The sequence below is a fragment of the Gossypium raimondii genome, chromosome 8 (genome assembly GCF_025698545.1).
Source record: "Gossypium raimondii isolate GPD5lz chromosome 8, ASM2569854v1, whole genome shotgun sequence".
Taxonomy (NCBI): Eukaryota; Viridiplantae; Streptophyta; class Magnoliopsida; order Malvales; family Malvaceae; genus Gossypium; species Gossypium raimondii.
This window is the reverse complement of record NC_068572.1, coordinates 52,052,573-52,124,661: the sequence shown is the minus strand read 5'-3', so window position 1 is coordinate 52,124,661 and position 72,089 is coordinate 52,052,573. Positions and strand designations below refer to the sequence as shown.

The 72,089-nt window shown below is 33.1% G+C and overlaps 6 protein-coding genes across 6 annotated transcripts; 2 read left to right on the top strand and 4 right to left on the bottom strand.

Moving 5' to 3' along the window:
- The first annotated feature begins 15,129 nt into the window (after positions 1-15,129).
- Positions 15,130-17,334, top strand: LOC105792055 (VAN3-binding protein). The gene is made up of 5 exons (XM_012620426.2): positions 15,130-15,691; positions 15,777-16,164; positions 16,268-16,494; positions 16,594-16,651; positions 16,946-17,334. The coding sequence occupies exons 1-5, from the start codon at positions 15,428-15,430 to the stop codon at positions 17,182-17,184; spliced, it is 1,176 nt and encodes a 391-aa protein (XP_012475880.1). The 5' UTR covers positions 15,130-15,427; the 3' UTR covers positions 17,185-17,334.
- Positions 17,335-17,556: 222 nt separating this feature from the next.
- On the bottom strand, positions 17,557-21,965 carry LOC105792057 (formyltetrahydrofolate deformylase 2, mitochondrial). Its single transcript, XM_012620427.2, has 8 exons — positions 21,724-21,965; positions 21,440-21,552; positions 20,792-20,942; positions 20,648-20,721; positions 20,363-20,522; positions 18,899-18,997; positions 18,714-18,800; positions 17,557-18,167 (listed from the first exon to the last, which is right to left on the bottom strand). Exons 1-8 carry the CDS (start codon positions 21,862-21,864, stop codon positions 18,021-18,023), a joined length of 972 nt encoding a protein of 323 aa, XP_012475881.1. The 5' UTR covers positions 21,865-21,965; the 3' UTR covers positions 17,557-18,020.
- Positions 21,966-36,786: 14,821 nt separating this feature from the next.
- Positions 36,787-43,849, bottom strand: LOC105792054 (E3 ubiquitin ligase PQT3-like). Its single transcript, XM_012620425.2, has 15 exons — positions 42,935-43,849; positions 42,348-42,444; positions 42,066-42,147; positions 41,748-41,914; positions 41,575-41,651; positions 41,025-41,081; positions 40,795-40,951; positions 40,567-40,715; positions 40,299-40,463; positions 39,895-40,191; positions 39,443-39,484; positions 39,087-39,336; positions 38,775-38,894; positions 38,513-38,588; positions 36,787-37,546 (listed from the first exon to the last, which is right to left on the bottom strand). The coding sequence occupies exons 1-15, from the start codon at positions 43,098-43,100 to the stop codon at positions 36,935-36,937; spliced, it is 2,514 nt and encodes an 837-aa protein (XP_012475879.1). The 5' UTR covers positions 43,101-43,849; the 3' UTR covers positions 36,787-36,934.
- A 4,437-nt stretch (positions 43,850-48,286) lies between these two features.
- LOC105792051 (probable glycosyltransferase At5g03795) lies at positions 48,287-50,584 on the top strand. The gene is made up of 5 exons (XM_012620423.2): positions 48,287-48,451; positions 48,537-48,967; positions 49,054-49,193; positions 49,275-49,623; positions 49,850-50,584. The coding sequence occupies exons 1-5, from the start codon at positions 48,385-48,387 to the stop codon at positions 50,534-50,536; spliced, it is 1,674 nt and encodes a 557-aa protein (XP_012475877.1). The 5' UTR covers positions 48,287-48,384; the 3' UTR covers positions 50,537-50,584.
- Positions 50,585-51,177: 593 nt separating this feature from the next.
- LOC105792052 (transcription factor WER-like) lies at positions 51,178-51,851 on the bottom strand. The gene is given in 2 exon segments (NM_001309349.1): positions 51,178-51,638; positions 51,716-51,851. Coding segments are annotated over 2 exon segments (597 nt in total).
- A 9,449-nt stretch (positions 51,852-61,300) lies between these two features.
- LOC105792050 (ethylene-responsive transcription factor ERF038) lies at positions 61,301-62,542 on the bottom strand. The gene has a single exon (XM_012620422.2). It carries the CDS (start codon positions 62,305-62,307, stop codon positions 61,669-61,671), a length of 639 nt encoding a protein of 212 aa, XP_012475876.1. The 5' UTR covers positions 62,308-62,542; the 3' UTR covers positions 61,301-61,668.
- Positions 62,543-72,089: the final 9,547 nt, after the last annotated feature.

Below are 72,089 nucleotides of genomic sequence, written 5' to 3'. Positions count from 1 at the left end.
AAGAAGCATATTATATTGGAATCTGATTGTACTAATTTGGTTAATAAAATTAATAATAGGAAGGATGATGTCACCATTATGGGCAGCCACATTAAAGCACTATGTATACAATTTGATAAGTATGAGTCGGTCAAAGTCAATTGGACTTATAGGAGTTGTAACTTAGTGGCTGATTTTATTTGTCACTTTGTTTTTCAAAATGATTGTAATTGGTGTTTTGACATGAATTATCTGACGGATATTCATGGAGTTATTATGGTGGATGCAATAAATTGAGTTGGATCATTTGTGATCCTCTTAAAAAAAAAAGTTTGCTAGAGCTCAAGCTCTTATGGCTAGGGTTTCCATGTCTTTAATTTGGGAAAGATGATAGAAAATGATGATATTTTCTTATTTAATTAATTATTCATCTTTTATTTTTTTTCCAATTTAATCATTTTCTTTATTGAATTTTCCAAGGATGACTAAGCATACTTATCTACTAACTCCTCTAAATGGTCTATTTGCCATATAAAGACCTCCAATTTTGAATTCCATAGCTATTTGATACATATAGCTACTAGAATTCAACTTTTGCATTTTATGCAATTTGGTCATTTCCATCTAATTAGACATGTAACTGATAAAATTTCTTTACGAAATTTTCATACGATATTTTAATCATAATGCAGACTATGAAATATTGTTAAAATAATTTTCTCTCCGGACTCGAATTTGTGGTCCTGAAACTACTATTCTGATTTTACTGAATACGGCTGTTACAAGATTTATCTTTGATCCATTGTGATTAAGATCAAATTGATGTGCCTAGTTGAGAGAAGGTTTGACAATTTCATAAGCTGCCCAAGTAACATTTTGAAAGATAAATAAATTCTTATTCTTTTAGATTCCTCAATCTTGCAACTTCATATGAAAACAAAGGTTAGAATAAAACCAAATCAGAAAAGAACCAGAAAAGAACCTATGTTATTGTTCAATTGGAACCACATGCAGCCACACTTCCTTTGCTGTCAGGCAATCTTGAAGCACATGGAGAGTATCATCTGTTTCATGACCACATATATTATAAGAACTAATATGACCAAGACCTCTTCGAGTGCGTTCCAAATTTCTTAGGAGTCTCTAGTTAAAAACTAGCCAAAGGAAAAAATGAACACTTTGGGGTCTTTGATATTTCCAAATGATCTTTCAACAGACTTCTTTGGGATTCCAAAAATCATTTTTTAAAGTCCAGAATGCACTACGAATAGAAAAAGACCCTAAAATCAAGTAAGCTCAAATCACTCTATTCGGCCTCGAGGCAAGATGTGGAGGGGGAATACTTATTATTGGTTTAATCACCTCTTCGGGCAGCCAAATACAGAATAGATCCATATTTCAAGTTCCATTAGGCATAACCAAATCTCTTAGAATGCAATCCAAGTTTAACCTTGTATGAGTAGGAACATGCGATACGACTCTTAGGATCTAGGAATCCTTCCAACAACAAATTCTTGTGCCATTACCAATTGACCAAGCTAATTTTTCATAGAAAAGAGACCATACCTTAAAGAAGGAACACTGACGCTATAAATGTGAACACTGACTCTGACTCGTACCCATAAAGCATCCTTCTTGGTGACTAAATTAAACTCAATTTTCATAAAAATGAATTATTTTGGTCATGTAGATGCCGAAATCTAAGACTGTCACATGATCTTGGTTGACAGATGGAATCCCACCCAACTAAAGTAAGTTTTGGATGGCCACCAGAACCATCCCAAATAAACTGTCTTACAAAATGCTCGATCTCAGCGCATACACCTTTTTGGATCAGCATGGATTGCATAAAGTAGTTTGGAATAGCTAAGAGAACCGATTGGACCAATGTGACCCTTCTAGTAATGGATATAGCTTCCTAGCTTCCCAACTTTGCAATTTATGCCTCACCTTTTCCATAATAAAATTCAGAGTACTTTTAGCAACTCGATCATAAAGAAGAGTAACACCTAAGTAAATACTAAGATTATGAACCTCTTGAAACCCAAAAAATTGACTAATCCGAGAATATAAATCAGCTTAAACTCCTTTGGAAAAATACATATTACTTTTCTGTGCGTTGATCTTGTTCTCAGAAAATTCACAAAAATGCTTTAAGAAGTCCATTAATAATTCAGCTTGTTTTAACTCCGCTTTGCAAAAAATGACCAGATGATCCACAAAAGAAAAAGTAAGATAAGGCCGACCCTGTTCTTGATCGACGAATTGGACACCACTTTTCAACATCAATTTTTGCACGAATAATATAACCTAACCATTTCATGCAAAAGACAAAGAGATAATGCGATAGTAGACAACCCTGTCTGATCCCTCTAACTGGCTTAAACTTACGAGTAGGGACTCTATTCCAGAAGATCTACATAGAAGAAAAATATATGGTTGCCATGATCATAGATCTGAGAAAATCAAGAACCCCAACAGCCTACAACGAAGCACCAATGAAATCCTAACTCACTCTATCATAGGCCTTTTTCAGGTCCAACTTGATCGCCATCTAGTTTTTTCCATTTCGTTTACTTCGCATGGAATGAATGACTTTCTACATTATAAAAACATTATCTGAGATATTGCGACCAACAATAAACTCAGCTTATTCCTGCAAGATGAAGTTAGGAAAACTAATTTAAATCTATTTACAATCACTTTCATCACCAATTTGTACAAAACCAAGTAGAGACTGATGGGACAAAATTGACTAAAATTCTATGGACTATCTTTCTTAGGAATAAGCACGATCAAAGTATTATTAAGATTCAGATCAATATTGTAACACCCTTAACCCTTATTCATTACCGAAACAGGGTTATAAAACATTATCAGAGTTTACAGATCAAATAAACAGACATTTCATATAATATAACATTCATGTCAGAAACCAATCGAAATCAAACATATTGTCCCTTATATGAGCCCTTGGGCCCTAAAATACGCTTTAGAAACAAGTCGGGACTAAATCGGATACTCAAAGAATTTTTCACAAAATATTAAAATTTTTCAAAGTTGCAGAGGTCACACGCCCGTGTCTCAGGCCATGTGGTCATTTGAAATAGGGACACACGATTGTGTCTAGCCTGTGTCTGTAGCCGCGTAACTCTTTGACTTAGGTCACACGGCCAAGTCACACGCCCGTGTGCTAGGCCCTTGTGAGCATACTGACTTGCATTCTTAAGAAGATATAGGGGACACATGACCATGTCACTTGGCCGTGTGTTACACATGACTGAGACACACGCCCATATCTCTTCCCGTGTGGACAAAAATAGGCCATTTTCTAAGCCACATTTCTCACCCAAATTGATACCAACCTAGCCTCAACAGTTTACACATCAAGCAGCCATAACAAGGCATTCAACACAAGCTAAAATCAAGTCTTAAACATGTATTATCACCATATACAACCAATATGCCCTTAGATACCTCAAATGACAACTTAAAAATATGTCCACCAAATATCCAAACTTACCTAATTAATTTACCTAACCAAGTTACCAAAGTTTACTATAATTCAAATACATACATACATATATCACTTATACTAACATCACAATAATACTTTAATCTCTTACCAGTATGTAGGTTGATTATATAAACAAAATATTTATAATGACCCAAAATTCACGGGCATCGGAAAAGTATAATATTGGGCCTCCATCTTAGTAAATTGAGTTCGAAAATAATTATTAGAAATATTTACTAGACTAGTTGTGTGTTTAATTAGGTTTTAGATAGGTGAATTTAGCCTAATTAAGAGTAATTAGCAAAAATATTAAATTGAATAAAGGGTAAAAGTTTAATTATAAATTAAAGGAAAATAATAGGGACCAAATGGGCAATTAAGCCACATTTGGAGGTTGAGGCGACATAAGATTGTAAAAATCTTAGATTTTTATATTATTTATTTATATAAATATATAAATTAATTATTAATTATATTATAAATATTATATTAAAAATAAATTAAATAAAAACAAATGTATGGTGATAATTTAATACAATTGTATTAATAAAATGCATACATTTCTAATACTTATGTTTAATTACTAAATAGATATTTGTTTTAATTATTATATTAAAGTAATTAAATTAGTGAACAAAAGAAAGAAAACAAAAGAAAGAAACAAAAGAAAGAAAGGAAAAGAAAGAAAGAAAAGAAAAGGAAAAACTAAAGGTTTAAGGTTTAAAGCTTTGATTGGTAAGTCAATTAAGCCCTTTTATTTAGTTTTGATGATTAAGAAGCTTTAAAACAAAGTTTTGATGGAATTAAGTTGATATTTTGTAAGCTCATAGGTTTTAAGCATGGTGCATGTTGAATAAATTGTTGAATTAGGGATTTAATTGAATGAATTTTAAGTTAGAATTGATAAAGGGATTAAATTGTAGAAGAAATTATAAGTTTTATGTTTTAGGGACTAAATTGAGGGAAATTTGAAATTAGGAAAAATATGCTGAAAGTTTAATAGTTTACATTTGAGTTTGGATGAAATTTGAATAGAAATAGAGTGTGAATTGAATTAGGAAAGTAAATGAACCTAGTTAGGATTAAATTGAGAATAAGGAAGAAATTGAATAGAAATTCAATTATTTATCATAATTAGTGCTGAAATTAATAGTGTAAATTATTATTATTTTCGTAGTTAGCAAAGAACCAGAAGCATTGGCACGGAAAGGAAAAGAGAAGATTATCGAGGAGTAAACTCGAGAAAATCACAGTTTGTATTACAATAATTCAAATTATTTATTATTTTAATGTTAAATTTAAATTATGTGTATGGTAAGCAAATAATAAGGTAAGTGAAGTATAAGGTAAGTATTATTATTAAGTTGAAATAAATTCAATTGAATAATGGATATATGTGTGGAATTGAAATAAATTTGGCTTGAAAATGGAAAAGTAAAATTTAATTGAAATTTGAATTTGAAAAGTATGTGCTGGTATTGAATTGTGTTTTGATTAGTGACTGGAAAAGTATAGTTGATATTGAAAATGAATTCTTGAAATAAAGGTGAAAATTGGATTGTGAAATTGAAATACCCTATTAACTAATCAGACTGAGTCGGGTATAATTGGCATGCCATAGGATTTGGAAGAGTACGGGATTTATCGGCTTTGCCGATCAGACACTTTATGTGTCGTACATCAGGCACTTTATGTGTCGTATCTCAGGTACTTTATGTGTCGTATCAGGCACTTATGTGTCGTATACTAATCAGGTACTATGTACCGTTTTAGGCACAATGTGCCGTACTTGTGTGTTTGGGTTGGAATCCTTGTATCCGTCAAAGTCCAGATTGTTAATAGGCTGAATAATTGAAATGAGAAAATCAAATGAATTTGATCGATTGTGGTATTGAATATGAGAAAATTTAAAATTATGGATTGAAATTGAGATTGAAAATGAAAGGCATGAATTTAATGTTTATGTAGTGATTGAAATTGCTACATGTGATATGTGATTGAGATTGAAGAATAGCTAAAAATTGTATTGTTATTGTTAAATAATGAAAGTTTATGAATTAATTGATATTTAAGAAATCGAATAGTTACATGTTTGGTAATTATAATTATTTATTGCTATTATAATTTGAATTATGGTAATACCACTAAGTATAAAATACTCAGCGTAGGTTGTTTTCGTGCGCAGGTTGAAATGGGTCAGAGTCTCGGTTCAGCATCCAGGATAATCCCGACTCCTGCATAGAGATTTCGGTGATGTTTTCTTCCTTAAATGAAAGTGGCATGTACATAAGAATTATAATGGTTATTTTGGTATGTTATATAATTTTGTTGTAAAGAAAGGTATTTGATGTTTTGATGATTATATTAGTGAAATGGTAGAAGTTATTTATAGTATTGGTATCGAATTGAAATGGCTTGATTAGTTTTATGAATTAATTAGAAATGATAATAGGATTTGCATTAATTAAGTTGTTATGTCAATATGTCAAGTATAATTTAAGTATATAAATGTATTGGTTGAATTACTGGGATTGGTTTGGTTGCGATTTGAAATTTGCAGGGGGTTTTATGTAAAAATAAGTAGAAATGCTGCCGAAATTTATAAAAAAAATGAATGAAGTCAATTAGTAAAATTTATATGAATTTATGATTTATTTTAATATGTTGGTTATTTATTTAAAAATTATTTGTAAATTGTTTGATATGTCCGATAATGCCTCGTAACCCTGTTCCGGCGGCGGTTTGGGGTTAGGGGGTGTTACAATATTATTCATAATATTTACATAAGTTAAACTTTGACCAAGACCATACAAAAGCCTATACATACCATATAAACCATATTTAACGTTTCAAAAACTACCGAAATAAGCTGAATAGTGTGTCTTGAGTGCTGATCCAATCGTTCAACCTTCCGAAAATCTACAATGACATTAAAAAAATACAAATAAGCTTAATAAAGCTTAGTAAGTTCGACGAGTTAAACAAAAATCTTACCGAACTAACTATAATAATTCAAATAAAAAAAAATTATCTATGACTATTCCCTGTCATTCACAATTTTAATTGATAAGTACATCCGTATTTAAAATTAGTATAAAAATAAATAACATGTCTTTCAAATTCATCAAATAAGTCATTGTACCGAGATTTTTCCATTCGAAGAATGACTTACGGTTATGAGTACATCATCAACAGAAGCTCATAAGAGCTGGTCCTTCCAAATACACCAACAAAAGCTCGAAAGCTGAACAGAAGCTCGTAAGAGCTAATACACCAAATTACGCCAAACATAAAGTAAAACACGGGAGTTCGCAACGAATGCTAAATCCCAGTTTACTTGAGAATGTCGATATCTCCCTCCAATGCCATCATACACCAAATCACGAATGTACTCAAATCTCGTGTTCAATTCAGACCAAATATCCAACTCAATATTATAATTCAAACAATAAATTATTTCCAACAATAGAATACATAATACCAATCATCAATTTATACAAAATTTAAAATTTTAACCGTACGAACTTACCTAAATTGAATTGTAGTAATTGTAGAAGTTCAAGGACTATTCCGCTATTTTTCCTTTTTCACAGTATCTCTGAGGATCTTGATCTAGAATATAAAATTACTAATTTATTAGCATATATTTCATTTCCAATTCATTTTACAATTAATACCGTTTTATTTTTAAAATTTACTGATTACCCAAACTTTTACAATTTTGCAATTTAATCTCTTAATTAGTTAATCTATCAAATTAACTAATTTTCTCAATCAATAATCTATCCAAATATTCTAGGCCTTCATACAATCCCTAATAAACCCAAAATTCTCTATCAAACCCTAATATTTTAACATTTTCAAATTTAATCCTAAAATCAATATTTAACAAAACCACTTTATAAAATCATCATACAACACAATCAAAGCTCTAAATTCATGTTATTCATTAAAACATCTAATATTTATCAATGGAAACTTTCAAAATTTTTAATAAAATAAAAACGAAGGTACGATTTAATTGAACCTAATTGCAACAATCTCAAAAACTTAAAAATTACAAGAAACGGGTAAGAATTGAACTCACATGAAGTAGAAATATGAAAAACTAGCTTAAAGCAACCTCCCTATGTCAGTTTAGGGCGAAAATTGAAGAAGAAATGTCTAGAAAACTTTCCAATTCCAATTTGTCTTATTTTAATTTCAAGTAAATTGCAATTTTGCCATTCTATCACTTTAGTTTATTATTTTATCTTCATATGCCGCCTCACCTCATTAGTTTAGGTATATTTATTACTTAAGTCCTTCCTTATTTATTAATTAAGCCATTTAATCACTTATTTATTATAATTAGCAAGTTTTGCACCTTTTTCAATTTAGTCATTTTAATTAATTAGCTAACTAAACGTTAAAATTTTTCAATGAAAGTTTAATACCACCTTAATGGCACACACAAATATTTATAAAACATTTACATTTCGGTTTATAGAAATAAGGTCTCGATACATTACTTTTTAAAACCACTTGACTTAGGGTCTTACCACACGAACCTAATAAATCATTATAAAATATAAAATATCAATTCAAAAACCTTTTAAAACCATATTTGACTGATAAATATTAAATAATAATATTTACTTAACTTACTTGTCATATTTAGTGGCCTTGAAACTACTATTTCCGACACCACTAAAAAATCAAAGTCATTTCAAATATTGTTACTAGCAAAATTTCTTGAACCCATTCACAAATAGCATTACTAACTATATCCCATCGACTCTGGAAAAGTGTGCATGAAAACCATCACTACTTGGAGCCTTCAATGGAGCCATGTCGAATAAGGCCTTCTTAATCTCTTCATTCAAATCGGTTTCTCCGAAAAAGCAATGTCCTCGGAACTTGATTCAGTAGAAAGATATTGGAAAGGAGACCTCTCATTGGATCCAAAAGTTCACCATAAAGTCTTTCAAAAAAACCCCACTACCTCATCTTTAAGGATATTCTGATCTGAACACTATTCTCCATTAACAATACGTAAAGCTATGATACATTTGAATTTCCTTATTTGAATCGTACGGTTATGAAAAAAATTAGTGTTACAATCCTTAAGCTACAGCTAATCACATCTAGCCTTTTACCTCTAAAGTAGCTCCTCATGACTAAACAGATTTTCCAATTCATCACGAACATCCATTTCCAGTTTAACTAACCGATTAGAGGTCAAATGATCCAACGCCTTTTGAATACTCGAAAGTGATTTCATAATATGTCTTTTGCAAGTACCTATAAATCCATAAACTAACATGTTCCATTCTTTAACATACTGAAGTAAATGGAGTAAGAGAGTCAACCATATTACCTAAATAGTTCCACTTATCTTTGACCAGAGTGGGAAATTTAGCATGATTTGTCCACCCTGCAAGAAATCGAAAGGGTCTCCCTTTAGGCAAGCTAATTTCTGAATTAGTCTTCAAGGGATGGGCTTGTGAGAGTTAAACAAAAATCTTACCGAACTAACTATAATAATTCAAATAAAAAAATTATCTATGACTATTCCTGTCATTCACAATTTTAATTGATAAGTACATCCGTATTTAAAATTAGTATAAAATAAATAACATGTCTTTCAAATTCATCAAATAAGTCATTGTACCGAGATTTTTCCATTCGAAGAATGACTTACGGTTATGAGTACATCATCAACAGAAGCTCATAAGAGCTGGTCCTTCCAAATACACCAACAAAAGCTCGAAAGCTGAACAGAAGCTCGTAAGAGCTAATACACCAAATTACGCCAAACATAAAGTAAAACACGGGAGTTCGCAACGAATGCTAAATCCCAGTTTACTTGAGAATGTCGATATCTCCCTCCAATGCCATCATACACCAAATCACGAATGTACTCAAATCTCGTGTTCAATTCAGACCAAATATCCAACTCAATATTATAATTCAAACAATAAATTATTTCCAACAATAGAATACATAATACCAATCATCAATTTATACAAAATTTAAAATTTTAACTGCATGCGAACTTACCTAAATTGAATTGTAGTAATTGTAGAAGTTCAAGGACTATTCCGCTATTTTTCCTTTTTCACAGTATCTCAGGATCTTGATCTAGAATATAAAATTACTAATTTATTAGCATATATTTCATTTCCAATTCATTTTACAATTAATACCGTTTTATTTTTAAAATTTACGATTACCCAAACTTTTACAATTTTTGCAATTTAATCTCTTAATTAGTTAATCTATCAAATTAACTAATTTTCTCAATCAATAATCTATCCAAATATTCTAGGCCTTCATACAATCCCTAATAAACCCAAAATTCTCTATCAAACCCTAATATTTTAACATTTTCAAATTTAATCCTAAAATCAATATTTAACAAAACCACTTTATAAAATCATCATACAACACAATCAAAGCTCTAAATTCATGTTATTCATTAAAAACATCTAATATTTATCAATGGAAACTTTCAAAATTTTTAATAAAATAAAAAACGAAGGTACGATTTAATTGAACCTAATTGCAACAATCTCAAAAACATAAAAATTACAAGAAAGGGTAAAAATTGAACTCGCATGAAGCAAAAATATGAAAAACCAGCTTAAAGCTCCCTACCTATGTCGGTTTAGGCCAAAAATTGAAGAAGAAATGCCTAGAAAACTTTCCAATTCCAATTTGTTTTATTTTAATTTCAAGTTAATTACAATTTTGTCATTCTATCACTTTATTTTATTATTTTATCTTCATATGCCGCCCCACTATCTTAGTTTAGTTATATTTATTACTTAAGTCCTCCCTCATTTATTAATCAAGCCATTTAATCACTTAAATATTATAATTAGCAAGTTTTGCACCTTTTTCAATTTAGTCATTTTTAATTAATTAGCTAACGAAACGTTAAAATTTTTCAATGAAAGTTTAATACCACCTTAATGGCACACACAAATATTTATAAAAACATTTACAGCTCAGTTTATAGAAATAAGGTCTCGATACATTACTTTTTAAAACCACTTGACTTAGGGTCTTACCACACGAACCTAATAAATCATTATAAAATATAAAATATCAATTCAAAAACCTTTTTAAAACCATATTTGACTGATAAATATTAAATAATAATATTTACGAACTTACTTGTCATATTTAGTGGCCTTGAAACTACTATTTCCGACACCACTAAAAAATCAGGCTGTTTCAAATATTGTTACTAGCAAAAATTTCTTGAACCCATTCACAAATAGCATTACTAACTATATCCCACTGACTCTGGAAAAAGTGTGCATGAAAACCATCACTACTTGGAGCCTTCAATGGAGCCATGTCGAATAAGGCCTTCTTAATCTCTTCATTCGAAATCAGTTTCTCCGAAAAAGCAATGTCCTGGAACTTGATTCGTAGAAAGATATTGGAAAGGAGACCTCTCATTGGATCCAAAAGTTCACCATAAAGTCTTTCAAAAAAAAAAACCCAGCTACCTCATCTTTAAGGATATTCTGATCTGAACACTATTCTCCATTAACAATACGTAAAGCTATGATACATTTGAATTTCCTTATTTGAATCGTACGGTTATGAAAAAAATTAGTGTTACAATCCTTAAGCTACAGCTAATCACATCTAGCCTTTTACCTCTAAAGTAGCTCCTCATGACTAAACAGATTTTCCAATTCATCACGAACATCCATTTCCAGTTTAACTAACCGATTAGAGGTCAAATGATCCAACGCCTTTTGAATACTCGAAAGTGATTTCATAATATGTCTTTTGCAAGTACCTATAAATCCATAAACTAACATGTTCCATTCTTTAACATACGAAGTAAATGGAGTAAGAGAGTCAACCATATTACCTAAATAGTTCCACTTATCTTTGACCAGAGTGGGAAATTTAGCATGATTTGTCCACCCTGCAAGAAATCGAAAGGGTCTCCCTTTAGGCAAGCTAATTTCTGAATTAGTCTTCAAGGGGATGGGCTTGTGATCAGATTTAATATGTGGGAAATGAAAAACACAACATTACAGGAAATATGAAGCCTGTGTTCCATTAGCTAGATCCCTGTCAAGCCTCACGAATATACCACCTCTCTGCCATGTAAAAGATGGCCTAGTGAACCCCAAAACTTGTAAATTACAAGAATCAACAAAATTTCCAAAAAGATTGCATCTCGTCACAATGGCACAATTGTTTTTTTTATCATTAGGTGAGCGAATGACATTAAAATTGCCAATTATCCAACACATAGAAATTTACTGCTAGCACAGCCTTGACAATTCTACAAAAAATATTCAAATTTGAATACATAAAAAATAAAAATGAAAAATCAAAGCCTTACTGCACTGGAAAACCACTTCAGGCCTGATGTCCTTCAATTTTATCTAGGCCACCTGAGCCGCTCTTCTCTATATACTGTGTCGAAATAGCCTCAACCAAGTGGGCCATGGAGTCGCACAATAGAATTTTTGAACTGTTATTAGTCTTAAATCGGCTTTTCCTACCTTGGATAGTTTTATTAAGTTTATTTGAAATTCGAGCTCTCCCTACTCTCTCCCTTAAATTTCCCCCTACTGTCTTTGATTTACCCCTCCTAGAAATCGGAGTGGTGCCCCCTCCATCGAAATGCCTGAGCTAGGGTCTTTAAACTCTTTAAAGTTGATCATTGTATGCTTACAAGGATCAAGATAGTTGTTCATCTCGGCTTCTGTAACATCTACAACTCCTTCAGACGTTACCTTCGAACGAGAGCAAGATTTAAAAAATTCGTTGTTGCCATCGTTAGAGAAAGTTGAACCTGATTCTAAAGAAACACCATCATCATCCCGAATGTTATTTTCATTTCCAATGACCGTAGGAAATCAAAATTTTCAAGATTCCTCCAAAACCAGATTCTCATCTCTATCACTAGTTTTAATTCCAACAATATTTTCCATTTCTGTAAGAGCCTTAAATCGAGACCCCTTATTTTTCTTCATCTTGATTTTAGTGTCTATCTATGATGGATTTCTCGATTTCCTCCGTGATTTCTTCTCAACAAGCACCCATGGCCCGTATGTTTTGCTATTCTCACCCGTTCCATCACCAGTCATATTTCCACCTTCTAACAACAATTCAAACGATGTTAGATTCTTTTTAGAGCAGGGTACAAAGAGCCTGAAGGGGCCAACATCCTTCATGTGGCCATATCTTCCACAGTGGAAACAAATAGTCGGTAAAAATTCATACTCAATTATCTATATTTTACCATTGATTAAAATTTGAGACATTAAAGACCTGTCCAGATTAACATATACAACCATACGTGCAAATCTACCTTTTGCAATGTTATCTATATTCATATCCAATTTGACAATCTTGCTCACCATACCCCCCATTTCCACCAATATTTTACGCTTATAAATGTAGCCTGGTAAACCCAGGAATCTAATCCACGACATCACCACGCTTGGAAAAGTTTGTGCTGGGTCAAAGGATACCGACCATGGTTGTATTGTTAGATATTGACCAAAAATAATCCATGGACCTACCGACTTAAATTTGGCCAAAAAATACCCATGTTCGATATCCATCAGGAAAAATGACGATGAGGGCTTCCATAAGTTGTAAATTTTATTTTGCAAAATTGAGTAGCCAATGCTGCGTCCTAGGAGCTTCAAGATCATGTTATTATCCAGATCCCGAATAAGAATTTGTTGAATACTATCTGAAAAATGAATTGAGGGAATACCATTAATAATGGACTTTTGAATGTCTCCTTCCAACACATCAAAATCCTCCTTCGTATCTAGATCTTTCCCAATAGTGTTGGATGGAAGGCCAACTAATTTGTCTTTCCAACAATACATACATATAAGTAAACCTAACTTTGATAAATATAATTTTTAAAAATTTAAAGGTAGGGAAGGATTGTCAAGTTTAAGGATTAACTTGGACAAAAAAAAAAGTTTATGTCCCAATGTGGGAACGATTGTTAAATTCAGAGGCTAATTTAGAATAAAAAAGGTTCAAGCTCCAATATGAGAATAATTACAAGTTCAGGCCCCAAATAGTCCATTAATCCTTTAATTTTTAAATCAAAACTTTAGATATTTGTTGATGCCTAGTATCAAGAAGGGAGGAAATAAAAAGAAAATATAGTGGTGCAAAGGAGACTAATTCACCTAGATGGACAAAGAGTTAGAAAAGAAGAGAAGTAAGGGACGAGTAAGGAAGAGTTGAGTTTTGAGTAGGAGTTTAGGGTTGTTGAGAAGGCCAAAAGGATCATTTCTTAATCATCATGGAGGGTATTTATAGGAGAGAGGCCCATGCTTGGCGGTGCCACGTCACTGACAGTATGAGTGGTGCCCTGTTCATGTGGTCGACCAAGTGGCAGGCTGGTTGTCCTCATGTTTAGTATTGTCCTAACATTCTCTTGGAGGTTAGTGTGTTCTCGCTAAAAGCGGGTGACTTGGAAGATGAGACGTAACAACTCGTATCACCTCAATAAGGAGAATGTCAAGACAGTACTACACATGAGGATAACTGACCTACCACTTGACCAATCACACAAGCAAGCCACCACTTGTATTGTCGGTGATGTGGCATTATCGAGCATGGAGAGCCTCCCTCCCATAAATATCCTCCAAATGATGAATAAAGGATCCTTTTGGCCTTCTCAGCAACCCTAAGCTCGTACTCAGCAGTCAGTTTCCCTTGCTTGCTTACTCCTCTCTTCTCTCTTTTTTCGACTCTCCACTTTTTTAGATGAACCAATCTCCTTTGCACCACTACATTCTCCTTTTATTTCCTCCCTTACTGATATCTAGTATCAATAATATTAAAATGTTATATATTTAAATTTAATGAAAATTCATTAATAGCGATATAAAAGGGACCATAATTTTCAAATCAAACAAGAAAAAGACCTAAAATTTAGAAGTCTGAAAATTGCAGTGGCCCAAAGCATATTTAACCCAAAATAAAATCTTTATATCTGGTTATTAAACATAGAAAATTGCAACTGTTGTTAACCCATCCAAATAAAGAAGAGAGAAAAAAAAATGGGGCAGATATCCATGGAAGCATCAAACACTAAACGAAACCGACCGACCAGTCCAAAGCTTCATGCAAGACCATTGGCTACTAATGTTTTGTTCAATTACTTTGAAAAATCTTTCCAACAACCGAAAGTGATATATGATTGAATATATTATTTCATTTTCATTCTATTCGATTATTTTTACAAATATGAAATTTAGCAGTTGGAATATGAGATCGGACAATGATATTAAACCCATAAAAGAAGATTATTCTTTTCTTATGGCTGAAAATATGAAAGATACTCTTTAACGACAACTTTTGATCATGGTCACATGCGCTTAATTGCACCTGTCTTAAGAAACCGTCCCCCTTTATCCAGGAAAAATGCTGTTCTTTATGCTCCTTAATCTATACTACTTTGATTATGTTATTATATATGAATTCATGGGTTTTCTAACTTCTGTTTTGACTACTAATCCCAGTCTCCTTTAGTAAACAAAAGTTGAATGAATTCATGGGGCGGGGGGGGGGGGTTCAAAACACTAGATTTTGATATCTGCTCCTGTTTAATTATTCTGTCACTCACTGTTTCAATGGAGGGACCCTTTTAACATTGTCCACTCCATATAATTATAATAACTGTACTCAGACAAGACCCTGAGTTTTGTTCTTAATCCACCACCTTTCTGGTTTCAAAAGGCAATCATTTTCCTTCTTTCTTTTTCTTCTTCTCAATCTTGTACTTCCTCTTTAAGACTTGTTTTCTTTCATTTAATCAAAGCCCAAAGATACCAAAAACTGCAGGAGATTACAGTATAGCTTTTGAAATTCGAACACAAAAGCCTTAAAAGTGTTTCCTTGTCATCAGCTGAAAAGAATCCCAAGATAGATATGGAAACTGGGTTTTATTCAGATTGGAAGACTGGTTGTTTGCTCGGGTTAGAGAATGTAGAAGAGTATGGAGTGCTTAAAGCAGCATCGTCTTTACCAGCTATCCCTCAGCCACAAACACCAAAGGAGCCTATGGAGTTTTTGTCTAGATCATGGTCCTTATCTGCATCTGAACTTTCCAAAGCCCTTTCTCAGAAACAGAAACAGTTCGAGTTCGATCATAATCCAAGTTCATTTCCAGACACTATTGTTGCACCTCAAATTGTGAGTAACGATCTTATACCCTTTTTTTATTTTTGATCCTTTCTTCGTTTCTGATGTTCTAGTTTTCTCTATTCTGTTTACTTAGGCTGGGAAAGTCTTGAATTCGATTCATGCTCGAAAAAGTGGATCGATTGGGAAATGGTTTCAACACCACAAGGAGTTAGGCACCAACACAGTGAAGAAGAAAGATAAGATACGTGCGGAAAATGCTCGGGTGCACTCTGCTGTTTCGGTTGCAGGACTAGCTGCAGGTTTGGCAGCTTTAGCCGCAGCCGGAAAGCCCAATGGGACAACCACAGGCTCAAAGATGAGCACGGCATTGGCATCTGCAACTCAACTTTTGGCATCACATTGCATTGAATTAGCTGAACTAGCCGGGGCTGATAATGATCGTGTTGGTTCTGTTGTTAAATCAGCCGTTGATATTCAAACTGCTGGTGATCTGATGACTCTCACAGCAGCAGCTGCAACAGGTATTTGAGGACACTCAAAACCATTACCATTTTTATTCATCTCAAATTGTTGTCACTCCAATGCCAATTTTTATGAATCTGAATCATTTATCTCCAAAACCAGCTTTGAGAGGAGAAGCAGCTGTGAGAGCCAGATTGCCAAAAGAAGCAAAGAAAAACGCAGCCATAAGTCCTTACGAGAGGACCATGACAGAAGCTTATTGGTCTCCTGATTTTCTTACTCAAATGAAGGAGCCAAATCCTCCTTGTGAGGGTGAACTATTGCAGCACACACGAAAAGGTGTACTGAGATGGAAACGGGTCAACGTCTACATCAACAAGAAATCTCAGGTAACAAACAAGCAAACAAACATGATGGTAAAAATGCGAGAAAACATATTCAATTGTAAGTTTTCAATTTACAAGCTCTTACAGACGCTCTGTTGTCAGGTCATGATTAAGCTAAAAAGCAAACACGTTGGAGGGGCATTTTCTAAGAATAATAAATGTAAGTATTATTGCATTACTCTACCCTCTAATTTCGCATTAACCTAATGACTTCTCATCTAATTAATCCCTTTGCACTTCCTTTTTCATTTTCTTTCTTTTACTTTGACTGCTAGAGCTTTAGCAAAAAGCAACTTTTTGACACAAAAACACTACCGCCACCCACGTTACCTGTAACTTTAAAATAAATAAAACATATTCATATCAGACACGTAGCTATATGCAACACTCGATTACTACTACTTACTATCTTTTCATTTTCTCTGTATAATTAAATCTCCTATCATTATACCAGGCATTGTTTATGGAGTTTGTGATGAGACCTCTGCATGGCCATATAGAAAAGAGAGGGAAACCTGTGAGGAACTCTATTTCGGTCTCAAGACAGGACAAGGTCTTATAGAATTCAAGTGTAAAAGCAAGATTCATAAGCAGAAATGGGTCGATGGGATTCAAAATCTTCTCCGGCAAGTCAGCTATGCCAAAGCAGCTGAGCTTTCTCTCGAACCTTTGAGTATCGACAATACCATATAGGAAATGGTATAGTTTGTGCAGCATATATACAGAATATGGTTTTTGTGACATTAAGAATTTCATACAGAGTCTATATTTCCATGTATAAGCTATGCAACAAGTTCTTCCATTGTATCTGAAGGGAGATTTTTACACAGTTTTTTTGAGATACTTCCACCATGTTCATGCTTGCAAACATGTAAAACTAATAGCAACGATCACAATTATTCACACACAAAGAAAAAAAATTCATAATCTTAAACGGAAGAGAAAAAAAGGAAGATTCCAGTTTTTCCTGGTTGTCGGATAAGGGGATAGACTAGGGAAAAGAAACGACAAGATTGAAATTGTGCAAGTGGAAGACAGGTTGTGCAAGGAAAACAAACAAAAATATGGCATAACACTCCCATACTATCACAATCATTGCACCCTAACTTACATCAATCATTCACATTGTTAGTTTTCATTTATTCATCAAAAGAAACTCACCAATCACTATGAAAAATCTGCAATTACAGTAATGTGGTCCCCACTCAGAGCTTGCTCAACCACTTGGTTAGCTTGATATTTGATATGGCACACAAACCAGGCAAAGCTCTCTAAGCAAATAATCCTCTATCAGGAAGTTAACTGCACCAAATTTTCCTCCTCTTCTTTAGATAAAGGCAAAGGAAGATGAACAAGATTCCCCAGATTGACAAAAACCAGCTATTTTGGAGGACTTTTAAGAGCTGGCATATGCACCTAGAGATGTATGGAGTGAAATTACTTTTGCTAGACAATCTAAATGACTCACTAAAGGTGCATAACACCCTAACCTCCTCCTTTCACACTGCTTTATCTTCTGATTTTCGCTCTTAAAATACAACAGTCCTGTTTTCCTCGTATGGCAACACTCGCAGTTCACAGTATGATCTCATAGCTTTTGCAAGGCATTGCCTCTCGAGGTTCTCTGATTTTTGCACAAAACTCTCCAAATTGTCTCTGTGAGAAACTCTTTCAACCTGGCAAAGGATAGATCGAGGGCAGAACATTAAGGGCAGCCATAAAACAAGAAAGTATAAATATAGAATTTATTTATTGGTTATGCAGCATCAAATACAAATGCAACAAACATCATTGGACAACAGTTAAACAAATGTGAAAAAAAAAGAAGATAATAAGCACCCAAATTTAGTCAAACTTGAAAGAAGTTGTCGCTTAAAGATTACTACTTTATAAACTCTGTTTCAACACATTCTCCGATTAAGGAAGTTTCACAGATCAAATTAACTTGCCCCGGTTTCCTGAGAAATTTGATCATAACACTGAATCAACCATCAAACTAGCTGCCTGGCAACAAGAAAGTTTAAAGAATGACAATATGCATGGTCCAACAGCAAAAACTGAATCCTCAGCTATTACTTAAAGTTCAAGAAACTGAGCTAAAGGTAGTTCAAGCTGATTACTTCTTTGAATGGAAAATAATAGAATAGTCACCATCATGTAATCATTGCAAGGAGGATAGTAGTAACACTGTTTAGAGCAGCATTAAACAAATAAAATAATACCATTTGTTCAATAATAGGCCCCGAATCAAGTTCTTCAGTCACAAAGTGACTTGTCGCACCAATTAATTTCACACCCGCATCAAAAGCCTGCCAACATAATCTAGAAAATTTAACATGCATCTAGAGTTAGGAAGGAAGCATGAAGTGTTCATTTCAATTACTAATAGATAAGAAAGACTATTCACCTGTTTGGATGGATTTCCACCCTTAAATGATGGCAAAAGGCCATGGTGAATGTTAATTACATCCTTCCCGTATGTCCTCAAAAAATTACCAGATAAAATCTGCAAAAGTAAATAGTTATTTTCCAGCACTGAAACATGGTACTAGTTAATTCAACCGATTCCCATACACCTGATCTCCTTATAAGATATACAATTGTTTGGCTAAACAAAATGACAATACCAACAAGAACAGACATTAAATGGTTTTGCTAAATGTTCAATATAGATAAACACTATCTAGAGTCATTTGAGAAAGAAAAAAGTTATGTCTATTCTTCCAGCTAAATATTGTGGAATCCCATATTAAAATGTTTTCCATTAAAAGAAATTGCTTTGCACTTAAACAAAATTGTGGTTATCTACAGGGATTTAAATAGCGGACCGATATCGGAATAGCGGCCGTTATATAGCGGTAGCGGCGCCGTCCGAAACCGCTATTGCTGAAAATAGCGGTATGAAGCGGAGTCACACCGATAGCGGTGGATCGCGGCCGCAATTTAACGGGTAACGGCCAATTGCGGGAATAACGGGCCGCTATTCCCGTTATTTTCCGTTACAGTGGTTAAAGCAGCATCAGATTGAAGGATGAGATGAAGGTTGGGGATTCCGTTCAGGTACAATAGAGAAAAGAATTAGCTCAGGTTCACAGCCCACCCCTTCTTTTGAGCAAGAGTGAGTAGTAGCTAAGATCTTGAGGTTTTCAGCGTGCTTGCTGTCCATGGTTGGGTCGGTTCTGCGGGGGCCAGTGGAATTGTACAACCGGCGCGAAACAGCCGGGCAATGGGATATGCCGATTGTATGACCACCTGAAAAACAAATGAGAGACTTTGAACATCCGAGAAGCCTGAGAACATTTCCCCAAAGGAAAAGTGAAGCAAGGATGAAGATGATGAGCCATGAAGCGACAGTGATGAAGTTAACTGATATACTTGTAGGCTGAAGCAATATCCATGTTGCTGTTGAAACCAGAACAACTGTTGCACACTTGCACTCACTTTCTTTCTCCTGAAATATTTTTGAAAGAAAGTAGTTTGGGGGTGTATTTCCTCTGTGTTTTCAAGTAATGAAACGTTGAATTTGTTGATAAAAAAATTTAAGTGAAGAACAAAGAGGAGTTTGTTTGATTTACACGTGCACAAGTGTAAAGAACAACGTGGAAGCCATGCAATAGTCGGTAAAATTGGAGAACTAAGTGGTCAAGTTAAGCCCTTGGTTACTGAAGAGAGTAAGGAGAGTAGTGAAGTTGTGGAAAGGGCTTGGAATGTTTTACAATAAATTGTGCGAATTTTAAAAAAATTCACGACCGCGACACCCGCGATGATTGCAATAGCATCCGTTATGTCCGCAACCGCGATAAACGTAACGCGACCGAAAACGCGACCGCGACCGTTATTTAAATCCCTGGTTATCTATAATCAGATTTACCTGCATATACCTGGCAAGTACCAGAAAATCAGTATCTAGAACTAACTCTAACATCTCCCCTTCTCTTTTGTTCTCTTTTGTGGTGTTCAAATAATGATATGGAATATTATTCCTTTCAAGAAAGCGTATCACATGAGTGTTTGGGCCTCTTTCATGATTACTGCCATACAATGTAAAAAACCAAAATCAGAATTTTGAAACAAAATGCAAACTGGACTACAAGAGTTTCGAAGAAAAAAGGACAACGGCAAAAATCATCAAAAGGGATGAAAGTTTAAACATCACCTTATCACACAAGTAATTTCAACTGGAAGTCTTCCCTCCTGCCATCGGTGTAGCAAATCTACCAGGCAATGGTCCTGGAGCAAGATAAACAGTTCAATCGTGCAGAAGATAAATCAACATTAAGAGAAGAAGAATAAGTTATACCTGTTTTGAAGCAAGGATACCAATTTTAAACTTGGGATCAAGATCAGGGACCCTGACAACGGATCTCGTAGCGCTGAACAGTTTTGAAAGATTTAGGAAGTCTTCATCCATTTGCTCCCGAGGCCATTTGACAGGGTCAAAAAGAAACTCACTGCAATTTTGCACACAACAACATCCAGGTCTAGTTATGGTTCACTCAATCACCTTGCAGCAACAAAAGACAGTCACCATTGGACATATAACTGTTTGTCCAGACCGAACATCATTCTACGACATTGAGAAACACAGAAAACAGACCAAAACCAAACCTGCTTCTAATCGATGCTGATACAGATTAACAAAAAAGCAACTTAGAAAAAAGTTAAGATAATACTACTCTTCTTGATTCCAGTAATTCTCTTTCATAATGAAACCAATGTACTGAGCTGAGTTTTGTAGCTCGAACTTGAGCCGAAAAAACAAACATCCAATAGCAACAACACAATTGTACAATAATTCTTTATTGCAACACTCACTTGCTTCATTGATTCTTGAGGATCATGTTCCATTAGGGCTACCCAATGAAACTCAAGTTTATCTCTTGCATTAATCAATCAAAGACAATTAGCATTGAATTGTAAAATTTTAGACCATTAAAAGTAACCTTACTTTCTGGAATAAAAGACGTTCTTTTTTTCAGGGACAAAAATATCGGCCCCAAGTATGTTTCCTCCTCTTGAAGCTATGCGTTCTGATAGCTTTGCAACTATCCCAACTTGGTCCTACCAAAAAAAAAAAAAAAACAAGAGCACCATATTCAATTAAAAAAACTTAACAAAATCATCAATTTTAATGGATTTTTTTTTTTGCCAAGAATAAAAACTTAAGTGGCAAATCCAATTCAACGATGGGAATCTGGAAATGGGTAAAGAAGAAAGAGATAGGGGACATACGGGGCAGTGGAAGACGTGGATGCCATGGGTTAGAGAGGAAGAAGAAGAGGGACCTCCGGGTAATTTGTAAGATTTGAAAGACCTCTCTGCAAATCCAAAATAATGGGGAATGCTTGATGAGATTCGTCTTGTGAGTGCCATTTCTTCACCTCTGCTTACCCACCAAAACTTGGCATTTGTGTTAGCGGCCTTCTCCCTTCGGCTGTTGAAGCCCGCAAATAGAAGATGATACGACAGCGTTGGATAAAGGATTCATACTCTCAACCAATCAAATATAGCAATTATACGATTTAAGTGTAAAATTGTTGAAGGTAAATAAGTCAAAATTTACATTTTCATCCCTTAACTTCAAAATAGTATAAAATGATTAATGAGGCTAATGCATGAATGGCAGCATATGTTTTTATGCTGCCTGATTTTAACTGGGTTGGGTTAGTTGTTGCTTGATTAAATGCTAAAATTACATGTTTTATGTAATTAAATTGGTTAATTTATGAGAATACACCACTGATTTTTCCATGTTTATATTGAAATTTGTGCAGTGGTACAATTTGGGGCCAAATAGAAGAAAAAAGGAAACAATTGGGCTAGATTGAAGAAAGAAGTAAAGAAGGAGGACCAAAGAAGAATTTTTCCAAGATGTAATTAGCTGAAATTTTTGTTGACTTAGTGAGAGATTATGTCGAGATTTTTATATCATGGAATATTTTATTTCTTTGATTTTCTATGGTTAGTGGCTCTTAATTTAGCAAAGCCACTAGTATAAATAGGGGGCTGCATTGTTCATTTATTCATCAAGTCATAAATTAAGTTTTCCATCAAGTTTTTAATCATAGAGTTTTTCAATTAAGCTTTTATCTCTTGCAATGCAATCTTTTATTTCCTTTTTGCAAATTTAGTTGTTGACATTAATTCCTTGTATTTTTCCATCTATTAGTTTCCAACATTGCGTCACCCTCACCCACTTACTTTCATTTTTCTTTTTATTTATTCAACCTTCTCCAATTATGCCAAATACCAACATGTCCCAAACCTTAGTCAACTAAATCCATTTTCAGCTTTAGGTCGAAGTTAGCCTCGTCAAGACCCGTGAGTTACGAACCCGAGCAATTTAACTCCTAAAATCCAGTACTTATTATTTCTCCGGATTAAGAGTATGATTTCGTCAACTCACAATGTCAAATCAACACTAAGTCAAAAAAGACGTCATTTAAGTTAGTGTGGTTAGACGTACAGTTGGAATTCCGAAATGATCAATTGTCTAATCGGTTTTCTGTGAACACATTGGACTGCCAAGTGGAGATTGTTGTTTGGTTCCGTCAAGGGAAGTAGTAATCGGATTTAAATGTCCCAAGTGGTTGAGGGCATTGGTTCGAGCTAGGCTCTTCTAGAACGCAAAGCTGCCCAAGTTCTAAATCACGAACGTTTCGTTGATTGTTCGATCGGTAAGGGTTAGTTATTGGACGTTCCATAACTAATTTACACAAGGAAGAGTTAGCGTCCAAGGCGTCCTTGGTAGCTATAACTAGCTTTTTGGAAAAGAGGAGTTCATCTAATTTCGAAGATTGATTCAAAGACGAGGAAAAACCCATGCCTGAAACTAGGTTAAGTTTAATTAATTTTCCCTTCAGAATTATTTAACTGTTTTATTATTTTATTTTCAGCTTTTACTTTTCACGCATTTTTTCCCTGTTTATTTCAAGTTCCAAGTTTTTAATTTTATCCTCCCCCAAATTTCTTGGGCACGACAACTGCCTAGACAAAAATCTGGTTGAGAAAGAGAAACAATTTTCAGTAAACCCAGTCTCTGAAGGATCAACCCTACTCCCTATACTGCTTATATTGCAAATTAGGCATAGGTTTATATTGGTGGAATCGGCGGCCATCAGTTTTGGCGCCGTTGTCGGCGACTGGCAACACTTACAATTGTTTAAATCGTCTTCATGATCAGATCTCCATCCGGAGATCTCGAATACGACTTAGAGATCGAGAAATCAGCACGAGCACGACGAAAAGAGACAAAAGCTCTTAAACGTGCAAGTAAAGCAGAAGTTGAGCTAGGATAAGGGATCCTAGAATTCGACGTCGAAAAGTTGAGCCAAACAATTCGTGCAGAGGCAATTTGACGTAGGAAACAAGTCGAAGTGGTTGAACTTGAGACTGAACCACTTCTTGAAACGAAAGAAGCAGAAGGCAACCTCGGTGAACCAGAAAGGATGGCAAACCGAACCATTCGTCAACTAGCCACTGCTCCCAACGAGCAAACACCATTATGCATCAACTATCCAACTGGAGAAACCCCGTTCGAGTTGAATTCAGGCCTGATTCACCTTTTACCCACTTTTCGAGGCTTGAAGAATGAAAATCCACACACTCACTTGATAGAATTCCACATGGTCTGCTCAAGCATGAAACCTCTGGGAGTAACCGAAGATGAAATTAAACTTCGTGACTTTCCTTTTTCTTTAGTTGATATAGCAAGAGAATGGTTATTTTACTTACCCCCGGTTCTATTACAACGTGGAATGACTTATCTCGTGTCTTTCTTGACAAATTCTTTCCAGCATCGCAAGCAGCCGAACTTGGGAGAGACATAGTGGGAATTCCCCAAATGGAGAGTTAATCGCTCTACAACTTTTGAGAGCGGTACAAAAAACTGTGTGCAAGTTGTCCTCAACACAGTTTGACCGAACAATCACTTCTTCAGTATTTCTACGAGAGTTTGCTCCCTATGGAAATGAAGATGATTGACGCTGCTAGTGGAGGGGCGCTTGTCAATATGACTCCTCAAAGGGCAAGAGAACTGATATCCACCATGGCGATAAATTCTTAACAGTATCAGCCGAATTCAGAACCCACAAGATGGGTTAATGGGGTAAACGTTTCATCTTTAGAAGATAAATTGGATAAACTTACTAATATTGTTCAATTTATGCTTACAGAAAAAAAGAATCTGACCCAACTGTGTGGAATTTGTACTACGTCTGAATATCCGACGGATTTGTACCCAATTCTTAACGATAATTCAACGGCACATGTTGATGCTGTCAGAGGTTTTTCGGGACCCCCGCAAAGACACTATAATACTTTCTCCAACACCTACAATCCCGAGTGGAAGGATCATCTCAATTTGAATTACGGAACTAATCCCCGATATAACCCGTCATACCAACTGAGACCTTCGCAACCACCACTCAAACCGAGCACATCTCTAGAAGCTATTATGGAAAGACTTGTCGTCGATACTACAAAATACCAACAAATGACAGACGCATCAATACAAGAGTTAGCTAATCAAGTTAATAAACTCTCGATGGCAGTTAATCATTTGGAGTCTCAAGGTAAATTACCTTACCAGATAGAGCCGAATCCTCGGCAGAATGCAAGTGCAATAACTCTTCGTAACGGAAAAGTTCTGGAAACAGTTCCAGACAAAAGTCACGGGCAAGATAAGGAACGGGAAAAACAGATCTCTGATCTAACAGCCAGACCAGAATCAGAAATTCGGAAACCATTCGTGATGCCACCTCTTTTTCCAGGGAGGCTCGCAAAGGATAAGAAAGAGAAGGAGGAAAAAGGAATCCTCGAAACATTCAAGAAGGTGGAGGTAAATATCTCTTTGCTCGATGCTATCAAACAAATCCCTCGCCATGCAAAATTTCTCAAGGAATTGTGTACTAGCAAGAGGAGGTTAATAGGTAACGAAAGAGTAAATGTAGGAGAAAATGTCTCCGCAGTACTGCAAAAGAAAGTTCCGCCCAAATATAAGGACCAATGTATGTTTGCTATTTCCTGTGAGATAGATAATGTAGGCATTAAGAAAGCCATTTGTGATTTAGGGGCTTCCATTAATGTTATGCCTTATTCTATTTATAAGTTGATTAATGCGGGTCCTTTGAAAAAGACAGGAGTAATTATCCAGTTGGTGGACAGGTCAGTCGTCTATCCCAAAGGGTTGCTTGAAGACGTCCTCGTTAAAGTTAACGAATTAGTTTTCCCTACAAATTTCTATATTATTAATATAAAGGACGATAACTCAACTAATTCGTCTGACATTTTGCTTAGAAGACCGTTCTTAAGTACCATAAGCGCAAAAATTAACGTTCGGAGTGGAACACTGGCAATGGAGTTTGATGGCAAAATCGTGAGATTCAATGTCTGCGAAGCTATGAGTCATCCTAACTCACTATCAAATATTTCTAGCATTGATATTATAGATTGTTTTACTTAATCTTATTTTAAATATCATGACTATGATGAGTTGGAAATTGTCATTTACAGAAGCATTGACATGGATGTTTTAAATCATCTTGAGAAATTAGCAATTATAGAAGACCTGTTGCGAGAAATTGTCAAACACTCGGAGACACAACCATCATTGACGAATCGAGGTAACCAATTTGAACTATTATCTTTCCAAACTAAAATGTTGCTTTCGATTTTACAGCCACCAACCTTGGAGCTTAAAGCATTGCTAGACCACCTTAAGTACGTCTTTTTGGGAGAAAAAGACACATTACCGGTGATAGTGTCAAACAAACTAACCAAAGACGAAGAGGAAAGTCTAGTTCGAGCTCTGAGGTATTATATGGAGGCTATTGGTTGGACAATAGCCGACATAAAAGGGTTAAGTCCATCCACCTGTATGCACAAAATTTCCATCGAAGATAACACGAAACCAAAGAGAGATGCTCAAAGGCGTCTTAATCCACCCATGATGGAGGTAGTAAATAAGGAGATCCAGAAACTGCTAGATGCTGGAATGATATACCCGATCTCCGACAGTGATTGGGTTATCCTGGTTCATGTCGTGCCCAAGAAAATTGGCGTGACAATGGTGAAAAACTCGTCAGGAGAGCTAGTCCCTACCCTCAGAATGGATGGAGGGTTTGCATCGATTACAGGAAGTTGAATGCAGCTACTCGGAAAGACCATTTTCCACTTCCCTTCATTGATCAAATGCTCGAGCGATTAGCTGGTAAGACCCATTATTGTTGTCTCGATGAGTACTCAGGATTTTTCCAAATTCCAGTGGCTCCAGAGGATCAAGACAAAATAACTTTCACGTGTCCCTTTGGAACGTTTGCGTATAGACGAATGCCGTTTGGACTCTGTAATGCTCTGGCCACTTTCCAGAGATGTATGGTGAGCATATTCTCTAATTATGTCAAGAAAATCATTGAAGTCTTCATGGATGACTTCACGGTGTATGGTAACTCTTTTAACGAATGTCTCGATAATCTTGATAAGATATTACAAAGATGCCTAGAATTTAATCTTGTTTTAAATTATGAAAAATGTCACTTCATGATTGACAATGGATTAATTTTGGGTCATATAGTTTCCTCAAAAGGTATTGAGGTCGATAAAGTAAAAACGGATATTATTGCCTCATTATCTTACCCCACATCTGTGAGGGGAGTACGTTTATTTCTTGGCCATGCAGGATTTTACTTCTCGAAGATCGCGCAACCGCTTTGCAGTCTATTACAAAAGGATAAAGAATTTGAATTTGACCAAACTTGTAAAGACGCATTTGACTTGCTGAAGCAGAAATTGGTCTCCGCTCCCATAGTGCAACCACCATATTAGAACTTCCCGCTCGAAATCATGTGTGATGCAAGTGGCTGAAGTGTGGGAGCTATTCTTGGCAAAAGAATAGGGAAAGAGCCTCATGTTATCTATTATGCTTCGAAGACTTTGGATGCTGCCCAAAGCAATTACACAACCATTGAGAAAGAATTATTAGTTGTTGTGTTTGCTTTAGACAAATTTAGATCTTACCTGTTGGGAACTAAAGTGATTATCTTTTCTGATCATGCAGTTTTGAAATATTTAATAGGGAAGAAAGAGCCAAAACCTCGACTGATTAGGTGGATTCTACTCCTACAAAAGTTTGATTTTGAAATTCGGGATAAAAAGGGATGCGAAAACTTAGTAGCTGACCATCTGAGTCGATTAACGATTCCAGTAGATGACACACCATTGAAAGACAACTTCCTAGATGAAAACCTGTTTTCAGCAAAAACGATTCATCCTTGGTACGCAGACATAGTAAATTATCTCGTTACAGGTACTGTTCCTTCAGAATTACCAAGGTTGAGAAAAGATAAGATAAAAAAGGATGCTCGGTATTACATTTGGGATGATCCATACCTTTGGAAGCATTGCTCTGATCAGGTAATTCGACGCTGTGTAGCAGAAACAAAGGTACAGTCTATCTTAACTTTTTGTCATTCTTATGCATGTGGAGGACACTTTGGACCTAAACGCACCGCACATAAAATTCTCGAGTGTGGACTATTTTGGCCAAATATATTTCGTGACGCCTTTTTATTCTGTAAAACCTGTGAAAGATGCCAAAAAGTTGGCAATCTTAGTTGTCGAAATGAGATGCCTCTTACTCCTATTCATATTTGTGAAATTTTTGATGTGTGGGGTATCGATTTTATGGGTCCTTTCGTTTCTTCTTTCGGAAATTCTTATATACTCTTAGCTTTTGATTACGTTTCTAAGTGGATAGAGGCAAAGGCTACTCGCAATGATAATGCTAAGACTGTGGTTGACTTTCTTAAAAGTTCTATCTTTTCCAGGTATGGCACTCCACGAGCATTAATCAGTGACAGAGGAACTCATTTTTGCAATAAGCTCGTAAGTGCACTTATGGAGAAATATGGAGTGACTCAACGAATTGCCACTGCTTACCATCCACAAACAAACGGGCAAGTTGAAGTGTCAAACCGTGAAATCAAGTTCATCTTGGAGAAGACTGTTAAACCTAACAGAAAGGATTGGAGCTTGAGACTAAATAACGCACTTTGGGCTTATAGGACAGCTTATAAGGGACCAATAGGCATATCACCTTGTCGACTCATTTTTGGTAAACCGTGCAATCTCCGGGTTGAATTAGAGTACAAGGCATTTTGGGCAGTTAAACAATGTAATATGGAGATAGAAACTGTAGGAAGGGCTCGAAAGTTGGACATTCAAGAACTCGAAGAAATTAGAAACGACGCATATGAAAATGCTCGAGTTTATAAAGAAAAGACGAAGGTGTTCCACAATAAGTTAATCACTAGGAAGCAGTTTTCAATAGGACAAAAAGTTCCCCTATACGACTCCACCTTAAAAATTTTCGCTGGTAAGCTTCGATCCAAATGGATAAGTCCATTTACTATTACTAATTTATTCTCAAATGGTGCAGTGGAAATTCAAAGTGAAGAAACCCGGAAGTGCTTTAAGGTGAATGGTTAACGACTGAAACCCTTCTACGAGAATTTTTAGATGCACACAGTTGAGGAGATTGTTCTCGAGGAGCCCAGAATTTGAATAACAGGTCGTCGAGCTAACGACGTTAAACAAAGCTCTGTTGGGAGGCAACCCAAATTTTCCCTTTATGCAAATATTTTTTTTTGGTAAAACGGAAAATGAAAATGCATATCGAGGATCAGTTCTATCTAAGGAAAGATTTGGTACTTAAGAATGTCCATTGTGACTCACCTCTCTTTCCTGGGAACTTACCTGGTGCATTTATCACGACTATTTTACTAAATCTCGTAATCTTGGTTTTTAATAATTTATTTCTCGACTTTATAGCTTAGCAATAAATTCGAGAAATAAAAATTACACATTTTATTTTTATTTTTATTTTTATTTTTATTTTTATTCCTTCTATTCTATTTTATTTTCCAAGTAGACCTTCCAAGACAAAATTAAAGCCCCCATGTCAACCCACAAATTTCCTTTAATTTCAGCCATGACCCAATCCACCTACCCACCATCTAACACCGTGGACACACTTATGAGGTCACCCTCCACGACGTTGAAATATATGGGGAGTTTCTTTTTCCTTTTCCTACTTACTTTTACTTTATATCATTTAATTTAATTCAATTACATTGGGACAATGTAAAATAAGTAGGGGGAGGGAAACATAAATTGGTTCTAATTTGCTAATCTGTTGTCGTTGTTTTTGCATGTTTTTCGTGAAAGGTAAAATTTTTCTTTTGATAAATTGGGATGGTACACTTATGGTTTGACCTATTTAGCTATTTAGTTCTTTACACATAAACTTTTCAATAACCTATACTTAGTGGGTAAGAAATTTTTAGGAATTATGAGTTTGCTTGACTGTCTACCTTATATCACATGTCAATTTTCTGCCTTCTCTTCTTAAAAAAAAAGGGAAAAAAAAGAAAAAATGATTAATAATACTCATCTGATACGAATGTTAAGAGTGAAAAATTGGGGTTGTACATCGGGCCGAGTAATCGGAACGTGGTGCTTGGGTTGTTATCACATCTCGCGTAAAAAGGTTCATGTGGCTATCCAATTTCTTTGCACTCACTCCGCTAACAAGCTATCACGAGTAGGGCAAAATATCCCGCTTAAAGACATCCGAATCGAGTAACCGGAACATGGTGCTTGGGTTGTCATCATGTCTCGCGTCAAAAAAATTCGAAAATGTCCTAAGTACAAAAATAATAAAATGAAGGGTAAGTCTATCAAGCTTTAATAAATTCTGAAATATATTTACTTACTTTTTAGGCTAGGTTATTTGAGATGTTAATGTGCTAGGATTAAATTGTTGAATTGTGCAAACCATGGGGGTCAAGTCCTATTATGGAGGAAATTTTTCCTTTTGCAGATACATACAAAATTCTCGCGGACTAGCATGAGCTAAGTTGGGGGATTTGATTAAATGCTAAAATTACATATTTTATGTAATTAAATAGTTAATTTATGAGAGTGCACCATTGATTTTTCCATATTTATATTGAATTTTGTGCAGGGGTACAATTTGGGGCCAAATAGAAGAAAAAGGAAACCATTGGGCTAGATTGAAGAAAGAAGCAAAGAAGGAGGACCAAAGCAAATTTTTTCCAAGATGTAATTAGCCAAAATTTTTGTTTGACTTAGTGGGAGATTATGTTGGGATTTTTATATCATGGAATATTTTATTTCCTTGATTTTCTATGGTTAGTGGCTCTTAATTTAGCAAAGCCACTAGTATAAATAGGGGGCTACATTGTTCATTTATTCATCAAGTCATAAATCAAGTCTTCAATCAAGTTTTCCATCAAGTTTTTAATCATAAAGTTTTTCAATTAAGCTGTTATCTCTTGCAATTCAATCTTTTCTTTCCTTTTTGCAAATTTAGTTGCTTACATTAATTCCTTACATTTTTCCATCTATTAGTTTCCAACCTTACGTCACCTTCACCCACTTACTTTCATTTTTTTTCATTTATTCAACCTTCTCCAATTATGCCAAATACCAACATGTCCCAAACCTTAGTCAACTAAATCCATTTTCAGCTTTAGGTCGGAGTTAGCCTCGTCAAGACCCGTGAGTTACGAACCCGAGCAATTTAACTCCTAAAATCCAGTACTTATTATTTCTCCGAATTAAGAGATGATTTCGTCAACTCACAATGTCAAATCAACACTAAGTCAAAAAAGACGTCGTTTGAGTTAGTGTGGTTAGACGTACAGTTGGAATTCCGAAAAGATCGATTGTCTAATCGGTTTTCTGTGAACACATTGGCGTGACAAGTGGGGATTGTTGTTTGGTTCCGTCAAGTGAAGTAGTAACCGGATTTAAATGTCTCACGCGGTTGAGGGCATTGGTTCGAGCTAGGCTCTTCTAGAACGCAAAGCTGCCCAAGTTCTAAATCACGAATGTTTCGTTGGTTGTTTGATCGGTAAGGGTTAGTTATTGGACGTTCCATAACTAATTTACATAAGGAAGAGTTGGTGTCCGAGGCGTCCTTGGTAGCTATTACTAGCTTATTGGAAAAGAGGAGTTCATCTAATTTCGAGGATCGGTTCAAAGACGAGGAAAAACCCGTGGTTGAAGCTGGGCTAAGTTTAATTAATTTTCCCTTCAGAATTATTTAACTGTTTTATTATTTTATTTTCAGCTTTTACTTTTCATACATTTTTTCCCTGTTTATTTCAAGTTCCAGGTTTTCATTTTTATCCTCCCCCCAAATTTCTTGGGCACGACAACTGTCCAGACAAAAATCTGGTCAAGAAAGAGAAATAATTTTCAGTAAACCAGTCTCTGAGGGATCGACCCCACTCCCTATACTGCTTAAATTGCAAATTAGGCGTAGGTTTATATTGGTAGAATCGACAGCCATCATTGCTACTTAAATTTGGCTCAAAATATATGCGAAGATATGAGTAAAAATATAAGCTTAAAAAATAAATTCAAATAAAAAAATAAGGTATATTTTCTAAATAGATTAGGTATTGGGTAAATTTTTTTCCTAACTTGAATTTGCCTAATTATTTTTTCATTGTTGTTTTGTTGTTGTTTGCTACTATTTTGATGTAATTTTGCTATTATATTGTTATTATTTAGATATTGTATAACTCTTGTTTTATTTTTAATTTTTTTACTATTATTTTTTCCAATGTATTTTTAAATTGTTGAGAAATAGTTATTTTAATATTTTTAGTGTATTTAATTTATTATATTTTTAAAATTTGTTTTTATAGAAGAAATAATATAAAAAATTTAATACGAGCAAGTCAACCTTGAGTTTAGTATTTTTATTTGGGTCAGACTTAAACAAAATTTTAGACTCATTTTTTGGGTTGAGCTCAAGCCTAAAAAACGAGCACAAAATTTACATTGACCCGGCTTGACTCGTGATTAGGTCTACTTGTTAATTGTTATTGTAAACATTTTTCTTATAATAATCTTTTACAATAGTTTTATAATTCCATGTATGTATAAACAAATCATTTAGTAGTACCTTTTATATATTTACAAAACCCTTTAAACGTTGCTTGTGAAGCCTTCTATGTCAATAAAAGATCAGAGCTCACCAGAGCTAGGTGTCATGAGTACATATGTAGGACATATGAAACTCTTAAGTACTTTTATGGCATTGATATGTAAGTTGTGTAAAAAAACGAAAGACAACTTCAATTCACAATTTATACATATAATGGATGTCTCATTACAACACCACTATTGCATCTATAAGTGATCTAATCATCGAATCACTATGGTAAAAAAGAAAAAAAAATACTAATAATGATTACTAAAATCTTCGTTTCTTCTGTAACTTGGCCAGCAGCTGCTGCTCGGCTTCTTCTCTCTCCCGCCCGGCTTTGTTTTCGATAGCTTTCCTACCGTTGATCTGTTGTAGCAAGCGTTTACTTTCACGGACCTCAGCCAACCTTTCTTTTAGCCCTGAAAGCTGCAAACCATTGAGTTCAAAGTCTTGGAGTTTTGACTCCATATCTGTGATATCTTGTAGCTCCTCGTCTTGGATCATTGACAACATAATTGTGATATCGTTTTGCTGGAGCATCTCTTCCTCACTTTTTATCTTTTGATACAATTCTGCTAGTGAGTTCATAAAGTAGCTTTGAGAATCTGGGTGGGTAATTCTAAAATTGTCTGCAATATTAGGGTAGTTTTCAAATATCTCATTCAGCACGTCGCCATTACGCTTAAAGACCTTGTAGCTGTGGATGATACAGGTATCATCCATAAAGTCTTCTATAGGAATGTCAAAATCAAATCTTGTTCTATTGGGAGAGAATACGACTGTGTAGCAAGCAATTACAAGGAAAAAAGAAATCAGAAAATAGTCCAAAAATAAGCACATCACACAATAAACTTTGCAACAAAAACCAAAACTTATAGGACCATCATTATTTGAATCTAAGATAAGATTAATAGCATTGCACATGAAAATCGATGGTCTTCATTGTGCCTGTATGTCTCTCTGCCTCATATTTGCTTATTTCTTATTTGATCTTATACAACAAATTTAGGTTGTGTTTGGTTTCAAGAAATAAAGACATTTTATATTCCATTTCTTAAAAACCGTGTTTGATTGAAGTTTTTAAAAATAATTTTTGAAAAATGGAAATAAAAATATGCTGGAAGGAGTAAGTGGGATGAGTTATAATTTAATTGGGTTGAATAACGAAAGATGTGCATCATTCCTTAAATGATATGTGGATAGAAAGTGGTGAACATGATTGATTCAGGTCATCACTTGGCTGGGCACCTTTAAATTTTCTACTCTCTCTGCCAGTAAATTTATGATTAAAGACATTTCCTCTGGTTGTCCCTCTTGACGGATGATCTACATTAGAAATATAAAGGCGTAAAGATTAACGAATTACTTGATGTTGACTGGTTTTCACCAAACCAAAGATAAAAGACAGTTTACTGCACTTATTAATTTTAATCAACACTAACCATTTTATCTGCTGCATCCAGCATGCGGTTAATGCTATGATCAATAAAGCAAAGCATTTGTTGATTGAAATTTGAAAGATGTGTCATAGTGAGGTTCAAGAAAAATCTAAATGCACCATGAATGAAAGTAGTTTATTTTGGCATTCTTCTTGAAAATGATTCTGCCGCTCAAAATTCTTACCTTGTTGGCTCTTAAATATGGCCTCAGCTTTCTTTCAAGAGTACCTGGGTTCAAAAGTGTTGCGAAAGTAGTCATCCATTCCATTAACTTTTTTAATTTTAAAAGAGGACCAGCCCTATTCTTCAATGATTGAACCGCTTGCTTTAGAAACTCCTGATGCTGGATTTGCACAACAGAAACTCAATCTAATTATCCTAACAAAAATTTAAAACTAAAAAGAAAATACAGAGAGGGAATAGAAAGATAATTGGTATTGCCTGCTCAAGTTCTTCCTTCCTGGATCGGTAACTCTCCTCATACCTTCCGACTCTCACAAACAGATCTTTAGCGTCGTCTAAAAAATCACCTACGATGATTGTGTCACATTAAAAATTAACAAAGAATTATTAAAACACTAGATACATTAATATTTGATGACTATAAGTATATAATGTTATAAATCATAAATGAAGCATAATTCAACATCCATCAATTTTTTTATCCCTTGGTGGTGTCTTAGTTGCAGAAGCTGTGGCAATGAACGAGGGACTTTACTAGCTGCTAAGAAGTACTCACAGATGATTAGCTCTCGTTTCTGCTCTTCTCACAATAATTATTTGTATTTTGATTAAATTATAGAGTAAAAATTTTAAAGTTGCAATACTCTTTGTATATTTTGAATTTAATCTTTATAGTTTATTTTAGGGATTTCTAAAATTCAGGTTATTTTGTTAACACTGTTAAATTTATTGGTATGACATTTTTAAATTAAAAAAGACATTGTAATGGATTTGAATTTAATAAAAATTTTAAAATTCTTGTAATGGGCATTCTAATTATTTATTTTTGATTAAAATATAGAGTAAAAATTTAGAAGTTGTAAAATGTCGAAAATTCTTGAATATTTGGAATTTAATCTTTATATTTTATTTTCAAGATTTAGTCCTTCTACTTTCCAAATCTAAAAATTTAGGTCTGTTTGTTAACATTGTTAAAATTCTTCTATTAAATTTGTTGGTGTGACATTTTGAAATTGAAAAAGAAACTCACTTGGTATCCATGTAACAAAAAAATGGCATTGAAATGGACTTGAATTTAATAGAGAATCTTATCAATGTGTACAATTTTAAAATTCACATCAATATTTTAATTAGAGTAAAGTATTTAGGCAAACTAATAGCATTATAAAAGTCGAGGTACCAAATTATGTCAAAATTGAAGTACAAAAATTAAAATTTATATTTGAGCAAAATAGAAAGAATAAATCTAGAATTTAACCATTCTTATATAATCTCAAAAAGAAGTAGAGGGATTAGAATTTATATTTGGCCATTAGCTTATCATGTCAAAAAAAGAAAAGGAAAACGATTGACATTGGAGTATTGGACAGGTGTCATGTAAAATGCAGAGGGATTAGAACTGATATTTGGCCATTAGCTTCTCATGGGAAAAAAATCAACTAACATTGGGGGATTGAACAGGTGTCAGTGGGATTAGAATTGATTTTGACCATAATGAAAGAGAAAACAATTCACACTTATATTGGATAGGTGTCATGTAAGGAAGGCCTAAGGCCTTTCTTTTATATAAATATGAAATGGTTTGTAAATTTATCAATTATATAAATTATTAAATATTGTTATCTATATTATTATTTAAACTCTTGATTTAGTTGTTATCACAAGTCAATTAGATATTAACTGAATTTGAGAAATTATTAAAAGTATAATAATTTTTTTGACCCTCCAACTTTACAAAAAAACTTTTATTTTAATAAAATTAATAAAAGATAATATAATTGATACATTTTAGTCTTTTTATTTTAACTCAATCCGGTTAAGGATATTACGAAAATGACATTCTTAATTAAAATAAATTAATATTATTCGAGAATATCTTAATCTTTATTTTAATAAAAAATAAATATGGCAAGATTTGAACCATACCAACTGAATTAGGCTTCCTTTGGATGCAGAATCAGCCATGATGAGATGGAATTTTGAAGGAATATTCTTTTTTCCTGCACTGTGTTGGTGTTTGGAGAAACAATGGTGAGGTGCAGTTGAAGGTTTGAACCTCACTGCCAGCCTCATTTCCAACTAGAGGTAAAAGCTCCAGCTTAAACACAGTGGGCAGTCAAGTTTTATTGCAGACAAAAATGCTCATATTTTCATTTATTATTTTACAAGTTTATCTTTGAAAGTGAAAGTATTTTCATTTATTAATTATCATTTTATCTAATAAATAATCTAAATTAATTATATAATTCATTAAAATATTGGAAGATACATTTTAATATTTTATTAAATAAATTTATAAATTCACATATTTTAATAATTTAAAAAAAGTAAAATAATTTAAAAAACTTCTATTATATATAATTCTAATCTGATGTCCTTAATAGTCGTTTTTTATTCTCACCTCACCGCTACAGCTACGTTTGAATCCAAACACACATTCCTCCATTGTTTCTAATCTCACCACTACAGTATCTAATCTTACCGCCACCACTGTTTTTAACCTCATCATTGGTAAACACACCGCTCATCCAAACTAGCCCTTAGTAAAGTCTTAAATTTATGACAAGTGAAAAAACCATTTAATATTTATTACAGAAAATAAAATGCATAACGGATTTTAGAAGAGAGAATACTGAAATAGAACCACCACAATTCATAATTACGGATTTTAAATTGCAAAGCAAGCAAAAAGCTTTTATGTCATATAATTATTAAAAGTATAAGTCCAAAAGTATGAGATTGCGACTGCTCCTTCACAGCACTCGCAGCGTTACAAACTCTAATATTATTATTTACTCTTTTATCTATGTTTATTATAGCTGCTACGCTCGCGTTCCTTGGATCCTCTAGAGTGCCGTGGTTGTTCTATCCACTCAGATGATGGTGACCGTGAATACCTCGACGGCTTCCTTTTGAAATGTCTATCATCATCACTAGATTCATAATCTACAGCATTGCTACGACTGCTCTTCCTACCACCCCCGCTGGTACCAGAAATTGCCTTTGGGGCTGCTGAACTAGTCTTGTAGTCATCATAGTATCCATTGGAAGTTGACTTGTGATGGCCAGAAGATGCAGGTACATCCGAAGATAGTCTGCGTTTCTTGCTGTGCTCTTCGGGAAAGCTAATGCGAGAAAACACACTTGTCTTTTGACTCTTATCCATTGCTGCAGTAGCAGTCGTGGAAGTGGCTTTGGTGACTGTTTCAGGGGCAAGCTTGGAAGACTCAGGTCGATGGTGATGATGGCGATCACGGTCATGATCACGATCATGATGCTGGTCAGGGTTTCTCTTTGTAGGGCGGGGAGGTGCTTCATGGTCCCGCATGGAGTGTTCATGAGAGGTCCTCTCTGATTGGAGCCGTGGGTGTTCATGGCGATGGTCACCACCTAACATTTGTGGGGTAGGCTTCTGCAACAAACAAACATAAAAAAACCTTTAGCAACTTTTTTTACTCACCCTAAATATGGATCTCTCTTTTATAAAAATTTTATCCCATATTGTCAAGTTATTTTGTTTGTTCCTCCGAATTCTTTTGAATTGCCATCTGGCCCTCATCAAAAGGCCATCGTACTCTTCTCGCCCTCATCATGAAACAGAGTAGCAAAAGCAGAGAAACTTCTAGTAGAATTTTATGAATTGCCGCTATAAGCATATATCTCTCTTATGTTCATTTTAATGATAAAAACAGAACAGGGAAACACGAGCAATTGGTAGATGAAAAAACTAGAAAAGCTTGGGAAGACCAGATGGCAAAAGCACAGAATGATTACAAATTGTAGTTTTAGAATACTTGAAGACTAGCAAGGAAAAAAACACGGACAAACAGGATGAACTAGAAAAGAACTTCAATTAGAAACTTCATAAGACAAGTCTACGTCTAACTGTATGCAAATGAGTCGGCAATTTATTTCAAACCCCAATAAGATTTGCACCACTAACACTTCAATTAGCTACTTAATAGGACTAGTTTATGTCCCCAACTATATGTGAATGAATTGGTTATTTCCATTTTTCAACTCAATAAAACAAACAGGAGAAAACAAAAAAAGCAGCAGACTATAGAGCATATATTTAGTAGTACAGAATATAGATAACATAATATCAGAAGGCTGCAAAATGACACTAATACAATGCTTAAACAGTGAGCAACTCCATACGCTTATCCTTTTTCAATGTAAACCACCATAGAACTTTGCGAGAAAGAAAACAGACAAGTACCAGTAGAAATGTCAAAACTTTAAGACAGCTTAGGAGTGAATATGACTGTCAAAAAGCTTCAATTTTTATGCTCTTCTATTGACTTCCCTATGTCAATAAGTGGAACCATATGTGCATAACCAGAAAAAAAAAACTAGGGAAATAATGAAGACATACAGATTTTGGTTTCAATGAAGAAAAATCACCACTGCTGCTCATTTCTCTACCAAATTCCCGATCTCTGGAGAAATCCCTGAAACATGGTAATCCATGAATGGTAAGAAACATATGAATTTAAACCTATACCTAGCACATTTCAAGGTATCAAGACTTAAATGCACTATGAAACCAGGAATAGAAAAATGAAAAGGGAATTATTCCCAAGTTAGTTGAAGTGAACAATTAGTGTACCTAGTAAGCTTAAGAGTATGTTCAGTACCTTTCACCTCCTCTCTCATTTTCACGCCTCCTCCGCAAATCAGCTTGCCGAGCCTGGAATTCCTCTCTGCTCCTGATTGGTGGGGCAACATTCATACCCATTCCGAAGTCGGCAAGATCTCTACAATGCATTAAAATCAAAGCTACTGAGACCATGGATGTCCAAATAGTATCAAGTTGCATATGAAGGTCATTGATATTGAACCCAATAGTACTTTCAAAACAGAGAAAAATCCCATGCATACAATCAAGCAAGAAAATTGCAACTGGTATAAACATACCACATAGGCTATTTAACAAAAGTTATTCGTACCTCTGAGGCAGGACAGGAGGAAACATGTACCCTTGAGTGCCAAAAGGATCTGGAGGCATTACACCTCCAAATGGCATGTCCAATGGACCTAGTCCATAGCCCCCCATATAAGGCATCGCACCAGCATAAGGACCCATAAACCCATCCATTCCTGGCTGCATACCAGCCCAGTAAGGGTTATAGGCTGAAGGACCCATAGACATCATATAGTTCTCAGCTGCAAGATCCTGAGGGGTTTTCCATTGCAACTCTAGAGGACAAAAGAATAAGATTCAGGTTAAATATTCCAAATATTTTTATGAAACTCAATGCAGCTTCCAACATCACCAAATACAAAAAAGGGGCTGTAGACCTACCATTTGCTAGCAAACGGACCTTCTTCTTTTTCTTTTTCTTCCCTGGAGAAGCAAAGCATCAAAAATTAAACCTCAATCTATTTATTTCCTGATTCCCACGAGAGAAGGAATACTATGTTCTCTATGATACACACAAACATCCATCCAACTACTTGTGCAAGATGAACATGAAAGAAGATCACATAAACATTTACAGCCTGAAGAATGCATGTTAATAGACCCACCAGAAATGCTTTTCAAAAAGGACAAATCCCGGGCACAACTTTTAAGAGGAGAGATGGTACTAAGGCATAAACGGAGCAGAATAGCCCCACATCAAACGTTTCCAACACAGGTTTGAATCTTAAACCTCTCCACTTTCTAGGGAGGATCAGTACCAATATTCATAAAGATTATCTTTCAAACTGATCGAACCAATATAATCAAAAAATTAAGAAACAAATAACTATTACCTGCATCTCCAGAAGCCACCTTTTGTTGCACTTCTTCCTCTGCTAGTGGGGCACTCCCTTGTGATGCAGGTTCCTTCACACTCATTGATTCCAGTGTAGCCTCAGATGCATCAGCAGCCTTAACAACCTTAACTTTCTCCAAGACCTGCTGAGGAATAGCTACCTTAACCTCATTAGCTTTATCGTACACATCAGGACATTCTTCCTTAGCAGACACTGGCTTCTGCTCTCCCTTTGATGCAGCAGATGCAGTAGGAGATGGAATTTTTGGCTGTGGACATCGAGCAGATTCCATATCTAAATTTGAAAGACAGGACAAATCAATAATGATTCTTAATCAAAATGATTCTTACATGATAGAACTCCTTGACAAATTCATTTCATAATGTTGATGACTTACAAACCTTGAACTTGAAAAGTGCTTCCAGCATTATCGGCACTGCTGTTACCAGACTCCAATATGCGATTAATTGTATCTCTTAGGGTCTTATTTGGCAGAAGATCATCGGCCAGTATGTTGGAAGCCCCACATACACACATTAATTTTGAGATAATGTGGTCTCTTATACCTGAGTTATATTTTGTTAAAGTGAGTTTCAACATGCATAACCAAAAGCATCAGCAGGAAAAAAGAACCACAAAACAAATGGAATAAGTAGCTATGAAACTCACATTTATCACAAAAACTCGTAAAACAACATTTGCTAGTTAGAACAGCATCTTTCATTACTTCCTTGCACAATGGGCAATGAAGTTCAGGTGGAAGGTCACCAACAGGACGAGTGGAAGGTAAGCCCTCAATTTCTCTCTCAAAAGCAGCTCTGTTTGAAACAAAAAATTAGTTTTCAAGCATCAAAACAAGAATTTGCTACAAGCATAGACAAAACCCAAAACAGTTACTCATTGGGCTTCAAAACTGCAACTGCTCCGCTCGGCAATGCATAAGAGCCATCTGGAGTTGCCATTAGCATCGACTTTGGAATGCCAGTAGGAGGCTTTACCCTTTTGATATCATAGTTTGGATCACCATTTGTGGGGCAGTGCTGAATAAAATGCCCTACATGAAAGTTCCTTAATAAGCACAATTTTGCTATAATGTCCAGGAAAAGAAGTATTATGAATCAACATACCTGGCACCTTACAGCGGTGACAAACATAACCTGGAGGAGGTGTTTTGCGTTCCAATCCTAGTTGAACCAATAGAAACAAAAATAATTTTCAACTCCATATACAATTTCAGAAGTACAATTACATGAATGAAATGTCCCACAAAATTTCAAACCCCACTTATCTAAAATGAGAATAAATGGACACTGTTCTTTCAAAAATGAATGTTATATAAAAATCATTATATGTTAAGAGCAGCAAAAAAAAGTGATGGTGCAAACTTCAATATATTTACAAGGGCAAAAACCACTAAGAACCTCGCACTTAAGGAACTATGGACAAGCCGTCACACTCACATGCAACATATATAGACACAAAATGATAAGAAATCACAATACTAATATCACATACAAAGCTCGGAAGGCCATTTATTTCACAATACTAAGGAACAGAAAAATATCAAACGTCAATAATCTAGAGATTAACATAAAAAGAATATCCTATGTACAAACTCGCACACCCACCCACCATGATAAATGATGCAAAAAAACAAAAAGGACATAAGATAATCACCAAAACCACGCCCACCCATCCTTCCACCCATACCCCTTCCAAAGCCTCTTCCAGGTCCAAAACCATCTGCACCTTGGCTGTTGATCGAAAATAATTAAAATTGTAACCAATGGAAATTACATCAAACTAACAAACAAGAAATGAAAAGGAAAAGAGATTCGAAGTCATCTCACCGCTGCCAGTCCAAGGCAGGAGTATCAATTAAAGCCTTAATCTTGTTGTCTTCATCAGCTTTATTAGAAGGGGGAGCATTATGAACTGGATTGCTAGACTGCACTGGCAGCGTTTCAGGGATTGAATATAAATCATTTCCAAATTCATCCCATTCAGTGTCTTCAGTCTATATGTAAAAAATGAAGGTTGATATTAGGTTTCTATTGTTTTTTCCCTGCTGATAAATACAACATTCCTCAAATACACAACAGTTAACACAAGTAGTGTGAAGACGAACCAATCTTCCGCAAGGAATATTTTGGGATTAAAATGCTTACATATTTTGGGACAGATGACTCAGCATCCAGAAAGTTTATCTTTTCAAGTTGAGCATTTTTAGTCTGATTTTCCACCTTAGGCCTGAGAAACATAACATAGCCCAAACTCAAAACTATAATCAAATTTCGTCTAACAATAGCAGGCAGTACATGCCAGAACAAATCTAAGCACACAACATATCAGTTCATGCAGTAAATTGAATCTTTTACACTTGCTTTTTTAACAAGTACAATAAAGTTAAATATTTGACTGGTTAGGTATCTAAGGGATTGAGATAATACTCTTGAGCAGCAACAATAGGCATGCGAGGCCTTCCAGGAACCCGGCGAATTAAAACAGAAGTATTTTTTGGGATTAACATTGCTTCGTCAAGATATTCTGAAATTGAAAAGAGAACAAGTCTATAAAACACTAGAAACAGACTAATCCATGGCGGACAAACAATTACTAAATATCCATTCAAGAAACAAAGTGGGCCAACATAAAGATATATTTGGCTAAACTCCAAATTGACATTTCTATGCTAAATTTATCAAAAATGAAAACTCCCTCCAGGAAACAAAAAATTCTTTCTATTGACTTGGTTCAAGTAACCAGTTTGCTACCCGACTTTTGAATTTAGAACCCACCTCCACGCACTCAAAATACAGAAAGCTAGTCATGGTTAAAACCATCTACACGAGAAACTCTACTTGAAATTGAGGAAACCCAGTCGAAGATACATAACAACCAAATTTGAAAGCTTAACCACCGACGAGAACCACTAAGTACGTAAGAACATAGTACTAAATGCCATCTTTGCTCCCAAAAAATTACTTAAACAGATTAACATTTAATTGAACAAAGCTGGCAAAGAGCAATGACCAACCTTCGTTAGTTTGGGCATTAGTGACAACGAGGTCGAAGTCTGTACCCCTGCCCAAGTGCTTTGATTCAAATATTTTTTCTTTCAAAGTACCAACGCTTATAAATGGACCATCCATGGCAATTGAATCAAAGTCTCTTGCACTCTTAAACTTGTAATAAACAGCCATTTTTCCTTTCTTTTCCTCTTAATAGTAATAATGATGATGAAGATGATGATGAACAAAAATTAAATTAATAAAAAAACAATGTAATTAGCTTATTTATTGGCCTTCCAAAAAATATTTATATAGGCCTGATATTCAAAAAAGAAAAAGGAAAAAACCAAATTGAACAGTACAAAAATTCTTTATTTTTTTCTTAATTCTAAAAGAAATCAAACCAAACTCGTGATTCCTCGCCGATGGAAAATCCGAAGCTCTCTCTTCAAGAAATCTATCCTTACAGTTTCTCCAGAATTTTATCAAAAAACCGCCGATCTTTTTCGAATTTGTAAGCGAATCCAGAAGTTCCCAAAAATATCAGGGCAAATCACAAGGAATTATTAAAAATCCACTTGGCCATAGCCATTCGTCAAATTCACACGAGCTCTTCGATTGTTTTATTAGAAAAATGGGTCCGAAACAATCAATTCTCCGCTGATCCAGATCTTCTAAAACTCGACCCAAAAGTAATCTTCGACAGACAATCCCACCACCGATCGATCTTCAAAGAAAAACACGGCAGCGTCGAAGGTTGAGATTCAGAAAAGCCAAAATCGAATAGGGAATATTAAAAATGTTGGAGAAGCTCAATCAAAGATTGGAGAGACGGAAAGGATTAGCGATCATCATGCAGCTCTAGGGTTTGGGATTGAGATTGGGTTTGGGGAGGGTTTCAAAGAGAGATAAAGCAATGGGAATTTGGTCCGAGGCTCCACATAAAAACTGGACCCTCTAAAATATTTATTTATCTAATCAGCTGGATGGGCCGCCATAAGCCCCGCACGTGCTCCCGAGCTGTTGGTCTAAATATAATTTTGATGAAATTCTTCCAATAGTCCCTGTTCTTAGTGCTTGGTATGGATTTAATCCCTCTATTCCAATTTAGGCCACGTATGTTTCACTGGAAATACCTTTTGGAAAATGATTTAGGGAAAATGGATTGATTTTCCAGTACTTAGATGATTTTATTTTTCATTTTAACAAATTTTCTTAAAATTATTTTCTAAAAGTTATTTTTAATTAAAATATAAATATATTTGTGATAAAATATTATATTAACATTTCATTTTAACAATCAAAATTTATTTTATAATTAATATAGTATATAAACTTAATAATAAATAATACTTAATTAATATTTAATTTAAATTACATACATTAGATATTAAAAAGTAGATAGTGGCAGAATTGGAGGATAAATGAAACTATGCATAATTTAAAGAAATATTCATATTTTTATACTATAAAGCATTTAAATATTTATAAATTGTAATATATAATTTATTAGTACAAATATTTTTCAATAATATAGTAATAATATTACTTAATTTAAAATTGTTATTGTTATTATTAAAATAAAATATTAAATTAAATAATTTATTAAATTAATAATTATTTATTTTATTAAATATAAATAATTAAATATGTATGTTTAATAATATTGAACACTATAATATTTGATATTAATATTTAAATATTTTTAAAAATTAAAATAAAATGTATTATTAATATAATAATATTAAAATTAATTTTATATAAAATAAAATTATTTATAAAGAAGTTTTTTCTGAAAAATAACTTACACGTCTCAAAAAAGTAAGTCAATTTATAAGAAATGGGGTTTATTTCTCATTTATCTACAAGTCATTTTTATTGACTAACTTAAAAATATTTTCCGTAAATCAATTTTCATGAAACAAACCTCAATATTTTAAATCTTATACTTTTAATATTTGAAATCTCAGCCTAAATACTAATAGATATGTTAAATAAAAGACAAGGTTTTTAACGTGTATAAGATGAGAATAAAAAAAATGGCACGACGATAGAAAACAAATTGTATAATTCTAGCAAAAGAAAAAGGAAAAAAAACCATATAATTTATGTCCACCATATATTATTTACGATTAAAGGACATGGCATGTGTTTTATTATAAGGATATTATTAAGGTAATTTCTCTATTATATGAGTTAATTAATTCTTATATTATTGAAAGAATCAAATAATATTAAATAAATTAAATGAAATAATTAATTAATTCTTATATTATTAAAAGAATTAAATAAGATTAAATTTTAATACAATTCATATTTACGGTTTTAAAATATATTATTTATTAGTTAAAATAGTTAATAAATTTTAAAAGTTATTTTTTGTATTCTCAATAAAATGTAAAAAATAAAAACTCATTAAAACTTAAAAATAAAATATATAAAAAAATTCAAAAAAAAAAGACTTATCTATGGGTTGGGCCAAGTCAAGTCATGGGCCTGGGTCCAAACAACTTTTCTAACTCAAGCCCATTTTTTACACGACCCAGCCCGTCCAAGAAACCTATTTCACTGTTTAAAAATTAATAAATATTATAAAAAGGGTAAATTACACCTAATGTCACTAAACTATTAGTAAATTTATGTTTTGATCACTAAACTTCAAAAAGTTACAAAATGATCATTGAACTATTCGAAAATTTTTATTTAAGTCACTGGGCTATAAGTTTCTTTTTAAAAAAAAAAATTTTGGCTAGCTATCTCCAAGCAATAATTCAATGATTGGTACAATGGATCAGTATCCATTGATGAGTAGAAAAACATACCTTAGATCCAAGTCGATTTAAAGTTAGTGTAAGAGATTTGAGAAGAAAGCTATTTGGATTTTGATTCGCAGATTTATGACGTTCAAAGACATTTCTTGAAAAAAAATTGAACTGTAACAAAAAATTGAGTGGCCAAAGCGTAAACTTACTAATAGTTTAGTGATATTGGATGTAGTTTACCCTTATATTGTTATATGGTTTACAATTAAATTAAAATTTTTTGTTATTTAAATTGAAATCGAGTCAGTTTGGCCCGAAACATAACAAACCTTATCCAAACTCAACCTAAGTCTGGTCGAGTTGGGTGGGCTGTTAGGCCCATCGACGAATTTATTAATTTACTCCATGAATGGTAATAAGGTTTCTCCAAAATTTGAACTATTTGTTCAATCCATATTAAATCAAACTTAAATATTTTTTTAATTTATTTTTTAATCAAATTAATTATATATCAAAAATATTTTTATGTAAACTTAATTATTAAGTATATAAAATATTAGTATAAAATAATTTTACAATGATGATACAAACTCTGAATCCATTTAGATTATTTAAAATTTACTTCATGAATTATAAATAATTAATTTTTAATTATTGTCATATATAAAAATTTGAATTAAATAATAATACAAATTATCTATTTAATTAAATTTAAATATATTATATAAACTTTTGTTAAAAAACACTATATGAAAATTTCAAGATTTAATTTATTGCATTTGTATTTTACCAAAATAAGATTTTTTTATTTAAAATTCTTTTAATATAATATATTTTGAACAAAAAAATTGTATTAAATTTAGTTTGAACATATTCATAGTTTTTATCATTATTTAATAATTATTTTATACTAATATTTTATATACTTTATAATTAAATTTACATAAATATATTTTTGATATATAATTAGTTTGATTGAAATTAAAAAAAAAATTAGTTTAATTTTATTTAATATGGATTGAATTAATAGTTAAAAGTTTAGAGAGACATTATTACCATTCATAGAGTAAATTAATAGGCATGTCCATGATTGGGCAGCCTTGATCCGATTTGGGTTGGGCTTGGAGAAGGTTTATGTCCTGAGCCGAGTTAGATTCAATTTAAATAATTAAAATATATTTTAAATATTCTATTAAATTTTGAATAGTGAAATGGACTTTTTGGGTGGATATGGCTGAAAACGAGTCCAAGTTTGAAATTCTTTTTGGACTTTGGCCACGGCCTGTCGTAGATAAGTCTAAGTAAATAACATATTATATTTTTTAATTTTTGGATATTTTTATTTTTTAATTTAAAGAGTTTATAAATTTTCACAATTTTTATATTTTTATTGAAAAACAAAATAAATTTTTATGTACTTTTAAAGAGTAAGGACCAAATTGACACAAAATTGTAAATAAAGAGGGCTAAAAGAGTTATCTTACCTTTTTATAACAACCAAATTAACCATTGTAGTGGGAATTATATTTTATTTTAAACACATCCTCACATTCTAAAGACATAGTTTTTACCTACAATATGATAAAAGGTAAAATAATAGACAAAAGCGGAGTGAAAAAGCATTTACCACCATTGTCTTGCTCCACCTTGTGCTCTTTTTCAATAGAAAATCTTTATTTAAAATGTATCAACATGAAACCCTTGAGTTTTATCATTTCTACTTATAGCTCTAATGTCCTATCCAATAAAAATAAAGATTTTCGATATAAATAATATTTGATACATGTATTTATTTCATTCAATAAATCGTATAGATAATCAAAATAACATTTTTAAATAATGAAATGTATGGTTTGAAGTTAATAATAAAAACATATATGTAATATATATGAGATTAAAATAAAATTTTAAATAGATAAATACATCTGATTAAAAATAGTAAATATTATTTATTTTGTGCATAAAAGAGTATTTTAACCATTTCTCCAACAGAATTAGCATTTAATTTGTGACATCTGGGTTAAAAAGTTTGTAAAGATATAACAGGTTGAGTGGATTTTTTTTTGAAAAATAGTAAATTTTATATGAAAGTTAAAATAAAATTTTGGCGATGCTGTGAGTTTTTAATTTAATTCTATATTTTAATAATTTCTCCAACAAAATTAATTTCTCTAAGTTTTGAAGTTAATAGAGATAATCGGAATCCAAACAAGATCAACAATAAAAAGAACATACAGTTAAAACGAAAGTCAGCCATATCTATATATAGCATAAGCAAACTACCAAGACAGTTACCGTCTCTCTCGCTGTTCCCCTGCATTAAAATCTCTGTCTTTTTCACTCATTTCTTTCTCTTACAAACACTTTTTCCCATATTTTCTCTCTTTGTTCACATCCCTTCAATTCCCAGAATCTTTATATCTCTTCTTTCAGGTACATAATCTCTCAATCTCTCCTTCTTCTTTCCCTGTCTTTCTTCTACGTATATCTTTCTTCCCCTGTTTTAAGATTTCAGGTTGCTTAACAAATAAACTTCCAGTTAAATTTTTATTTATAACCCCGCGTAAAAAGTAGGACTTCCGTATGCAGTTTATAACAACAAATTCATTTCTACTGTATTTACCTCTCAAAAGCTTTTCTTAGAACCGTTGATACTTCATATTATCTTTTACCTGCCTCTTGTTAGTGACTGTATCATTAACACGATAGCCTAGATGATGCCGGAAAAGCAAAGGCATCCGACGGGACAGGAACAAAGTCCAGCTTCGATCCAAAACTCAGGTATGCTGTAATATTCACATGTTTATGTTTCTCATGGAACCAAATGGCTGAAATTACCAATCTTGAGGGATCTGTTTTTGTTAAGGTCAAGGCAAGTTTGAAGAAATCATCATATACGATGAACTGAGGAAACAATTGGAGCATGTTTCCCTAGCTCTGTTTAAAGAACTAATCCGGCGTTTCGCATGGCGCAAAATCGACTGGAGAAAGTTGTTTCTTGCCGGTGCAGTTATGTCAATAGCTGGGATAATACTCCCAACCTTTTTGCTTGCTTATCACCATAACAGCCGGTTCGAATCTCCGAATGGTACCATGCATTTGAGCAAGAACTTGACAGAGGCAAGGTTGGATAAGTCTCAGCTTGTTACAAGTGCTCCCTTTGTTTCACTGAATTCATCTATCGAAGCTAAAGAAAGCGCTAGAGTTCTTCGTATGAGGCAAAACAGGAGGAAAACGATTGATGTACTAAAGGTTGTACATCCTCCCCCTCGTAGATCGGTGCCCCGTCACTTACAGGTGAAGATCTTAGAGCTGTTTTATAAAAGTATGATCAACAGATGGTATTGATAATCTAAACTATAGTGTCATGACTTCTGATTCAGAGATACCTTCAGTCATTATCATCACATGAGGCTCTTCTTTATGCTAAAAGGGAAATCGAGCATGCACCATTAGTCAAGAACGTAGGCAATGATTCTTATCTGTACGCTCCTGTATTTCAAAATATTTCGATTTTCAAAAGGTACGGTACATTTCATAACAGCAACTGTGTTCTTATGGTAATAATGTATAGAAATTCAAATTTCTTGTCTTAAACTATTAGGAGCTACGAGTTGATGGAGATGATACTTAAAGTCTACATTTACCGTGATGGAAAGAAGCCCATTTTTCATCAACCTCGTTTGAATGGTATTTATGCTTCTGAAGGATGGTTTATGAAGTTAATGGAGGCAAACAGGGAATTTGTTACAAAAGAACCAGAAAAGGCTCATTTATTTTATCTGCCATATAGTTCACGCCAGCTGGAGTTGGCACTTTATGTCCGGAACTCGCATAATCTCAGACCACTTTCAAAGTTCCTAAGGGACTATGTGAACGTGATAGCCTCAAAGTATCCCTTTTGGAACCGTACACATGGATCTGATCATTTTCTTGTTGCTTGCCATGATTGGGTACAGTTGTCTGCTTTATTCTTCAATCATCTACTGAACATGGTCATTGTTTGGGCAGTCGGAGCGCCTGCCAAACAAAGAACCGAGCCCCAGCTGTGGTGCTCCGTTCTTTGTTTTGCAGACAGTGACCACCTTTACTGGACCTCAACAAACAGACCATTTTTATATATGTATATGCATGTGGAACTTCAAAATCTCCTCTAACCTGCATCTTAACCATTAGCAGGGTCCTTTCATAACCACGGAGCATGTGGAACTAAAAGATAACGCCATAAAAGCTCTATGCAATGCTGACCTGAAAGAGAATTTCGTTGCTGGAAAGGATGTTTCTTTACCAGAAACTGCCATAAGAATTGCCAATAAACCTCTTAGAAATATCGGTGGTGGGATCCGAGTTTCGCAGCGCCCGATCCTTGCTTTCTTTGCTGGAAAAATGCATGGAAGGGTCCGTCCCAAACTTCTCAAGCATTGGCTAAACAAAGATGCAGACATGAGAATCTATGGTCCTTTATCGCGTCGAGTTTCTAAAAACATGAGTTATGTTCGGCATATGAAATCGAGTAAATATTGTATATGCCCTATGGGATATGAAGTGAACAGCCCTCGGATTGTGGAGGCTATATATTACGAGTGCGTGCCAGTGATTATTGCAGACAACTTTGTCCTACCTTTAAGTGAAGTCCTAGAGTGGAAAGCATTTTCTGTGACGGTGGCTGAAATTGATATTCCGAAGCTAAAGGAAATTCTCTTGGCTATTCCGTTGAAAAGGTACCTGCAAATGTTAATGAATGTGAAGATGGTGCAGAAGCATTTTCTATGGAATCCAAATCCAATGAGATATGATCTGTTCCACATGATACTCCATTCTATATGGTATAACAGGCTGAACCAAATCCAAATTCCTCAGTCCTAGCTAGCTTTGATAAATGGGAACATTTTGCAACAAAGATGGATAGCTCCAAAGGGCCAAAACTACAAAGATGGATAGCTCCAAAGGACCAAAACTAGTGACTAAGCAGCAAGCATCAGCTGACACTATTTGAAGGCTTTTATTGCCTAAGGAGCTGGTCCCATCACCCATGTTCAGATATCAGTGCTTGGAGCTGGATACAGTAAGGCAGATGCCTATGCCAGAATGTGTATTGTTGATACAGAGTGTATATGACATGATATGAATATACCAACATGTTAAAATTCGTAAAACACAAATTATCAATAACTGTATAAATATAAATATCTTAGACTCAATCATCACACAAATAAAGTACAAACACCACATAAATATGTGAATTTCAGTAGCTAAGTACCTCGACCAATTATATTTGACGTTGACCCTTTAAAACCCTTTCGGCCTCAAAATTCTTGGAGCAAATCAACTGAAAATTGATTCAAGAAATCTACACACCAATAGTTGTTTTTTTCTTCACTTCAAAAGTTAGGCCAAGAAATTTAGACATTTAGACTGAGAACATCTGGTCATAGCCTAGAAATTTAGACTGAGAACATCTCTTTATTTATTTATTTATTCAAGGAAACATGTTAATTACAAACTTATTATACCATTGCTAATGGATCCTGTTGATCATCAAGTTCAAGGAACTTATTCACCCAATCCAAACCAAAGCAACCTTCCGTTGAGAAGTCAAAGAATTCGTCCACATCAATGCTGAATTCAGAGTTTTCAATTTCATCACTTCCTTTTACTACCTCTTCTTCTTCCATCTGGACAGTTTCCCATGCTTTGTAAGGCACAATTTGTTCCAAGGAGGAAGTTTGTTCTGTTCTGACATCATGGTTTATCATTTTCTTGCTCAAATGGGAATTCCAGTAGTTCTTAATTTCATTGTCTGTTCGCCCTGGAAGTCTCCCAGCAATCAAAGACCACCTGTTTCCCAGCAGTTTATGAAGCCTAATAATTAAGTCCTCTTCTTCATCTGATATGTTGCCTCTCTTAATGTTAGGTCTCAAGTAGTTCAACCATCTCAACCTGCAACTCTTGCCGCATCGATTCAAACCTATACATCAAAACAAACCAACCCGTTAATTCCAATGCTCCAAAAATGGAGTTTCTCTTCAACAGAAAGTAAATTACCTGATTTAATGGCGATTGTTTTCCATCTCTTTGCACCATGAATCTCAATATATTTAGCCAATCTTCTATCTTCCTCAGCTGTCCATGAACCTTTGTTAAAAACCCTTTTGCTCACTCCAGCCTTCTTTGGAGCCATTATTAGCCAACAGTCAGAAGAGGCAAAGAGTGAGAAGGGGAGACTGAGATGATTAGTGAGAAACAAGAGAAGGGAAGTGAATGAGTATAAAAACATGGAGAGAGTTTGGCGGTTAATGAAGCAGAGAATTGAATGGTCAGTGAGTGGCTCCTAGATATCTACCCTTCTTGGCAAGCCTAACATATACGCTCTCAACTACCAGTTCTGTTTGGACTTTGCTAACGTGGCAGACTGGCAGTACCAACCCTTGTGGAATTTTAAGTTTGTTTTTTTTCTCTGATTCATTCTGAAAAGGAAAACAAAAAGAGTTGGATTCACTTGGTAAAGCTGACCCATGTTTCAGTTTTGGACAGGCCGGACCAAAACCCAATCCTCAACAACTACATCCAAATACAATTTTGGTTAAATTTAATAGGTTGGGCCGGGCTAAGGCTTAGTTTCAATTTTTTTAAGTTCAGGCCCGTTTTAGACCCAGCCAGCTCAAAAGCTGTTTTATTATTCAAAAATTAATAAAATATTTGTTGGGATTGACTCGTTTAAGTAACGAACAAGTAAAAAAAATAGCGGAAGAAATTAAGAAATTGAATATACAAATTTAATGTGAAAAACCCTTCCAAAGAGGATACAAAACCACGAGTAAAGATAATTTTACTATAATGGCAAACGAAAGAAGAGTATAAAAGATGGAAATAAAAACTAAACCCCGAAAATAAAGAACCCTCAAAACGTAAACACGAAATTCTCCAAATGTGTTATGAGTTCAAATATTTTAATGGGTGTATTTTCTAAGGTTGTAAAAGAGCCTATTTATAGACTAAATTCGTAGGTTAAATAATGAAATAATCTAGATTAATCAGAGTTACACTGAAATAAATAAACAGAGTTTAATTGGGAGAATATCTCTCAAATTTGATTGAAATATGAGGCATACTCAACAAATCTCCACATTGACTCGTATTTCCACAACGCCATCTTTGTCAAAGTCCACCACGGGCCTATCTTGAACTATGTAGGGAATTAACTGAGTCAAATATGTGCTTAGAAGCTAGAAGACTTCTAGCCTTTGACTTGTACACTGCCAAATCAAAACTAACTCGGGTTTGATTTTCACGAATATAGTTCCCTAACTTTTCAAAACTTGTATCCAAAAGAAAACCTTTCTTCAACGAAATGGTCATACATTTTTCCCTCCTATAACCAAGTTATCTCCGCTCCAAATGAGTTAACTTCGACTCCGTAACGAATGAGGGACATCCGGTTACACCGATTACTGCAGAACCTTCCAGAATATAAAAATTGTCGGTCTTTTTATCTTTTAACAAAATGAGAGCCCTACGAGACACCTTAATGTCGCTTGACTCGATGTTGATTCTGAAACCTTTCGAGTCTAAAATACTTAAGGAGATGAGGTTCTTTTGTAAATCAGGTACATATTTGACATCTGAGAGTGTCCTAATCGTCCCATCGTGCATTCTAATTTTAACAGTACCAATACTGATTACCTTATTGGATGAACCATTTCTCATGCGCACAACTCCACATTCAACCAAATTGTATGTGGAGAACCATTCTCTGTTGGAGCACATATGGAAAGAACACCCTGAATCTAGGATCCACTCAGATGTAAGCTCAAAGCTATCGCTCGTTGGCATTAACAAGAAATCATCACAGCTTTTGTTGGTCAAATTAACACCAACTACATCTTCCTCGTTACTCTTAACAACCCTTTTATTTCGCAGTTTATAACAATTTGCTTTGACGTGACCTAACTTCTTACAATAGTGACACCTTTTGTCTCCCATCTTTGATGCTACCAAAATGGAAGCTTGCCTATATGCCTTGCTATCCGAACCAAACTTATAGTTAAGTTTGTCTTTACTCAACAAATGACCCTTTACATCCTCGAATGAGGATTTGTCTCTGTCATAAATCAGGGTCTCCCTAAAAGACTTGTATGAAAAGGGTAAAGAGCATAACAATAGCATAGCCTAATCTTCATCTTCAATCTTAACCTCAAAATTTTTTTAAATCATTCAATAGAGTAATAAATTGACTAATGAGGTCTCTAAGAAGCTTATATTCATTCATGCAAAACATAAATAGACGTTGTTTTACCACTAAATGGTTAGCTAGAGACTTAGTCGCATAAAGAGTTTTTAACCTTTTCCAAAAGGCAAATGATGTTTTCTCCATCAATACCTCCTACAATACCCTATTCGAGGCACAACTGGATTGCAAACAGAGCCTTTTCATCAAACTCTTCCCATTTTGTCTGATCTAGATTCTAAAGGTTTTTCGCGGTAACGACTTTTTTCAGGCTTGTTTGAACTAGAATTGCCATCATCCGAACTTGCCACAGATTGAAATTTGTGACACCATCAAACTTCTCAATGTCAAACATTGTTACTGAAAGTTCTCAATGTTAAATATCGATTTGTGGCAAATCAGGGTGTTTCCATTTTATAAGTTCTTTTTGTTACTGAAAGTTAATAGAATTAAAGGGTCAGATACTAAAATGGTGTTAGAGTTTGGATTGAGTTAAACAACAAAGAATCGATTTAAGCAGTAATAAATCGATTTTTACAATAAAGAATTGATTCAAACAACATAAAGAATCGAGTCAATCAACAAAATAATCGATTCAAATAAGCAAATAATTAATTTAAAACAACAAACAATCAATTCAAAAGAAACAACAATGCTTTTAGTGCTCAAGCAAATAAAAGAAAGAGTAAAAGAAGATGAGCTGAAAAATTTCAGTTGAACAAATCTGCAAACTGATCTCAATTACTTTTTCATTCTTTAAAAAGTACTTTACTTTTTTTTTGTGATTTAGGAATCTCTTTATCATTGTATGAAAGTGAAGATTTGACTTTTTTTTATGCATTCTCTTTGATTAAAGATCTTTTTGGGTTTTCCACATCATTATATAAGGAAAGAATCGAGTGAAGAAAGAAGAAGACTGGAAGCTTGGGTAAAAGTAGTTGAAGCTTGAAGATGATAAAATGGTGGAAGCTTTGTACAAGGAAGCAATCGATTTTTGTGTCGTGTGTGTGTTTGGTTATGAGAAAATGTAATAAAATTTGGTAAAAATTGTTTGATGAGAAGAAAATATAAGAAAATATGGTAAAATCAACACTATTATATTGACAGATGGGGTAAAATAAATAGAAGTTTATGTGGTAAGTTGTGATTGGCGAAAATTCTTTTTTTTTTCTAATGGAGCTAACAATTGGAGTAAAATGGGTAACGGTTGAATAGTTTAGGTGTCAGTTCTGACAAAAAAATACCAATTTGGAAAAACTAGTATAGTTCAGGTACCATTTTGTTGTTTAAGCCGAGAATATATGAGTCAAATAACATAGAAATTTGTTGGTCACATTATCCATAAATTAAGAATACTGTATTGACTTGTATGGAGTAATAGTTAAAACTCTTGTCAGACATGTATTTGATGTTAGTTCAAACCTTGTGACCTCCATCCACTACTCCAAAAAATATATAGAATAATGAATACTTTTATGAAGTTTGATAAAAAGAATGACTATTTTATGAAGCAAATGTTAAAATGAATTAAAACTAACAATAATGTTTGGTATAATAGTAAGACATATTATAGTTTTAAGAGAGATTACATATTTAAACCTTGGAAATAACATCGTTAGGAGAGACAACTACAAACATCGAATATAGACTTCTTAAAGTCCAAACTAGTACTTTTGTGAATTTAATTTTTTTAATTTTATGTATTTATAAAATTACATTATTTTTAAATAATTTTAACCCTAAAACTATAAGAATTCTTTTAATTTAGCAATATGTCATGTTTCATGGAATTTAAAATAATTAAAAATATTAAAATTTTCTTAAAATTTTTAGTTTTGACTTTTTATGTATCTTTAAAAGAAAAGTACATTGTTATAATTTCTAATTTTTTATAATTTGTAAAAAGATTCTGTTTTTCTAATTGGGATTTTGTTTTTGTTTTAAAATTTCCCATTTTATTTAAAATTTTATTCTACATAAAAATATTTTGTGTGGCACAACTTCAAATTAAAAAAAACTTCAATATTAAAGTGAAATAACTTCAAATATTAAAGTAATAAAAAGCACAACTTTTGGGAACTAAATCAACCTTTTAACTCATTCATTCCTCGAAGGAAAATTTGAGTTAAAAAAAAAAACCTTTTGGAAATATACATAGAAAATATTTCACATTATTCCTGGAATAATATCTTTTGAGAAATTTCCAAAGCACATAAGCAACATTATTAATCAATTAATCGACCCGCTTGTGTCTCAAGCCTTTGATCAAGTCATGTTCCTTTTTCACTATTTGGCAAAGCCTTGTCCTAATGAGACCACAACAATTGCAACTAAGTTGTAAAAGCGAAACAACCTGGCACAAATTTAGTTCTCTTATCACCACAATTATTACAAAAGGATGTTGATCATTGCCTAACAACACTAACTAAATTTATATTTGATATATATACAGTAGATTAATTACAACATCACTTTTCCTACAACCTCATCAATACAACGCCTCAAGGCTAAATGATATTTTACTAAAACCTTCCGTCCACTTATAGTTTACTTTGATTGCTCAAACACTTGTTAGGATTTGGGTTATTAGTGTAAATTTAAAATTGATTAATTTGAGATTCTTTGTATGATTGTTCTCAATAGTTTTTGCACATAAAGTACAATGAATAAACAAATGTTGGTTCCTAATTATATGAGGTTTAACTAATACTAAATTGTATTGCATGGTCGGTTTATAATGCAAAAAGATAACTTTATTACTAGGTGATCTAAATAGTCCGTAATTAATGGTGGAGTTAAATTAAGTAAATGAATCTAGTTAGGACTATTATGTCTTCTATAAGTCCAATTGTGGAGATAGATTGTCTTGGCTATATATAGATATAGATGTGATTGTTTGGACTAAAAATATATTAAACATGACCCAAGTTAAAATAGTCCTAGACTTGTTTATGGATTAATTCATTTGTGACATTTATAGAGTGGGTTACTAAAATCCTAAATAAGTAAATAAGTATACGCGAGTGTCCCGAGCCACGAATCAAAGCCCATGACGAATGCACATAAATTATCCCATGAAGGTCAACTGATCAAATTGACTCATTTAATCCACTTGAAATAGTCTGATTCGTGGAACCCATGGAGAAGCTCATCTACTTAAATCTTTGGTGGCCCAATGAAACACTCCAGTAAAAGTAGAATTACCAGGGTAATCATTGTAAATCCTAAGGGATAAGATTGTATAGAATTTAAATTTCTTAGGACTCTCATATTGTAGATAGACAGTAATCTCAACCATTGATATGATTTAATCTGTACAGTTGGATCTGGGGAGCTCAACTATAAATAGAGGTCTTCCCTCCATTTCTAATCATGCCATTGTACTTCATTCTTGAGTAATAGAATACTTTGAGAGCATTTACTCAAACACCTTATGAGCATTGCTTTATTGTGGCTTTTTTTGTTCTCTCGTTGCTTCCGCTTTATTTTCCGTGCCTTGGAGAATTTCCCTTGTAAATTATTATTTTGTGATAGTTAGGCTGACTTAGGCTGATTTAAAGTAAAGAAATTGTCTAAGGTCGCACTGATTGCGAGACTAAAGTTCTAGCCTCGTGACACAAGTGACTTGTGTACTTTTGATATATTGAAAACCTATGCTCTCAAGGTAGTGGACCAAAAGTTGGTATGTTGCGTATTTGACTTTTGCATGATATGACTTCACTCACAAGATTGGAATCCTAGCTCCATAAAAAAAAGAGTAAATGATGTTTTCTTATTGTCATCGTGTGGATTATGAAAAATAAAACATGGTAATGAGTAATTTTTCTGAGACAAATGATTTTATCATTAAAAGTAAAGTAATGGTCATTTTCATTACGAAAGATACATTGGTGATTATGAGATAAAAGGGATCCAACTAGGTGGACAAATTTAACCTTAAGGGATCTTGGATACCCTATAAGGGTAACACACATATGACAAGTTTATTTGACTAAAGTTTGAAATAAGTAACTTCCATAATGTTATATATGGAGAGTTCAATCATGGTACTTTTACTAGATTAACTCCATGACTAAACTTTGTAGTTAATAAATAAAGATTCAAAACTTAATTACAAATTATTCTAGACCTAATCCTATATCTTCAACTGGTCCCTTCGCTAGTTCAACATAACTTTAAATGAATGGACGCAACGAAAAATGAGAAATAGATTTCATGGATTACAGTAAATGTATTTCCTCGAAGAGGTAGTTAATGTAATATTTTTTGGATTATTATTTAATTGATTGAATAAATCAATTAATTAAGTCTAAAGTGAAAAATTAAATTATGTAATTATCATAATTAAATTTTATTCAAATAATTAAATAAATTTATAAATAAATTCTAATAGGATAAAGTCGTCATGATTTTAATGAATTTAAAATAGGGTTGTGTAATTTAACTATTCATGCTTGGGTTTTTTATTTGAATCATGAGATGCAACCAGGAAAAATTGTGCAAGACATGGGTCGCCCTTAAGGACCACCTAATTAGGGCAAGGGGTGGCAGCATGAGACTTCTTTCCCATGGACAAGCCATCAACCACATCTTTAGGAATTCTTAATTGGATCACGACTCCTTCATTCTTAATTAATTTAGAATTAAACCTTGCATAAATTCTATATTAATATAAAAGTCTAGACAAAATTACAAATGGTTAAATAATAAGGGAAATTTTTGCAAAAATTTATTTTGGTTAATTACTTCAGATGTCCCCAGTCTGGATTATTAAATAAGTTTTTATATTTTAGAATATTTTAATTAAGTTACCTTGGATATTAAATTTTGTTCAGAATTGACATCAAACATGTTTAAAATACTTGACCATCTAAGATGATCATGTAGCAGTATAGATGTGTTAAAATTTGAAACACATACTTTAAATGTACTTTGGGAATTTTTTAAAGGTTAAGAGTAATTTAAAATTCGAGTCAAAAGTTTCTTTTTCAAAAGGTTAAAATGAGCAGAAGACAAAAAGATGGTTCTCAATTGACAATTTTGCCCCTTCCTTTCCCATATTTACGGGGGCCATTCTGTCTGCCTTGTACGGACACAAAATGTTGCTACACATTTTTATAATGTTGTATATGTATTTTGTTTTTGTCCAACAAATGTAAGGCCAACACGTTAATTGTTACGATATGACATTTTTCAACAATCAATGGTGTAGTGACATGTGACACTGACGTCAGTTGATTGGTTACTATCTCATCAATATACATTTAAATTATACAAAAAAATGTTTTATATTATTTATTTTAAAATCTTGAAAATTGAATATATATAAATCTAAAGAAACCACAAAATATAAATTTTTTAGAAATTCAAGAAATATATTACAAAATTAAAAGTATATAAAAACTAAAAAAATAGATTAAAATTGTAAAAAATAAATAAAATAAAAATTCAAAAAGATACATAGACATTCTAAAATATTATAAAAATAAAAATCAGTTAAATTTTTTAAAAAAATCAAAATTTCAAGAAGAAAACGATATATAATTTCTAAAAAGAAAAATACTCAAATTTAAAAATTCAGAAAACAAACTTTGACCGGGTTTGACTGAAATTGACCAAAATTGATTGGGATTGACTACTGATAAATTTCAATCATCAATCAGTCAATACCTGTGAACTTCAGTAAATTATTTTAATTTTAAATATTTTAATTAAAAATAATTCTTTTAATTTCCAGGAATTTTAATGATTTTTAATTTTTTAAATTTTAAAAGTTAAACATTTATATATTTTTAGAATTAATATATACCTTTTTATTTTTATAATTTTTTAAAATTTTAGCTTTTATTTTTATTTTATTTTTTAAATTTATTTTAATATTCTAGATTTTTAAGAATTGTTTTGAATTTTCTAAAAAATTCATTTAAATTAATTAACATTCTTAAAAATTATTGCACCATTAGGTTTTTGGTTTTTTGTATTAACATTTGCCTAATTTAAATATCAGGATGGACCATATTAAAAAATTGTTAAATTTATATACTTAAGCTTTTAAAGAATTAGCATCTCTCATAAATCTTAGGCTATAAAAATTGGTTGGATTAGGATTATAAATTTTGAAAAATTAAAATTAAATTTTATCATGCGTAAATGTAAAATTTTAAAATTTGTTAAAGAAATAAAATTACAAACTTTTTATTTCTCATAGAGATCAAAATTGAATTATTAGCGAAAATCCTTGCATGACCTTCGTATATATTTACAAGAAAGAAGTATCTTTATCCCATATTAGGGCATTGATTTTTCCCAGTTTGTAAATTAATCTTTATTTGTCTGTTAGAACATAGGATACTTCCTGTCACACTCCAGCTAGTCCCTTTCTCTTGAGTATTTTTAGCCTCAACAACACCTATACAAATCTAGGTATTTCTACACAATGCTTGTTTAGGGCAAATTTAGGGACCGGTCTAAAATGAAAATATTTTTATTTTAGTTTTTTAAAATTTTTAAAATCTTAAATTAGTAAAGTTAAAATTATACTTTAACCTCTTAAAAATAATAAAATTTTGATTTAATTATTTAAAATTGGCTACTTGTTTGGCTTAATTTAGACCATCTGTATGCTATACTTTCTGCAGTTTTTTTTCTTTCAATGACTATACCTTCCATTATTTATATATGGATTAGACCATGAACATGCCTTTAAAAATGAAAAAAAAAGAACCCGAGTTGTTAAATTTAATGGCATATTTCTTTAACATCTAATTTACTCATATTCATGCATTGAAACTGCAAATTTTTTCTCAAATTACAAATTTAGCTATGATTATATATTTGAAGCTCCATTGCAAGTGACACTCATGGTTATTGTCAAGACTCTACAATCAAATGAATGGTAGTGGTCCATGCATAATATTTTAGATGAAGCCATAAATAACATTTAGATTATTTAAATATATAAAAAAAATGGATGTGATCATTTTCTTCTTAACTAAGGTATCATGTTAGTGGTTTGAACCTTAATACCGTTGTTGTTGCACGAATAAAAAATTAACTCATTTTTAAAATTAAATGCATGGACAAGGTAGGGAAAAGAAGGTGATTTACTTGGACATTTCTTAGTTATAGACAAGAAGTAAGGGTATAGGGGCAGATATTGATGGAGAAGTGACCAATGACTCTGAGTCTAGGAAAAAGATGGTGAAGATAAAGCCAAGGTGCCACTTAACCATGGTGGAACAGCTAATTTAATTAATGGGTCGTTGTTGTTTATGTCTGCCAATCAAATAAAAGAAATAAAAGAAACCCTTAACTCTAATATTAAGGTGGTGGGGACTAAAGCTAATGTTGACTGCAGGACACTCAAAATGCAGGCACACTTGTTAGAAAATGAAACAATAAAATTGCAAAACAGGTGTTACCTCCGGATAAATTATTTTATGAAGAAAAAGGATTCATCAGCAAATGATGGGATTCTGTGATGCCGTGTCATAATTGTTACTAAATTTAGCAAGGTGGATGTATGTCCTCATATGGCATCAAAGCCGAGGAGATTTCCCCTCTCAACCATGGTGGTCGACAAAACAATAAAGGGAAAGTACAATTGTGTAAGAACTCCGACCTTACATGTACCTATGGACTCCATATTTACAATGTCCAATATTTGATATGAACAATGAAACCAGACAAGAGGGTGATCACAGTGAAATCCAGGTTTGGAATTTTGGGTAAGCAAGAATTTGAAATTCGAACCTGGAAATTTACATTTTTTTTATTGAAGAAAAATGAAGTTGCTGGCACGGGGCTCCTCACCTCCAAACCCAGTTTCAACAGCATCATCTAGCTTCCATGATACTGAGCTCCAAAACTCATCAATTTGAAGATTCATGTCCAGCAAGAGATCTGGAAGGTCAATGAATGCTTCATCATCATTGATTAAATGTGACTCTTCTTGAGATGTTGCTGTCGTTGTTGGAGACCGAGGAAGCATTGGATCATCTTCAACATCATGGCTTTTGGTGTAGGTTAGGGTGGCAGCTTTAGCCGCAGCAGCTTGGATATCCTTGGGGGATGCACTAACCGGACGAGGAAGCTGGTGGGTTAACTCAGGGAAATTAAGATAAGCAGAGTTGCCTTTAATCGTAAGAGCTGCTACATCGTGTGCTCTGGCTGCCATTTCAGCCGTAGGAAATGTGCCTAGCCAAATCCTTGACTTCTTCCTGGGTTCGCGAATCTCAGACACCCATTTCCCCCATTGACGCATTCTCACTCCCCTGTATGTTGGATGTTTCCCGTCCTTTCCCTTGCTTTCACTACCAATTTTCACTTTGCGGGACTTAAATCCCGGTGGGGATGACGATGAAGATGAAGGGAAAGGAGTCTTGGACTCTACATCAAGCGGCACTTCCATGGTGGATTGCTGTTTTTGGAGGTAAAAAATGAGAGGAGCATTGCTTGGAGGAGAAGTGGAGGTAGCTAGCTTCTTATAATTGCTTGACACATTATGAAGTTAGAAAAGGTTTTTTCAAGGCAATGGGGCCAAAGGCAAAAGAAAAAAGGATGTACGGTTTTGGTTATTTTGTTACCATAAAATTATTCTCAGAATAATGCACGGCTAACCTTTATCTATTCTTCTTCCTCTGTCTTTGCAATTGCCTGCTCCTTCATGTCTCATTAATCACTCTTATTTCCTCCATCATCAAACCTTTTTCAATTTCACATTTCCTTTTCTCAATTATACATTTAATTTTCAATCTTTCAATCCAATTTTACAAAAAAAAAAAAAAAGCCCTCCATTAATTTATCATCTCTTTTAGTCTTTAAACTTATATCAATCGTCAAAACAACTCAAACTAGATGGAAAGCTTAACCCCGAACAGTCTATGTATATGCCACATCAATAATTAATTAATTTTTTTAAAAAATATTAAGATTCTTTTTAAAATTATAAAAATTTGTAAAATTTCAAAAAATAAACTTTTATGTTTCTTTTAGATTATTGAGAAGGAATCGTCAACATCAGAATAAGTAGATTGAACAACAGGCTCAGATATTTTAAATTTGAACATTATGCTAAATTGAACATAGTAGATGGTATGGATGAAGCCATTTTTCAAAAGGTAACAAGAGAGAAGGTTGAAGATTCATAATCTGGGTTTCACTATTTTTAAAAATTGAAGTGGTACAATCATTTTCAATTTTTATAATAACAACTTCCGGAATTCTAGGAACATACTATATATATAAATGTGGGGGATTAACTTCGTAGGGCATTTTCACTGACACAAACAAAACAACAAGAAAATGGTCCAATCTCGTCCGTCTCGAAGCAGCTAAACAATTGAAGGGAAAATGAAAACGTTTGTACACCGGAGCCTAAAAGAGAGGGGAGTCCATGTGCTGTCAATTAATCATGGGACTAAATTTTCTTGTGGACTACATCTTAGGGGTTATCCTTCATCCGATGTTGATCTTACAATGCTCCTTTACTTTTAACGAGGTGAGATTTCTTCTACAATTGCATCACAATTGTTTGTTTACGTAACAATATTTTGATTCTATCGACGCATTTATATCACAATACAACTGTGGTTGGAGAGTTTTTTTTTTCTTTTTCTCATCTAAATTTTTAATGTCATCTCTGTTTTTCAATTAGTATTTATATAATATTTTAAATTATTAGTTTATTTAATAATTCCAATATAATAAAAGGAACTTTTAGATATAGTATTAAAACACTGATATTTTATAAATAATTTTAATAATATTAAAAAATCCAAATCATAATTAAAACATTTGTACTATTTCCAATGTACAAAATATAATTGATGTAAAACAACATTATTTGAAATAATAACTAATAAATGTTACTAAAATATATATTAATTATTTTGATATTTCAAAATATAATGCTAATAAAAATAAAAAAGTGTAAATTATACAAAGTAAAAATAATAATATATTTGTAGTTAATAATAAATTATACATTTTGTTTATATAAACAAAATCATAAAAAATATATACGTTTTGTGAATCGGAGAAGTTGCTTTTTTAAAATGGTATAAAAGTCAATGACAATTTATATTTATTATCAACATTAATAAACTTATCATAAGATTTTTTACACCATTTGTAATGATATAAGTTTTTATTCAACATCATTAACTATCAATAGTTGAATTTTATTTCTTTGAAATAATTTAAATCAAACGTACAATCAATATCAAACTAGAAAAGATCAAATAAACAAGGAAAACATTGAATTAATACATAAAAATTAAAATTATAAAAGAAAGTAAATACAAAATATATTCACACTAAATTAATAAACACATTTAACAATAATAATGGTGATTAAAAATAATTATTCAAATTTTTTTAAAAACAAATCCATAAAATGTTTTTCATCTGCACCAAACAAATAACAAATAAATAAAAAAATTGTTTTAAGAGTGCTTGTTTCGCATAGTACAAGCAACTTACACAAAAAAATCATAATATTGTATTACCTCATCATCAATTTAAATAGTTTTCCATGTAACCTCCCCAACCCAACCCAGGCACTAGACTCAAATTCAGAAGATTACATTAGCAATTGAAATGGCCTAATAAGCTATCAAAGTTTTTTGAAAACAATCATTTTAAAATGTTTGTTTATCTTTGAAAGAAAACTTAGTTAATTACCAATTTATTTACTACTAAAAATTCTTAATTATAATTTAGCAACAAAAAAGTGATAATAGTTTATGTTTTTAACAAAAATCGAAGTTCATGCATAATTACTTAATATTCATAATTCGAAGTCCTAAAATCAAATTAAATGTCATGCAAGCTGTAAAATAAAACTCAAATTCTAAGTTCCATGCCACAATTCAAAATAAAACAAAAACAATACAGTCTGAATAGTTAAAAGATTAAATAATAAATCTAAGATATATTGTTAACTAAATACGAGCTGAGACCCTCCGGATGTCGCGTCTGCATCTTAACCTAGTGGGTTATTTGTAAGGATGAAAATTAAAGGGTGAGTGTGCTATGACACTCAATGTGAGATTAATCACAAGAAAATCCGTCCAAACGATTATGCATACGGAAATATGTCACACATAAATAATTTACAGAGGCAATATCAGGGTATTGATGTTTCAGATCATTCAACAACATTCATATACATAATGCCATATCAGAAATTCCAATTTTGCATGCACATGTTTTTGTGAATGTCATACAGTTTCGATTTTAACAGAAAAGATCCTACCCCACTGCTACACACCACAATGGGAGGACCCCTAAATTCCAATAACCAACATACCGGGTTGTGGCTTAGACATTACTAGTTCGCGGATAAACTACCAATGGCTGTGGATATAGAGCAAAATCCCATAGATGGAATCTATCTCTAGCTGTGAGTTCACAACAAAAGTCTTTGCAAATGAAATCTGCCTCTAATTGTGGATTACACAACAAATAACCCACAGATGGAATCTACCTCTGGTTGTGGATACATAACAAAATTTTCAAATAAACTGTCAATTTTCATTCGTTCACATTGTCCCACCCCATGCAATGCAATATGACATGCTCAAAACAAATCAATACAACAACATTTATTATGCTTTTAACGGAATAATACAATAGCAAACAATATGCTTATAACAGTTCGATTCAGTAGCAATTAATATGCTTATGATAGATCAACTCAGTAGCAAAAATAATGCTTTTTATGTATTCGATTTAACGGTAACATAAAGCATGCTATACGTACACTCACTAATACACATACAATAGACACATGTATTATTCACAATTCATACAAATATATAAACATTATATTAATTCAGTCAATCAGATCATGGATTCTTTCATGCTATTAGGGACTTAATTAAATAAAATAAAACACTGAAAATAATTCGGGAACCATTTAGAGACTAAATTGAACAAATTATAAATTTTTGGACAAAACTGTAAAATTTGAAAAATAGGGGCACACGATCGTGTGGCCAGGTCATGTGGAATGCTATAGATTGTATGGAGGGGTTACACGGTTGTGTGGCTAGGCCGTGTGGAAAGGTCTTAGCCGTGTGAGATTCGAACTAGCTTAGGGTTTCAGAGGCACATGGTCGTGTGAGGGGCCGTGTTATCACACGTGTGGCCCACACGATCATGTGGCAGATCGTGTGGTCCTATTCCTAAACATGATTTGCCCTAATTCATTTGTAAAGGAACACGCACCTTTCACCGGAAGCCCGAACGTTGTCCCTCACGTTGCACCTAAAATGGATCCTTCAAACGATATTTATACACGAGTTAATGTTTTTTTCAACATTTATCAAGATTACTGGGAATTTCAACAAGATTTGTAAAAGATTCATTAATTTGAACAAAATATTGGCATCAGATGTAAATACTACGAGAATTTGGGTTTAATTATCAGGACTGAATTGTACTTATTAATTCTTGACAAAGATCAGAATTCTATTGTCGATAACTCTAAAATCGATGGACAAAACGATCGAATGGATGATATTTTAATTTGGAACAACAAAATATTCAGCAGTAGAGTATGTAAATTTTGATGTAAAAGAGAGGAAAGAAGAGAAAAGAGAGAAGAAATAGAGAAAAGAAAGAAAATCCTATTTGAATTTGAAAAGAAAACAAAATCCTAGTTCAATTGGGGAAAGTTGGATTAAATATCTACGGCTTGGGAACCCTAGGGCGGCAAGAGAAATTTTCCCAAAGTTTTGGGTCGAAATTTAAAAGAAAAATTTAAGAGAAAAATAAAAGGAACAATTTTGAGGTTGGTTTAACTTGAACTTGAGTATGCAGGGGGAAGAATGAATGTTTAACTATTAGGTTGTTACCTATTTTTTGTTTTGCTTTTACTTCAAATATTATATGGTCTACTGTGGTTTTTATCGTAGTTTGCTGAAAATAAAAAGAAAAAAAATAGGAGAGGAGTGGATAGAACATAAAACCTCTAGGGAGTTTACTAATTACTTAATCATCAAGCCTCAATCATTTCTTAATTAATTATTTCAATTAACCCTTCTATATTTTGGAGTGTGGCATTCCATCTCTCTCTGATGCCATTGTTGTTTGAATATGATTCGATATTGACTCTTCAAATAATCATTTTTTAAAGCTACATTCTTTTTTTTATGTAATTCAAACTTATTAATCCTAACAATCTCCATTTTTAGACTTATAGGTTAAAAAAGCCCTTAAAAAAATTAGTTGAGCCCCTACACTAAATTCCCACCTAATGAAGCCTTTGTCGTTAATTAAAAAAAATAAATTAAACTCCTTCATTAACGGTTTCCGTCTTTGACCACGTTGATCATTAAAATTAGATGATGGGCTAATGAGATGACAACACGTGACAGCTTCTGATTTAATCTTATATTTTTATCATAAAAAATAATTAAAAACATAAAAGACCACTAAAATGATAAAAACTATTCAATATTAAAAATAAAATATTAAAATTGATATAAACTTATAAAAATTATTTAAAAATCATAAAGACAATATTATAAAAATCATAAAAAATCTAATAAAATTTGAAGTTTCTTTTACTAGAAAAGAGTTTAACAATGCATAAAATAAATAAAACAAAACAATAAAATAATACTAAGAGCGACTATATCTAACGTGGCCCCCAAGTATTAACCTAATAATATCTATTTATAGAGAAAAAAACACATAATGGAGAAAATACAAAAGTATCCTTAAGTAAACAAAGTAGAATTTTGGTAGATTTTCGTTTCAAACTTCCATGCCATTTTTGTACACCTTCATGACACTTTTGGGGCTTGAGTCATGCAATTACTTTAGCTAGATCTTTTGATTCCCTTCGAAATGGTATATTATAGGCACAAAATGGAATTCCGTAACTCAAGTTATTACCAAAATATTGAAGCAATTTTGTGTTGAATGTTTAATCTGTAAAAACTTACCAAAAATAAACTTCAAACTCACTATCATTTTTAGCATTTTTAATTGGATTTGAATTTTTCAGCAGAAAAAAGTTGAAAATCAGGAGGAAAAATCTTATTTGTCACTCTCCTATTGGAAATGGATAGGGATGACATGGAATCACAGTTTCATGCAATCCATTCTTTTCATCTTTTGCTTCAATTTGTGAACTCAAACTTTAATGTCCTTAAGGTTGCCACTTGTTGATGGTTGATTTATGATATGCTAATTATTAATGATTTAATATGTATAAAATATTTATCAGTTTATTTGAAACATGTTTATATGAATATATATTGTTAAAGTAAATGGTTAAAAAGATTTATTTGTATTAGTTAATAAACCTTGCATATGTTATCGGAAAGCTAGTTGAGTATTATTGGCACGCTATAGAGTACGCGAGCTCATATAGTATTATGCGGGTTGCTTGATGCACCCCGAAGTATCGTAGCGTTTTGTGCATTCGCAGGGCTTGGTTGGCTAAGTCGTGCTTTGCATGCATCGAAGTATCATTAAACGTTTTATCGTATCGTTGTGCTTTGCACACTCACAGGGTTTGGATGGGTATCTGCATAGTCGGTGTGATTTTCAATATATGGTTACTTGGGCTCAATGGCTTAAAAGTTTAAAAGGAAAAAAAATTAAAGAATAATAGTCCAAATGTTTAAAGGAACTATCAAATGAAATATTGTAATATCGGCTCATATTTGTGTAGCTTGTATGTTTTATTTATATGATTTTATATTGTTGGCATAGTTATAAAGGTGGGCTAAGTGCATGTAAATATTTGAATTATGTATGTTATAAGTTGGTTGGTTTATGTTGTAATTATAAAATATGTTTTGTTGTAAAATTGATATTATGCATGTGATCTAATTTTGATTACATGGTATATCAGACTTTAGCAGAACACTATTAAGCTTTGTAAGCTCAGATTATCGATTAAAGTTTTCGTGCGTAGGTAATAATCGAATCAAAAAGCTCATGTTCGAGCACTATCACTAAAGAGTCTCTGCAATCCATTTTTGTAAAGACGATTTTCACTTAGCTTACCATTGGCATGTATTTAAGTCCACCAGATTAGTTAGTCATTCTTTTTATATTCGTTAATTGACGAGTCTTTGGCTGAGTTGTGTTAATTGATTTTAAAATTTTTTATATGTATGATTTTTGTTTAGCGCTTTATTATTTGCATGCTTTTTATGTTTTTTATTTTGTAATAATTGAAAGATTGATTGTGTGGGTTACTTCAGCGACTAATGTGGCACTCCAGATCTGACCGGACTTCTAGGTCAGGTTTGGGATGTTACACAACCCAAGCACCTACCTTGTGTAACACCCCTAACCCCTCTCTGTCATTGGATTAGGGTCACGAGCATTATTAACACTTCAAACATTTAATCAATCATAATCAACATATAAACTAGCCATTAACAATATAATATACAAGGGCAGGTCATGACAATCTAATACTTTCGTACTAGGATCTTAAACAATCAAATAATGAATCATACTATGCAATGCTAAACTTGGTCTTCCACTGTTTACATTCTTATCACTATTTATCCCTTCTTGAATGCTAAATGTTGGCTACGTACAAGATTATTCCAATTATTAACATTAGAGTATAGGTCCATACTCCGACTATTTATTTTCTTTATCTTCAATGATGTTAGTATAATACACTTAATTTTAAGTTTTCTAATCCATTCCAATTTAGAGTAAAAGTTACTCCTATTTTGAATCTACGGGCCCCTAAAAATAGTTTTAAAAAAATAGACAGGGACTAATTCGAAATAATTTTAGAAGTTTAGGGTTATTTTTGAAACTTCCTAAAAATAAGGGACACACGGCCGTGTCCCAGCTCGTGCCCTTGCCTGTGTAACTTACTGACTTGGGTCACACGCCCGTGTGTGACACACGGCTGTGTGCTAGGCCATGTGCACCTAAAGGTGCTTTAAAACTCAAGTTTACCGTTTCCTACTTGCTTGGACACTAAGCAACTCATTTACCAATCGTTTAACCTACTCAAAACACGATTAAACATGCCCAAAATACACCAAATTCATCACCTAATATGCCTAACAAATTTATCCTCATTAGTACCACATTTTATATGTTCGAATACATCAACAACACATCAAACATTCAAGATTTTCATTCATATCACATTTACCATGATTGAACTATCACTTAGCTATTTAAGCTACCAAACTTTAAACTATCACATACCAAAATATAAATTAGGCTAACATACAAACATAACCTCAACCACAACCATATACACATTTAACCATCATTTCACTAGCAACTAAGATAACAACACCTTAATAACAATATCAAAAAAAGACTTCCTAGGTACATGCCATTACAAAATAAGATATCACCACACTTAAGCTCGGGATTTGTTGTTTGATGCTGAGTCTGCGCTACGTCGAAAAGTACCTAGCCTACGCACGAAAAACAAAACTACACGCTGAGTATAACTCAGTGGTATTTCTATAATCCAAATAATATAAACTTAATATAAGTAATTAAAATGCAAAATGCAACAAGTAAGCTATGTACATGTGTTTCAAATCAATAATATAATTTTTCTCATTCCTTATTCACATCTACTAAGATTTTCACACGTTCAAATATATAAGTATATATATATCAATGGCATTTCATTTAACATTTCAATATATCAACTCATGCAATGGCATGATTCATATCTTTGACCAATACTTGAATTTATTCAAGTTTCACATCTCAATTCATCAATTCATATTTCATTTCTCATCTCATAATCATTTCTCATCTTTGCCATTTCAATATTTTCTCATCTCATTTTCATTTCTCGCCATTTCCATTTCAATATCAATCACATAAATTATTATTTTACTTTCCCCTATTAACACGACTCAGACTCGGACTTAGACGAATACACGGATCCAACCAACACACCAGTTTGACACTCAGTGCCTCATCGGTTAAATCTAAAGTAATAACTGTGCCTAGCGCTATATAAATTGACACCCAGTGTCTCATCGGTTAAACCGAAGCAAATTGGCACCCAATGCCTGATAGTAACAAAAATCAAGCTCTCGATAATATTAAGGTAATAACGTGAATGTAATTTATAATACTTTGGTTTAAGTTTCATTTATATTTACTTTCTAAACTTTTGTTATTTGTAGGAGAGATTTGCTTTAAAGGTCTCGAATAATTATGTGAAGAAGGCATTAGGAAAGAAATGGAGAGACCATAAAAGTACTTTAAAGAAGGAATATTTTAAGAAAAATAAAAGCCTCGAAGAGAAATTGTAACATCCTGAAAACCCCATTTGTTGTAAATAATATGAAATAAAATCTTGGTGAACAAAAGTATAAGATCAATGAAAATGAAAGTTGTAAGATATCAAAAGCAAGTTAAATCAAGAAGCAAGACATAATGTATTAAATTAAGGAATGGACTAAATTGTAAATACGTGAAAAGTTTTGTGGAATAAGTATAAATATGGAAAATTTGAAGTGAAAGGCCAATAGTGCAAATATCTTAAAGGTAGAAGGATTTAGAAATTAAGGAAAATGGATTAATACGGACCAAATTGAATAAACGAAAAAAGTATAGTGGACTAAATTGCAATTTTACCAAATTAAATGATGATTCAAGGATGAAATTTTAAAAGATCATAAAGGGAAAAATGGTCAATTAGAAAGAGAGAGAACTCTAGAAGGCAATGGTGATGTTGGAGATATTTTGATGATATTTTATAATTATTTAATTACATAAATATTATTTAATTAATATTTTAATAAGATATTTTATTAATATTTTATTATAAATAGCTAGTATAAAAGGAGAGAAAGATGAAGAAAAAAAATAAGAAGAGAGGATCCTCCATCTTTCCAACGTGAGTGAGGGGGAGAGAAGAAGAAAACTTTGTTGTCTTTACAATTTGATCCTTCTACCAAAAATCCACCATTTTCACCTAGAATTTTAAGGAATTTTCATAACCACCAAGAGAGAAAAGTGATAAGGATACTATGGAGAATAAGAAAATCACATTGGATTCAAGAAAATAGAAGTTGGATGAGAGAGAAAATCAAGTTAAAGTTTGAAATCAATAGGACAAGGTAAGAACATCAAGATTTCAATATATTTTTAAGCTTGATATTATTGAAAAAGCATGAAACTGATGTTATTAATATGTTAGTGAAGGAAAATAAGAGG

What these genes read in the sequence shown, in the direction of transcription:
- LOC105792055 (XM_012620426.2), top strand. Translation starts at nt 15,428, where the DNA reads ATGGAAACTGGGTTTTATTCAGATTGGAAGACTGGTTGTTTGCTCGGG. An exon ending in CTATTGTTGCACCTCAAATT is followed by an intron (nt 15,692 to 15,776) that starts GTGAGTAACGAT and finishes CTGTTTACTTAG; the next exon opens with GCTGGGAAAGTCTTGAATTC. An exon ending in ATTTTCTAAGAATAATAAAT is followed by an intron (nt 16,652 to 16,945) that starts GTAAGTATTATT and finishes TCATTATACCAG; the next exon opens with GCATTGTTTATGGAGTTTGT.
- LOC105792057 (XM_012620427.2), bottom strand. Translation starts at nt 21,864, where the DNA reads ATGGCACTCACAAGACGAATCTCATCAAGCATTCCCCATTATTTTGGA. An exon ending in GAAATTACTTGTGTGATAAG is followed by an intron (nt 20,523 to 20,647) that starts GTGATGTTTAAA and finishes ATTGTATGGCAG; the next exon opens with TAATCATGAAAGAGGCCCAA. An exon ending in GGCCTATTATTGAACAAATG is followed by an intron (nt 18,168 to 18,713) that starts GTATTATTTTAT and finishes ATCCTTTGCCAG; the next exon opens with GTTGAAAGAGTTTCTCACAG.
- LOC105792054 (XM_012620425.2), bottom strand. Translation starts at nt 43,100, where the DNA reads ATGGCTGTTTATTACAAGTTTAAGAGTGCAAGAGACTTTGATTCAATT. An exon ending in TACGAGTTTTTGTGATAAAT is followed by an intron (nt 40,464 to 40,566) that starts GTGAGTTTCATA and finishes AATATAACTCAG; the next exon opens with GTATAAGAGACCACATTATC. An exon ending in CTTCATTGAAACCAAAATCT is followed by an intron (nt 37,547 to 38,512) that starts GTATGTCTTCAT and finishes TGTTTGTTGCAG; the next exon opens with AAGCCTACCCCACAAATGTT.
- LOC105792051 (XM_012620423.2), top strand. Translation starts at nt 48,385, where the DNA reads ATGATGCCGGAAAAGCAAAGGCATCCGACGGGACAGGAACAAAGTCCA. An exon ending in AGCTTCGATCCAAAACTCAG is followed by an intron (nt 48,452 to 48,536) that starts GTATGCTGTAAT and finishes GTTTTTGTTAAG; the next exon opens with GTCAAGGCAAGTTTGAAGAA. An exon ending in CGGTGCCCCGTCACTTACAG is followed by an intron (nt 48,968 to 49,053) that starts GTGAAGATCTTA and finishes CTTCTGATTCAG; the next exon opens with AGATACCTTCAGTCATTATC.
- LOC105792050 (XM_012620422.2), bottom strand. Translation starts at nt 62,307, where the DNA reads ATGGAAGTGCCGCTTGATGTAGAGTCCAAGACTCCTTTCCCTTCATCT.